The 72,089-nt window shown below is 39.8% G+C and overlaps 1 protein-coding gene across 4 annotated transcripts; it reads left to right on the top strand.

Annotated features, from left to right (window-relative positions):
• The first annotated feature begins 17,032 nt into the window (after window positions 1-17,032).
• On the top strand, window positions 17,033-55,014 carry THBS2 (thrombospondin 2). Of its 4 annotated transcripts, none has more exons than XM_067293391.1 (22): window positions 17,033-17,043; window positions 18,510-18,584; window positions 19,543-20,099; window positions 21,683-21,767; window positions 25,928-26,124; window positions 26,963-27,103; window positions 27,356-27,452; window positions 28,646-28,816; window positions 29,675-29,851; window positions 31,533-31,706; window positions 32,158-32,285; window positions 32,390-32,542; window positions 33,598-33,816; window positions 36,755-36,862; window positions 38,693-38,852; window positions 39,980-40,098; window positions 41,775-42,009; window positions 45,025-45,252; window positions 45,716-45,987; window positions 46,946-47,043; window positions 49,361-49,500; window positions 50,206-55,014. In XM_067293391.1, the coding sequence occupies exons 2-22, from the start codon at window positions 18,515-18,517 to the stop codon at window positions 50,211-50,213; spliced, it is 3,537 nt and encodes a 1,178-aa protein (XP_067149492.1). In that variant the 5' UTR covers window positions 17,033-17,043; window positions 18,510-18,514; the 3' UTR covers window positions 50,214-55,014. The 4 variants fall into 4 exon arrangements, with proteins under 4 accessions (XP_067149492.1, XP_067149491.1, XP_013801551.1 ...); XM_067293390.1 differs by lacking the exon at window positions 17,033-17,043 and adding an exon at window positions 17,110-17,319; XM_013946097.2 differs by lacking the exon at window positions 17,033-17,043 and adding an exon at window positions 17,388-17,602.
• Window positions 55,015-72,089: the final 17,075 nt, after the last annotated feature.

The raw sequence follows: 72,089 nt of genomic DNA, 5'->3' as shown, positions 1-72,089 counted from the left end.
GAACGAGGTGGGGGGAGATGATGATTTATGTTTAGAAAGGTTACATGTTTTTTTCCAGACTTAGGAATGTTCTTTTTTTATTTTTAGTAAAAGGATTCTAAGAGGAAAAAACTTGTGGTTTCAAGAGGATTTTTTCCCCAAGACATATTACAGTTGTGCAAGAAATCTTTATTTTGTCTCTTCAAAATTTAGGTCACAAAACTGGAAATATTTGCTGCTTATTTCTTCATGGTCTGTTCTCACTTTATGACACCTTTCATGTTGCCCCTATTTGGTAGACACATGAGTGTAGGAAGCAATGGGCACTGTATAGCTGACTTGACCATTTTAGGAATGTATAGTTGCCCTTATCTATAAGGGGATCTGATCCGTGTGGCTACTTCTGTAAAAAGCCAGATTTAATTACATTTTTTCCCCAAGCATAAGAGTTTTATTTTTAAAAAGCTTTAAACAATCAAAAAGTCCAGTGGTAGGCCTCAGTTTGTTTGTATTTATTTTATTTTTTATTAGATATACATATATACACAAAACCTCTCTCACTCCCGTTCTGTCTCTTATTCCTGCTAGACTGACATTTTAAAGAAAAATATTTTATAAAAGGCCAAGCCCTTTATAAAGATGTATAAAGATGTACACTTACCTTCTTTAGAACTGTCACTGTATAATCTAACATAGTGGTAGGGATAGTAATGCATCCTTGTTCAGCGTGCTTATTTATTCTATTCTGTTGGTTCATATATTGATTCATATAAAATACAGAAATGTTCTTGGAAACAGTTACTGCCTCCGGCTTCCCACTGAAGAAGCTGCCCATTTCCTATTCCCATATGAATTGCTGAAGAAGGGAAACAGTAGGAAAGAAAGAAATAAGATTCTCTCACACCCCTTCCCAAAAGCACAAAGGAATTGGATCTCTTTTATTATGGCAGAGAGAAAACCAAACTAGTAAGTTACATATACCTGTGGGGAAATTTTTAGTTGTCATATAATGAACATTTATTTGGCTTGAAAGATACTGTTGGTTCTAGAGGTATTTCCTATTATAGCAGTTAAGATAGCCTCTTGGATGTGTCAAATCTAAAACTGAGGAACTCTGTAAATGCACCCTTCTACATGCAAGTGGAAAATTGGATCCACGTTGTCCTCTGGCCTTTCCATTGAAATTTATCAAAAGTGCTGCAAATTACTAAAATACTAAGCTAGGCTCTTAATCTGGTAGAAGGTATCTTCAGGAGCATGGGGCTGTATCGTAGCACCATGCTGAGACACTCTTCATTATTGGTAATATCTAAAATTGGATATGGTTACTCACTTCACTGTGTTCTGTTGCATCCTCTTTCTCTACCTCAGCACAGTCAGGTGCTCATGGCTCATTTAGATCATACGGTCAGACAGTGTGGCAAATGGCCCATGAGTGGATTGGCTTCTGCTGAGAGTCAGGTCTGTGAAATAACATGATTTCAGCTGAATGCTTATCTGAGCCAGTGAGAGACATGGAGCCTTATTCTGCTCAACAAAAATCTGAGTGGAAAGAATGGTTTTTATGACTTCCTTTCCAAGACTACATAAATGAATTCTTCACTTCCTCACGTGGCATTCCTCAAAATCTGGGATTATAGTACATACCATGTTGACTCAGGTAGAATATCAGAGTCATCCAAAAATGACATTGCTTTTTCAGTAAACCAGAGAAATATGTTTCTTGAGTAATGCACAGAGAAATAAAACTTTTTATAGCAGTTATTTTTCCCATTTCCAGAGCCTTGTTTTTTTCTCTCCTCTCTACATTTTTCTTTCTCCAGCTTTTCATCCTAACGTTGCTGTCCATCTTTTTGGATTTCTGGTGTAGGTCATCATTTTAGGAAAAGATCACATGCTCTTTGTGCTGATTCCAATCTGCACAGAGATCCCCATGTTTTTCCTGCTGCAGATATAAAGAGAGAAGTTTCTGTGACCCACCTTCCCTTTCAGTCACCATCATTATTGGAGAATCCCAGGCCCATCTGAGCCTTTCTGGCTGTCTGGCTGAGGAAACCCTAGCTCACAACCAGCTGAAGTTCACAACTGCAGCAATCAGAAGAATAGTTTCCTCAGGAAACCAACTAGAAAACGTTTGTTGCTGTTAGAGAATGACATATTTTGTCTTGTTTGTGAAAACAGTTTCTCTTTCAACTCTGTATCTTTCTCTCCTATATAACCTTCCCTTTGCTTTGATCCTGCCTTCTCTCCTGTGTATTCCCCTCCCATTGCAAGCTTCTGAAAATAGTTCTAATTCCTGACATGTTTCTTTAAATCCTCCTCAAATAACAGCCCCCAACCCATAATTATTTCCTTTGTTATGTTTGGAAAGGAGGGGATTTGGGTAAATCACATGCAGGGCGATGCTGTAACTATACCTAACAGAACCAAGAGCAGACAGGAGAACAAAAATAGAGGAAAGCACTGCAATTCTCTTTTCTCAAGGGGAAGCATTGAAGGAGCTCCTATTTTCTTAGTGCACTTTCCACAGCTTTGTATATCCTTTAAAATTATTCTCTGTACAAAACATACAAAACAGCTGGTAATGAGGAGGTAGCTTTACTTATTAAGTATCACAGAAAAAACACTACAATTACTCTGAGCCCTGCACTTAGAGCACGTTGGCTTATACACTAACTCTTGGTTCCTGTTCATGTCCTGTAGGAATCTCAGCATACAGTATGGAAGTGCACACCCACACCATGGGGTCAACCTCATTTCAGTGTCTGATCCAAGAGGACAGTAAAACTAGTTCTGGATGCCTTCAGGCTTTTAAAAAGGCAGGAATCCTTTTGCTTAGTGACCCTAGTACCCTTGAATCTGGGCAGGGAAGAGAGAAAATCTGGCCACTCAAGACCATGCTTGTGGGTTAGTTCTGGAAATGAGCTCATATGAACGTGTGGGGTAAAAATTTAGGTCATTCTAAGTTGGAATATGGAGATACAATAGTGCCTTAATTGAAATTGTATACTGCTTTGCATGGACACAAATCTCTACTTTTTTTTTCCTGAAAAGTACATCAGGCCCACTCCTCAGTTGCAGTAAATCAGCACAGCTTTGACACAGTCACTGGAAAATGCCAAATGAGGCAGGGTTGAAATAGGAAGATAGACCTTTTCCTAGCTGTTTGCATTCAGTGACTTGAACAAACAATGCCTGCATGCATTCACTGTGATTTTGCAAACCAATATAGCACTCAAATGTGCAAATGTCCTATTTGACATGTACATTAGTGTGGACAGCTTTAGCTGAGCTCATCTTGAGCACTATTTGTGCTTTTTCTGTACACTGTTCGGGTGATCTAGTAGATCTCAGTCACATATCCTACATTTGCTCTGGTAGGGGACATTTCTTCCTTTGCCAACTTCAAAGAGCACAGGTATTTTTCTAAACAGAACTATATTTTTTTTCCTGAAAAGGGCATCCAGGGTTTAGAGTCATTCCTTAATTGAATTCAAATGTTGAGATTCAATGTAACATGAATTGAACCATGAACTGAACTTCACCCACTTACAGATTTTCTTTATAGTCCTAAAGACTGTCATCCCTACAGCTGTGAGATACAGTACTGATGGGATAGTGCACTCCTGGCATAGCAGTGTGCAAAGAAGTGGAACACATTGTGCAGGTCATGTAAAGCGGAAGTTTGTATTTCCTTCAGAGACAGTGATGTTTGCAAATCCTGCCTTTCATGTTACTAGGAGAAGGATTTCATCTGGGGAGAACTGAGAAGCTGCAAGTGTCATTTCTGCATATCATCATTTTTGCAGCAGGGGAGTCCTCTCAAAGTCAAACAATTCACTTTACAAACTGTGACATGTTTAATGAGAAGTAAAACAAATGCTATGTTGCATTTGTGTGTGTCCAAAAGCATTATTTTACTCCATGGCAGGCACATCCCTCATGTTCCAAACATTTAATTATATGCACCACCATGACACAGAGATCTGAGACAGGAAATGGAATCAGGAACAATCAGTAAAATATAACCGGTAAGGGAAGAGGGCAAGAAAATGAACCAAAACCTATTAGAACTCTGTGTTCCTCCTGGAAACCACTGAACCAACCTCAGATGATTTCCTGTGCTAGGTTTGAGAGGTACAGGAGAGGATTTTTTTGACAAATCAGGTGCAAAGCAACTTGGCAACTGCAAGTAACAATTCAAGGAGTAAACAAAAGAACAAAGATGGAAAAATTCATTTCAGTCATCACTCATGCAGAGACAGATGAGACAGTGAGGGAAGTTCTGTTGTCTTAATGTACAGTATCATTTACTGCATGTCAGTAAAGATTATTCTTTGTCCCAAATGCAAAAAAATAGTCAATGAAAAAAAATCTGCCTGCACTATGCACTTTATACTTCATCAGCCAAAGATGGTTGCACTATAAGTAGCAGAACTTCTATATATTACAAAGAATGCTTCACATCTTTAATTCTTCCACAAGTCTGTTTTTTTCATATACACATTTTTTTTTTCCTGCAACGTTGTCAAGGTTTTGTCCAAGATATCTGACAGAAGCCAAGCAACATTTCACTAGCTTAGCCTACTCTCCATTCAACATATTATCCACCACTTTCTTGGACTGGGGGAATAGTTCTAATGGAATATGTAAAAAAGCAGTTTTATATTTCTCATCTAAAGTATTCCAGAAGGCTTTTACAAACCATGACAGAGAAAGGAAATAGCTGATGGAGATATTTTTCTCAGTTGGCTAACCACAATATATAAACATACAGTTATGATAAATATCAATACTGTTGTTTTTTTTTCCAATTAAAATATGCATTACATAACACCCAGGAGACTGCTGCATTCTCACTCTTTACAGACTTTTAACTTTCCATTGTTTGCCATTTTTAAACTAGATGGAATTGAGAACACCATGGGAGTTGGAATGTTAATTTTCTTCAGTGGCTGTGTAACTGGTTAGAATTCAGAAACAAATGATATGCTTTCTTGAAATGCCTTAGAATAACAAACTTCATTCAAGAGACTTTTTAAAAAACTTAGAGCAGATAGATACACTGGTAAATCATCAGGGTCTTAACTACATTTTCATGAGATCTCTCAGAACTTTGTTAATACCGAGCTAAGGGGAGCACAAAAGTTATTACTTAATGTGATACAAACTTCGCCTTCTGAAAAAAAGAAAATGCAGTTAAGCTACCTACCATCTTCTCTTCTGTCTCTGCATCACCCCACTGTGCTGAACACTTCTCTGTCCCTGATCCTGTGTCACCTGCTCCCTCATTATACTTATAATCCCTCTATACGGCCACTCTGACCCCAAAAAGCATCTAAGAAGCATCTGGAAGTGTTACAAACAGCTCATTCTACAGGATCTGTATGAGGGATCCTTTGTCCACACGACCTAGTGAATTGCTGTGCTTTGTTTATACTCAGCTCTGTTGTTCAGGAAGCATGCCAGCATAATCCTAATTACTTATTAGAGTTCTTCTGTCTGCTGCTACATAAGCGTTAATTTCCTTGGAAAGTATTCCTAAAATAAAACTGGAATACATATATGGATTTTCAATCACCTTGAAATATTCTTTCATCCAAAAATATTGATGTCTGGGGTTGTGTCTAAACTATGGGATCTTTGCATGCTCCAAGCTTGCAGTGCTGGGTGCATACATAATTCATGTCTCAACACTGTATCAGGATGTCTCTTTGTTGACCACAGAAGGAATTGGTCTAAGACTGGCTAAGACATGCATGACCAGCTTCTGAGTTAAGTAAGACAGCTCCTACTTACAGTTTATATAGCTAGGACAGCTCCTGGCCCATCACAATTGGAATTTTGGAAAATTTCACTTTCCTTTCTGATTTTTTTTTCTTTCTTAGGAATTATAATCACATTAGTTTTAAAATTCTCGTTATAGACCCTCTCCTTCTCCTCATAGTAATAAACTTTTTTTTTTTTTTTTTACCTGGGAAAGGATGCTTATTGACCTCTTTGTCATGAAGTTGTAGAATGGACCTAATCAGGGAATATCTGTAAGACAACACTATTTTGGTTGATCATGTGTCATGACCTGCTTACCACTTTTACAATGCAGGAGCATAGACAAAATCTGCTTTTTATCATGAAGGCAAATGACCAAATGCAGTTGTGAAATGGGCCATCTGTAAAACCATCTAGTAAAGATGAAACAAAAGCTCAGGCTGGCCTTGTGTTATGAAAGCTCTTAAACATATTTCCTTTTGGCTGTGGGTTTGACCTTACACCCATTTCTGTGATGCACAAGTCTGACGACATTTTAATTATATCTGGGACTGAATTTCTAAGAATATCAGCATTCTAACCAGGCCAGACCTCAGAAAGAGCTTTCATTGTCTTTTTTCCAACAAATAATCTGAGGTCGTTTTGTTCTGTGGCAACACAGCCATTCTTCCATGGAACTGACTTTTAGAGGCCATATGTCTGAGACAGTTGGAAGCTACTTATTTTCCTGGCAGCACTAATCACTGCAAATTTAGATTATGAGGTCTGACTGTGTCCTATCAGCAGCAGAAGTCACTATTGTACGTTTAAAAGAAAGATGACAGACATCCTTTTGACTGACACAGTAGCAATGGCCAGTGAATGAAGGGGACTCATTCTGATTTTGAAGCATCAACTTACAGCTTGAAGAATAAACCAGAAATTAGCTTGGACACCTATGGCTACAACACTGGCGTCATTAGCCACATGTCTTTAAAGCTTGTGGGCAGTGTCTGAACTATAACCGCTATAGACTTAATTACTGGTGTTTCTCTGTGACAAGTTAAAGCTGCCAATCCTCTCTGATCAACTCATAGCAGTTTTTCAAGCAACACACAAGAACACAGAGTAATATAAACCAAATTTACATCCTGTTTTTAGTGGGCTGCTGCACAGCTCTGAGGAGAAGGCAGCATGAAAAGATGAGCTTATGCACCAAGGCCAAGAAGCAACTCTGTAAAAGTCACTTAAGCCAAGTGGTGTAGGTAACCTTGCCCACTGGTTATGTGCCTCTCATCAGCTTCCTTCAGAGGGTAGTTTAAGAGATTGGAAGCAATTGTTGGCTGAATGTATCCTAGTCCATAATCCATATACTCCTTGTTATTGACCTTGCATACAAGAATCCCAATTTGGGTAGAGAGATTGTACCATTTCTACTTCCAGAGTGACTTCTGCTCCTGAAGACATGGTGCCTAACTTTGTCTTGTAATCCAAGAGGCTGAAATAATAATTCTAAATAAAGGCCAAGCAGTTAGGTTTTCCTGTTTTTAAGTATTAAAAACTTGTTTTCCTACAAACAAAGAACCTCAATATAATTTCGGCACACAAAATGTACATGCAACTCTTCATGCTCCAAATAATTGACTGATACTCAATTCAAATATACTGGAAACGAATCAATATTTTTTCCTGATTTTCTTTAAGGAAAGGTTCTGAAGGCACAGGAGGCTGCAAATCCAGTAGCAAGGAATTTGAACGAGTCTATCTCATCTGGGATAGTCTCACACAACTGGAAATGGAGAAAATAAATATAAATATATTTTACAAAGGAGAAGAGAGAGCAAATCAGGCCTCAATAATATGCAAAGTCTTTAGAGTAAATACTGAAATAAAGAACAGTTGAAGAGAAAACTGAATAAAAGTGAGATGGATTTACCAAAGGAAAATCATTGTGCCTTTTATGCTCAGATGATCCTGTAGAGAAGGAAAATGCAGTATATCTAATTCTGTAGGAGTTAGTAAAACATTAAGCACAGTGGCAAATTGAAAATGGTTAGTTAAACTGGAGGAAATGTAGACTGTTACAAGAGCTGAACAGTAGAGTAGGCACTGATAAAAAGTCAGACTGCTGTGGTCTGCATGGAATCAAAAGCTGTACAGGTGGGCAGACAAATTACTAAGAAGCCATCTTGGATGTTACATTGTCTTAAGGTTGTTATCAGCCTGGTGTCTAAATGATTTTGGCTTGCAGTTTGATAAATATATGCAAGGAATTATATGCATAAGCGAATATCTAGGCTTGACTCCATGTTCTATTTTTCTATAGTGATTGTTCAATGTTACCTTAATTTGGGATTTGAGGGTGGAATAATGAAGAAATAACAGTAAGCACAATTCTAATTAATTGAAGAGGTATTTTTTCAGTTTTGAGAAAAAATATATTAAAACCAAATGAAAAGGCAGATGCAAGGCTTTCTGCTGTATTTAAATGAGGGCTGTCTGATGACAAGATTAACATGTAGTACACGATTAATCCAAAAAAAATAGAAGTAAAGCTTCATATTTTTATCTGAAACTGAGAACACATAGTGGGTCTGAACTTCTTTAAATTAGCATAACACAGGGAGAATGTAGTGAGGGACACATCTTTGAACAGGTGCACACTTAATCTTACACAATTTCATTAACATAACACCATGCGGGCCTCATCAACATATAGCCACCCATCACCAGTGTCTCATGAACACTGACTCATCCCTACCTCTGTATAAACATTTACCCAGTTGCACAAATCTCATAACATTCAACTTTACTTCCTTTCTTTTCCTTAATGTTGTGAACTAATCAATGCAAATTCAAAGCAAATTACATGGTCAACTGATAAAAAAATGAGACAGCTTCTTGCCAACAGAGCTTTTCTTGAAGTAGAGCTAGCTTTATTCTTATGTGGTTTCCTAGAGGTTAATATTCTATGATCAAAACATAAAATAAGTAAAGGCAAGACAAAAAGAAATATTAACATCCCTCTTAATTCAATGAATATCAGACCACCCCTGTGTCCCACTTCCAGTACATCAGTGTTAACATTCATGAAAAGGAGACTGAAGTGATTTTAAGAAAATAATATTGCTATGGAGAAATGCAATTAATTACTGTGACATAAGTAAACCTAATGAAATACAAAGTAAACAGGAATATTAACAGCAGTAAACCCTAGATACATTGAATGATATCAGTGTTGATTAGCTTATAATTCCTGTTGCAGGAGATAGTAATAGAAATAGTATGTTTTGTAGGAAGTGGGGAGAAATTATTGTTTTCTTATAGTCTTTTGGCTGATACGAAGCCAATTAGCTCCTGAGTGAAAATGTAGAACCAGCTACCAATCAAAGAACAGCCAATAATGTTCAAGAACTGGCGCAAATACTGGAGTATGTTGTAATAGATTTTTTTTCTGTTGCTCTAGTTTCTTCAAATTTTCGTTATACAGCTATATCAGATTAACTAGCGTATTGTTATAAAAAGAGTAAATTTCTCCCTGTTATCTTTTCAGGAGTACCAGATAAGCAAGACAAATTGAATTTTAAATGTTCATCAACAATGCAAGTAATGGCTATATAAACACATCCGACTAATTAATGTGCTAAGGGAAGCTGTGGTCTGTGTGTGGACGTTCTTATGATGAGAAAAACAGGCAAAACCCAGATTAGAGTAAAAAAATATATGGGAATTATTTGCTCAGCTTTAATCATCATAACCATTATCAGGCCACAGCTGAATGAAGCTCTTTCTCCCAATGGGAGCCCCACAGCCAGCTGTAGTAGTTTCATGAATTGCTTTCTTTCATCTCTTCACTCCATCCTGTGGGACCCATGGCTTCGTCTGTGGGAGTTTTGAACATATGGAGAGATATCAAGCGCCCAGATTGTTTTCTGTGGCCTTTCAAACTTTTTGCAATCAATTTCAATTCTATGGGTATCTTTTTTTTTGCCCTGTTGGGGCTTTCATCCATTCAGTTCCTCTTCCCAGTTGTGTTTCTTGATCTTTTCAGGATCTGCGAATCCTGTGTTTCAGGGATGCCCCATGCCTAGTGAGATCAGACCTTGATGTTGGCCAGGAACCCTGCCGCAGCTCCTGAAAAATGGAGGGCCGGGGAAGGCTGCTGATGCCTGGGGCCCTCGCAGGGTAGTGCAGTTGGGAGGAGGGGGATCACAGTGGAGGCAGCACCTGGGGCCCTTGGGGCTGCCGTTCTTCAGGACATTGGGCAGGAGAGGGGCTCCCTCCCTAGCTTCCCACCTCAAGTCCCTGCAGACTCTGTCGCTGCAAAAGTCAGCATGTATCACAGTGGAGATAACCTGAATTTCACGGGACACGTATGGATGGAACAGGGACAGGGCACAATTCTATTGAAACACAAATACACGTCTCTTTGTAATAAATTCTTTTCACGCTGAAATCATTCAAACATTTGCTATTTGTTAAGCCCTCAAGAAGTGTTTTGCATTTCATTTCACCTAAATAAGTGAAAGGAACATAGGCCCAAGCCTCAAAGATTGTTTGGCTCTTATCTCCTACTGAAATGAACTAGTTGCCTGAACAACTTTTATGATCTGGGCTGAACCACTACAGGCCAAACACTGAATTGTCGTTTTAGTTGTATTCACTTGCTCCTCAGCTAAAACTCCTATCAACTTCATTATGTTTTACTTCAAAATAAGGATTGTATCCAAACAGGGTAAAAGCTTTGAGATCTGGACTATCTTTGAAAGTACATAAATACAACAGATTGAATTCCAGTTGACATACAGGGAGCACAGTACTGTGAATAAAATAAAAATGATAATATTACAGCCTGAGAAATAAGGATAGTCTTAAATGTTTAAAAGTCAGTGCTGTAGTGATAGATTCTATTCCTGTTATAACTTAAAACAGCAGTACCTTTGTGAAAGTATGAGAAACTATGTAGCAAAGGTGCAATAAAATCAGGTCTTTGGATAATAAATCTGTTCTGAAACTAGTAAAAGGTATTTTTGGAACCCAGAGCAACAACATGGGATCTACTGAGCATTTTCAGTGCTCATTTGCATTAAGCTCAGTGGGGGAATGTTCGTTTTGGAGGCTGAAAATATTTGGCATCCCTAACAGGTTCAGCAGCTCACATTTGGGAAACAAATACAAAAATTATATAAAAAGGTTAAGGACATATTTATCTGTTTGTAGGTGGATATTTGTTTTTTTACAAGTACTGTAAGGAAAGGAAAAAACAGTTTCCAAATCAAAGTTTCTGACTAGGAGTTAGAAGTCTAGGGCTCTATTTATGGCTCTTTCCATAAGTTATTCTGTGATACTAGTCAAAACATACAGGAAACATTTTAGCAAACTACTCAAACTTGTTTAATTTTAAATGCAAAATCATACTGCTGACACCACTGAACATACTTTTATGTTTAAACACTTTGTTGAGCAAAGAGAAGATTTGTAAAAGGGTGGTAATAAGATTTCTCTCTGTGACAGATTATTGTAAAAATATACCAACTGGTACTTGCAAAGCCCACGGTCATTTCTTCTGACAGAATGTGTACTTATTTGTGACTGGATACATTTCATACCTGGAAATTATTTAGGGAAGGCTGGAAATGGAGCACTTCTCCCTCTGAATCAAAGAAAGGAAAACTAAGTATCTGGTTGTGATGTCCATTTTTTTCAGACTACTTATGCACAAGAACATAAACTAAAGCATACATAACGCTTTTTTAAAAATAACTTTCTCCCTCATCATAGACGAATTCATTGTCTCTTGTATAATGTAGTCCAGTACTCAAAATCTGCATTCATCCTTTAGCTGGAGTACTTCCAGCACATTGTCCAAGAAACCACTCAAATCTTTCTTGCTATCAGTATAAGTTCATTCAAAAAACTGAATGACTGAGTCACATGCTAAACTGAAGTCATCTGTTTTAGTTTTGTGACCTCAGTTATACTAAGTTTTGAAAACCAAACCTCATCACAGAAAGAATTTTTTTTTGGCCATATCTCATGTATTTGCAGTTTGCAAAAATAAAAAAGTGTAATCTCAATTTTAACACTGAATTTCATGGATCTTGCATTAATAGAAATGTAGAACATAAAGTCACAGATATTCCAGCAGCACTTGGAAAGGAAGCCTGGAGACTCATAGATTTTAAGGCCTTCAAGGACTGTTAAATCATTCAATCTAACCTATGTGACACAGGCTTAGAGTCTGACGCCATTGCTTTTATATTGATCTCAGTTACAGGCTTCTCAGAGAAGATCAGCAATTCCAGAGGCAATAGTTCACTTTTCACAGAAGAATCACAGAAGGGCTGAGGTTGGAAGAGACCTCTGGAGATCATCTAGTCCTACCCCTGCTCAAACAGGGTCACCTAGAGCACGTTTCCAAGGATTTTGTCCAGATGCCTTTTGAATATCTCCAAGGAAGGAGACTCCACAGCCTCTGGGCAACCTGTTCCAGTGCTCTGTTACCCTCACAGTAAAGAAGTTTTTTCTCATGTTCAGATGGAACTTATGTTTCAGCTTGTGCCCGTTGCCTCTCGTCCTATCACTGGGCACCACTGAAAAGAGTCTAACTCCATCCTCTCTACACCTTCCCTGCAGATACCCACATGCATTGATAAGATCCCCCCTCAGCATTCTCTTCTACAGGCTGAACACTCCCAGCTCTCTCAGCCTTTCCTCATAAGAGAGATGCTCCAGTCCCCTAATCATCTTTGTAGCCCTTCGCTGGACTTGCTCCAGTAGTGCCACATCCCTCTTGTACTGGGGAGCCCAGAACTGGATGCAGTACTCCAGATGTGGCCTCACCAGGGCTGAGGAGAGGGGGAGGATCACCTCCCTCGACCTGCTGGCAACACTCTTCCTGATGCAGCCCAGGATACCATTGGCCTTCTTGGCCACAAGGGCACATTGCTGCCTCATGCTTAACTTGGTGTCCACCAGCACTCCCAGGTCCTTCTCCGCAGAGCTGCTCTCCAGCAGGTCAACCCCCAACCTCTACTGGTGCACGGGGTTATTCCTCCCCAGGTGCAGGACCCTGCACTTGCCTTTGTTGAACTTCATGAGGTTCCTCTCTGCCCACCTCTCCAGCCTGTCCAGGTCTCTCTGAATGGCAGCACAGCCCTCTGGTGTATCAGCCATTCCTCCCAGTTTGGTATCATCAGCAAACTTGCTGAGGGGGCACTCTGTCCCTTCATCCAGGTCATTGATGAAGAAGTTGAACAGGGCTGGACCCAGTACTGACCCCTGGTGGACACCGCTAGCTACAGGCCTCCAACTAGATTTTGCACCACTTTGAGTTTGTGAAAATTATTACTTTTATGAGATAAATTTATTTTTGCTGAAATAAATAGGAAATCAACATATTATGCCAGGGTTGTTGCTGGTTTTTTTTTTATCTGGAGTACAAAATGAAGTTGATGTTTGCTCTGTAGGGTAGCTCATGACCTGTACAATCAACACTGGAGAACCAGTGTAGACAAACCTCTTTCTTGTCATACTGCTGTCCTCTAATTCTGGTATGTCTATATGATATCATGGTGAAAAGAAAAATCTGCACAGTCTAAATCAATGATCAAAGTGTTGTTATCCTCAGTGGAACTGCAATGATGAGCGATTTTTCCCAGAGTAACAACTATAGACAATTAAAGGGTCTGTGAAATTACTTTTGTGGGAATATTGTTGCATGATGCTCTTATACAGAGGCTATCATAATGCATCTGTTATTCATTCATTGATGTTGGAGACTGCAAGACATGGGGAGACACCACTTCAAAGAACAAAAGATTAGATGTGGACACAGAAGAACTGAATAACTTTCCTAAGATTGTCCTTAGTTTGCTGGGTGAGCCCTTGCAACTTACTTTCCTCTCTGTTTCTCTGTCTGGAGTAAACATTGACCTCACTTGTGAATGTACAACAGGTGAAAAAGGCATTATAAGGGCTAGTACTTGACATTGCTATTGATGATGATTTATTGTTGCTTATTCTCATCACGTCCGCTAATTCCTATCTTCTGTGAATTAAGCAGGATGAGGAAAATAAAGTAAGCGCAACCATCTAACCTCAGAAATTTCCATGAAATGTGTAACCTCCATCTAATGCTTTCAGATTTTGAAACTCTTGCTCACAAAAGCAGCTCACATTGAAAACAGAGGAATCATTCATGTAAGTCTTCTTTCATACACATAAAAAAATGCAGCATAAAGCCCACTGTTTTTATGAATTTGTAGCTTTTAGTAAAAATAAGGTAGAACAAAGTTTATATACAATCAGTGACATAATTAAAGAGCTCTTGTGGCATGCACCACAGTAATCTTTTTCTCAGTAAAGTTCTGACTCTACTGAAATTGCTGGGAAAATTCTTCATGCCAGTGGGACAGTATTTTCAGAAGTAATTTTCATCAGCATCAGATGAGACCCAGGACCATAGAATAAGATCTGAAGGACTCCTCTCCATGTTTGTGCAATTAGATTGCCTTTGTGGGGGGGGTGAGGAAATCAGGACCCAGCAGAACTCATAGAATTTGTCTTCTGGTGTCATGCCACAATTGCTCTAATTTAATCAGAAAAGCAATGGAAAATAAATTTCTAATATGTATAACATATTCCACTTCTTCAGTGGGATTTCATCTTCCCCTGACCTAAGCTAAGTCAGATTGTCAGTGACAGAGCCTTATGTAAAAACAAGGATTCAGGATATTATGACGGAGATCTACCAAATCACAGTTCTTCTGAGACAGTGCAGGACCAGAATCCTGCCACTCCCTTTTTATTTTCAGTAATGCACTTATCTTGCATGACGCTCACCTGATCCAAAACCAAAGCCTCCAAAGTGCTGGGAGAGCAGAAAAATAAATAAATAAATAAATAAATAAATAAATAAAAGGTAGATAAAAAGAGGGAAAGGGAGGTGGCATAAAGAAATGAAAAGTTAAGGACCGATGCGCACTTCTGATGTTCTAGTCTGAAGTAAAATGTAATGAAAGATAAGACACTCAAGAAAACTATTAGTGTGAGATTACTGTTACATCACCAGTGTTCCTAAATGGTAGTAAATCTGACTTCACAATCTCCCTAATTGCCATTGTTCCCATTCACAGTGTACCTAAAAAGCAGGTGATTGAGAAATGTGAATCTATCTCCAGTGTTTGCATATGTACATTGGCTAGCTGGGGAAAGCAGAGTGTGAATTCATTTTAGTGAGCCTTTCTTTCAGGAATTTTGGAATGAAGATGGTGTTTACCTCTTTAAAGGTGGCCAGGAGAAAGTTAGCAGTGAGCATTTTCACAGTCATGGAGAGAACAGAAGCAAAACTATCTTCTCAAAGGCTATCATCCTATACATAAATCACTCAGCTTGAAACAATATGCTATCAATCCCTCGTTCCTGCAACACTCACAGAGATGGAAAGAAGAATTTTATTATGTGGCAACTGGTTAAAAACAATCAGGATTAAATTTATCCCTTTACTTCCCACTGCCTTTTTACTAACTTGAAAGTCTCTGCTGAAAAAAAAAAATGTTGTTCTTATACGAATGTACCAGTAGCAAGCTGCTTTACCTCAAAGATACTTTCTAGGTCACTTCAACTCAGCACTGCCCTCTCTTCTCCAACTGTAAACCCAGAGCAGCTTCCTGACTAAAGAACAGTGTTAGTGCTGTTCAAATTCCTGTGGAAAACACATCACACAGTTACATATAGAAAGACCAAATCTTAATATAGTGGAGTGATGAGTAAACTCAGTAAAATCTGAGGTTTTGTGAACTTCATTAGCTATTTTTTAAATTCTTGAGGTTTCACAAAACCAAATGCCATAGGAAGACAAAAAAGTCATCTCCCTCCTAGTTTGTCTCAGTCCCTTGGACCCTGGTGAGAAAAGGGAAGGTCCCTTGGCGCCTAGTACCCTGCAGGGCCAAGGCCAGCCAAATTGGAAGGAGCTTCCATGGCAAAAGGGAAAGGCAGTGATGCTTGAGTTGGCATTTTCTACTCTAGTTACAAACTGAGCCTTTTGAAGTCTTCTGAGTTCTGAAACATCAATGTGTTTTTCTACTGAAATTTCAAACCGTGATGAGAAAAGTTAATAATTTCTCATACTTCTTTTCCTTTTTACCATTTTTTTTACATTTGTGGGGTTTATCTGCCTATACATTTGACCATGCTCCAGTTTCTGGGTTCTGCAGACCAGATCTATGTTTCTTCGTGTCAGCTGCAGGATCCTTCCACAGATATTGTGCAAGCCCAGATCAGGCCTCCGCAGCAGGAATCCCAATCTCCTTGTTTGACTTCCAAAATGTTTCCATGCCTCAGGGCAGGTTCTGCAGACCCACCGTAAGGATCGGTTCCTCAGCTCTGTGCAGAGCATGGCGCGTGCAGCTGTGCCAGCTGCTCTTCAGTGGTGCGACCCACTAGTGTGCGGGGTGGGATTGGACACTTTGGGTGTGAAGACACTTTCCAGTCCTCTCAACAGGACAGGAAATGGTGTGAGAGAGTGGGATTCCTTGTGCGTCGCTTTGAATAAGCCTGCAGCGCTGGTCCCCACCATGGTAGAGGAACATGCCTAAGAAAGCCCACTGCACTCTCCTTGCAATCAAAGGGGATAAGTGCTTCGTGTAGAGGAGAGAGGGATTAACGGGGGGTGCCGGGGGTCGTTTGAGAAGCTGCTGACTGCCTTGCCATAAGCAGATTAGAGAGGTGGGTGGGGGAGAAGACTGGGGCACGGCTCGCCTTTGAGCTGCCTCTGTAATTTAAAAATAAAAAGCATAAAAATAAGAGGATGCAGCCCCGGGAAAGGCTCAATTTTGGGGCAGAGCTTGCAGGAACAGCGAGCTCCCGGCCGGCGTTTCCCCGTTGTCCCCGCCGGGCCGGGCCGGCCGCGGGTCCCGGCCGCCCCCAGCCCCGGCCCCGGCGGCTCCGCAGGGCCCGGCGGCTCCCGCGCCGCGCCGCGGGCGGCAGCGCACGGGCGCCCCGCAGCAAGGGCAGGCTCGGGCCGGCGCCGCCGTCCCCTGCGGCCGCGGGGCTCCGCCGGGCCGGGGCCGGGGCCGGGGCCGGGGCCGGGGCCGGGGCCGGGGCCGGGGCGCTCGTCCCCGCCAGCGAGACCGCGGTCCGGGCAGGGGCACGGCGGGTCCGCCCCGCTCCGCCCCACGCCGAGGGGCCCCCCGGCCCCCTCGGCGGCGCCGGCGGAGGGCCGGGCCCGCCCCGCCGCCCGCGGCCGCGGGGCCCGGGCCGGCGCCGCCCGCGGAGGGCGGGCGGGTGGGCGGTGGGGCCCGGGCCGCCCCGCAGGTAGGCGAGGGGGGGTGTCGGCGCGGCGCGGCGCGGCGCGGCGCGGTGCGGCGCGGGGACGCGCCCCGGCGCCGCTGATTGACGGCGGGGCCCGGCCCGCAGCCCATAAAGGCGGCGGCACGGCAGCGCGACGGGACGTGCACCGGCGGCAGGGCACCGCGCTCCGCTCCGCACCGCGCTCCGCACCCCGCCGCGCACCGCCCGGCCCGGCCCGGCCCCGGCGTCGCCGCGGGAGCAGCCCGCCTCTCCGCGCAGCGTCGGCTCCCCCCATGCCAGGTAGCGGGTCCCGCGGCGGGCGGGACGTCGCGGCCGGACCCTCCGCTGGGCGGCGGGTGGCACCGCGGGGGCGGCCCCGGAGCCGCGGTGCCGCGCCGCTGAGGCGGGCTGGTGGGGATGACCTGCCCCGGGGGGCGCCCCCAAGGGCGGGCGGCACCTGCCTGGCGGGGGCAGCGGGACCCGCCGGGGCGGGCGGGGAGTGTTTTAAATGAGTGATAGGCGCCGTGTGCCACCGCGGCAGAGCGGGGTCCGAGATGTAGAAGAGGCGACCCCGCACTTGCAGGTAGACGGTTGCACGGGAAGCATATGGGGGAACCAAATAACAGCCCTGTGTAGCGGGGGAAAATCTCAGTAAAAGGTATTTTCCCTGAATCCTTCCAGAAATATGTGCGGAGTTTTTATAAAGTGTTGAAATGATCTGGCTGCATCCAGAGGAATGAATGGCTGCGCGTTCCGGGTGGCTCCATCTGCTCTATTCATTCTGGGCGCACACGCGCGTGGAGCCACAACCACGGTGCTTACAGCGGTATAATGCCACTGGACAAAGAGAGCATTGCGTTAAAAGTCACTTTATCCAGATACGGTTGGATATGGAGTATTGTAAAACTGGATAAATGAGTGTGTCTGTGTGTCTGTATGAGGCAGAGAGAGGAGTTTGTATGATGACAATGGAAAAAGGTGCTGAAAAGTATCCCTAGTACTCAGAGCTAGTATTTAGTGAGATCCTGTTATCCTACAGAATATCTGCTGAATATTGTGATCCAAAGCAGATATGGAAGTACTAACATGCTGTATCTCATATTGTCTGTAGTTCTTATCCAGCTCATGGAAAATCTTGGAGAAAATTACATCATGTATTCTCTGTGTGTCTTTATCCTTTTCATTGTTAGGAACACTGACATGCAAAGGAGCTTTCTTTTCGAAAACTAATCTTCCCTCCACTTGATGTCATAATATTTCCTTTTGACATCAGAACTAAGAAACTGTGATGTCATAATCATCAGTAAGAAAGAAACAGCAGAAGCAAACAAACTCTTAATTGCAATAAACAACAAAGAAATTATGATTTTATGTATACAGTTGGTTATAATGTGAATTGTTTTTATGGCATGCCATGAGGCAAGTTAAAATATTTGTAGATGATAAAAGATTATTTCCTTAATACCTACTAGTTTTTGGTTTATTTATAGGAGTTATGCTACAGAGGAGTGGGCTGTTGTTGCTAACTGTCTTGATAACCCTGTGGGCTTCCTCAGATGCTCAGGGTAAGTTCTGACACATCTTAACTGGATGTAGAGTAACTTGCAAAGCTACAAGATGGTTTAAAAAGTTGACTTAACTGAGCTACAGTGTACAAAGTAATCATTTTTTTTTAAGTGCATGTTTTTTGAAAAGTATAGCAGTTGCTGGGCTTTTTTGGGTAGATGCATGTTACTACTGGTGAATGAAGATTCCCTACTACTAATAAATATCTAAAAATTTTTTTACTTTAGCAAACCTTAATCTAGAAGTATATAATCTCAGAAATACTTTTACCATACACTTACACTGCAGAAGAAAACATCATAGCAATTAACATAAGCAGAACCACTGAGTGAGATGAAGTTTTCAAAAAAGAGAAAGGTGGGGAGAAAAAGCCCTACAGAGCAAACAAGTGGAATGTAAATTGGCACAGTGCCAAGCCCTCATTTACATCAGACTTCTTGGCCTAAATTCTTAAAAAAGTATATCTCTAGCTTCCTGTTGACAAAAGACCACATGGCTTCTCAATATTTGATTTTTATTAATGACTGTCAAAATGTAGGAATTGGCTTAACTTATTAACTAATTCTCCTATATATATATATATATAAAAATAAATATATATAAAAAAATTAATGATTACATTGTTACATGCATAGATATATATACAAACATACAACATGTATATATGTACGAGTGTATTGTCTAATACTATAAAATGTATATGTGGTTATATAATCAAATGTATATTTATACCAGCAGACACAGAAGGAGAGAGTTACCATGTAAATGAAAATGACAGATGGAAAATATGATTCTGGCTTGCTAGTAAATGCAGTTCTGTCTGTGGAAGTAGGAAAGTACCAGGTTTACTCTTATTCTTCAAGTCTGTCATATAACTGCAATTACTAGGTGTAGTGTGCAGAGCTGTATTTCTTATGACAGTTTTTGTAATCATTGTTGCACACTGACTTTTTTCAGATGGTGACAAGGAAGAAGATACTGCCTTTGATTTGCTTCAAATCAGTAACATAAACCGAAAGACAGTTGGAGCAAAATTGTTTCGGGGTCCAGATCCCTCTGTCCCAGCATATCGTTTCATTCGGTTTGATCATATACCTCCATGTAAACCAGAGAAATTAAAAAAGATTGTCAAACTCATACGGCAAAATGAGGGCTTTATTCTTTCAGCCACCCTGAGACAGGACAGGCAGTCTAGAGGCACTCTTCTTGCTTTAGAGGGTCCTGGCATCAGTGAGAGGCAGTTCGAGATTATTTCCAATGGCCGAGCCAACACCCTGGACCTTATCTATTGGGTGGATGGCTTCCAGAACGTGATTTCCTTGGAAGATGTGGACCTTGCAGACTCACAGTGGAAGAACCTCACAGTGCAAGTAACAGGGGAGAACTACAGCCTCTATGTTGGCTGTGACCTCATTGACAGCTTCATCCTGGAGGAGCCTTTCTATGAGCAACTGAAAGCAGAAAACAGTAGAATGTATGTGGCAAAAGGAGCTATTCGGGAGAACCATTTCAGGGTAGGTAACCTGGAGAAATGAGGTCTGTGGTAAGGTAAGAGTGTAGCCACAGTAGTTCGAGAAGACAATAGACACAGCTTTGTTTTTACAACAGCCTTTGGATTTCATGGGGTCACAGATATTTCCAAGCAGAATTTCTCCAGAGTGTCTTTTGGTTGATTGCTGGATCTGGATTGTGTGAATTTGGGTGTTCCTGAAAGCAAAGGACTAGTAAAGTATAAGGCCAGGAAAAATGAAAACAACTGGTATATGGGCTTTCCTGTGCAAACATCTGCTTTCTTCTACAGCTGTAAGACTTCTGAGTATATCATATTTTTGTGGTGATTTGTAGAACTCTTTGGCAATTTCCTTGAAGATATATTTTTGCTGTTGAAAACTGTCCAGTTCACAGGAAACTGTCAGTATTTGTGAAATGTTATTTGAAAAAGCAGTGTAGGGTGTGGGGAGAGGAATTTTTGAAGTTGAAGTATGTCATGTCGACCCACCCCCTAAAGAATATTTTGGTTTCCCATTTGAATAACTTCTAATTTCAATTTAAAAAAAATACCATAAAATTTGGAAGAAAAGTAGAATGGAATGTTTTAATCAGTTCTGTAAAAGATTTTTTTTTGTGGATTTCTTTTTTGTGTTCCCCCCCCCATTTTTTTTTAATAAAGCAATTATGCACTTCATAGTTTTCCCATAAAATGAAAAATCTACTTCCTGTCTTACAGTGGTATGACCTGGTCTAACTGCTTTAAGGATGGTTTTTTTTTCTCTTGCAGTTGAAATCAAACTTGAACTCATGGTTTCAAACTTTGAAAAGTGCCCCCCCCCCTTTTTTTTCCGTCCTATTGTGCCATCTAGTTTCCAGTCAGAGCATGACATGCTAAAGTCTGTAGTTGGCAGGAAAGCCAGAAGTTCTTTCCCTCAGCCCCTCATTCCTGCCTCCATGACTAAGTCTGCCAGTCACTTCTGCTGACAAAACTGTTTTTGGAGCTATACTGTAAACTGGCTTACTGAAATAATCTGCGGTTAACATAATTTTTTTATTTTTTGAGATTTTTTTTTAAAGTGAAACAGATACTGGTCTGTTTTACAGTTCTTTTTTCCTCAGGGTAATGTCAGCACAACAGAATGGACAGTGGAGTAGGGTACTTGGGGATGAATGGCTAAGGGCAGAAGTGGGGTGGTGCAGGAATTTCATAAGCTGTCTTGCCATCACAGCCAATGTCTTGTGGAACTACAGCCTGAAATGTGCTCTATGGAAATAGAGATTTGAACTCGCAGCTCATCAATTACTATTTTATTATGACCCATTTCAGAAAACACCTAATTTTGTTGCTTATAGTAGCAAATATTTTATAACAAGATGATCAACAAAATTTATGACTGTGTCAAGGTTTACTGCATTGTAGGGAGTGTGGTGTTTGTTTTTGCGTATGTGTGTGGTGGTTTTTTTTGTTGTTGTGGGGTTTTTTTTGTTTGTTTTTTTACGGATTTACCTATGGCTAAATTCAGCCGGTAGCATGGGGATAAGACAAATCAGCTTTTGAGTAATCCCAAGTTGATGCAACTTGTCTTTTAACTGTTTTCTATTGCAGGGTCTTTTGCAAAATATTCAGTTAATCTTTGACACCTCAATAGAGGACGTTCTGCATAAAAAAGGATGCCAAAGGACCCAACCAAGTAAGGGTTTCTTCTCTCACTAATATGGTTCAGTTAACTCTGAAAATGAGAAATGCCAATGGTGACATGTTATCCTAAGGCCATGACACAGATCCCGTTGAAACTGTAGAGAATTCTTGTTGGATAGTTAAAACCAAAGCAAGTTCCTTTTGGTTAGAATAGGAAGATGTTCACTAGTGATCTTAAATACATACTAAGTTTTTGTACTAGAGCTCATGGGAGGTGCTGATTATTTTACTTTCCAATGTTTGTAACTTGCAGGAGCTCTGTCAAGAATCGTAGAGAACTGAATCCATCAGAGAAACATGGTGGGTATGTGAGGCAGTCAGGACTTTGGGGTTTTATCCAAAACTCTGAAATTCCATTATTTATGTTACTTTGCCATGACATAAGACACTGAGCAAATGAGTGGACTGCTCAGCTCTTTTCCTTATTTGTTCAGAAGAATAAATAATTAAGCAGTAAGAAGGCTTAACTTCTTCAAAAGGAAGCCAGGTTTTGAAAATTTTGCAATGAAAATTCTCATATATAGATATGTGTGTGTATTGGTAGCCTATATTTATAGGATGTGTATGCATATATATGTGTGTGTATGTATATATGAATTGGTATGTATATATGAACTTGCTATTCTATTTTTCAATCTTGATAAAGGATATTAGTTGGTTATCTCAGACTTTCCAGAGGTGTCCCATGCTGCAGGAACTCAGATGCAAGTATGCTGATGTGTTAGAAATGACTTGCATGGGCTGGAACGTGGCCTTAGATCGCTCAAGCAAGAAGGCATGCCCTCATTTGTTGGTTATGGTCTGTCCCAGCCAAGCTATTTTCTGTACTCAAAGTTAAACCAGAATCTACATGGACATGTTACACCCTACATTTGCTGCCATTTCAGGGTAGAAAAGGGAAGAAAGAAGACAGGAGGAATTCATAAGAGAGGAAGCAGATTATGATATGTCCTGTTCCAAATGCAGAACAACTTAGAACTTCTGATTACTGTTCTTCCACCTTTGTTAGTGGAAGAAAATGTTTGAGGAGCAGGACAAGTGTGGAAAAATAGAACCTGTGTTGATGTCTAAGTCATTGTAATCTCAATAAAATAGAAGGATGGCTTCAGGAAGGATGCAGTTCAGCTGTCCTGCTTCATTTTTCAGTAGAAACAAAGGTCCAAAAAGCCCAGGTAAAATATTAACGGCATATTCAACTCTCTGAATAGCCTCATTCAAGAGGCTGGGGTTCTGTGTGTAGACAGATTGAACCAGTAAAAGCAGCTAAGGAGGATATCTGCAGATCTTTTGTGTCGTCGTTGGTTAGAAACTGAAAATTGTTTGACCAAGTGTTTTGAAGTAGCACCAAGTAAAAATGGAAGCATAATGTACCTCTAATGTAAAGAGGAAGCCAATGGGAATGTAAAGGGAAAATAGAGTTCTGCATGCTAATACATTCCTTATGAGGGATTCTTGTACCCCTTAGCTGTTGCGATTATAGTCAACAGAGTGTTTTTAATGTATTTTTCTTATCACATCTGTCAACTACCAAATTTTCAGGTCCAATAAAATATACAGATTTGTTTTTTTGTTTTATCATTCCTGAGAGATGTTTAGCAAAAAAACCTAAATTCACTTTCTCTTTACAACACCAAGAGAACACCTCAAGATGGAAATTGCTTGTCCAAAGACAGACGAGGGTTTACAGCAGTCTCTGGCTGGAGGTCTACATCAGAATGACCTGAGAGGCTTTTTACACACACAACTGTTCTCTGGCATTGCCTATCTGTTTTAATTACCACTGTTGAAAGGCCAGGGGTTAGAAATATGCTACTGACCACAAGGTACTCTAAGGATTTTTGCTTTATTGACTACCCACCCCTTGAGCTGAGGTACAGGTGCTAAGATGCCAGGCTTACAGGGGAGTGGCTCCTGTGACACGGTGAAGTGCTCTCAGCTCTGAGTGTACAAGAACCCCGCTGCTTTTTCAGAGACAGGACTGTATTTCCCTAATGTATCTTCAATCCTAGTCTGAGAAGGTGAAGTATAGTGAAATGGCACCTTGGGATTGCTGTTGGTTTGAGGGTAGGAAAGTATCTGTATAGTGTGGTGGTTGCAGATACTTTAAGGAGGACTTCTACACATGCATTGAATAGAAGAGATGACAAAAATACACCTAAACAGATACATCAGTAAAATCACTTCCTCAGCTAGATCAACAGAATGACATTTGCATATGTGAAAGAATACACAATCTGCTCTTATAGTTTCTCATTTTAAAGATGATCATGTAGTCCTTAGGAAATTAGCAGGAAGCCAGCAGCAGAGAACTTATTTCCCAGTGATCCCCAGGCATCTTTCACTTGCTGCCAAGTGCCAGTAGGAAGTGTGGATTTAGTTCTTCAAACATAGCTTTGGTTTTTGTTTCCTGCTGAGATTGCAGCTTTAATAATGTCCTTAGAATGTTCCGGTCAAGGCACACTCTATGTTGGCTTGAAAAATATGAAATTAATGACCTGAAAAACACTATGGGGGAATCTGAGAAACCTAATGTTTCAGTGTGGTAGGAAAAATGCATTATTTTCAGGGAATCAAAAAGCAGTTGAAACAAACAGTTATGACAGAGACAGTTCTGACCTGTTATGTGATATATCATTTTTTTTCCATCCTGTAAATGAAGATAGACAATTATTTAAACTTTGGAACACTGCAGACAATTTGCTGTACACCCTGGCTAGCGGCAGTTACTTCATAGCTTATTGCAAAACACATCAAACCAATCATTTTAATTATGCTTGAGAAATAATTCTTTAATATCATTTTATTGGTTGGTTCTTTGTCTTGTACTTTTAGACTTAATGGACAAAGACTGCTTCTGCTCCCATTTCCTTTACTTGTACATTTAAATATAATGCTTTTTTTTTGTGGTGTCTCTTGTGATTTATGTTGTATAATCAAGCATCCAATCAAGTCCTCAAAATTTTTATAGAATTGCTACCTTCTATGACTTTTAAACAATGAATAGAATTGGCTTATTTAGAAGCATGCCTTTTATGGCTCACATTCCTGTGCCGATTTCTTCCTCATAAATTGCTTTATGCTTTGCTTCTCTTTTTTATTTGGTAACCATGAGTTCCTATAATATTACTAAATCTGGTAAACAAGTCTTTATTGAGAGAGAGGTAAGGATGGATTTCTCTGTAGCTGATACCAAAGTTGAACGTATCTTGGAATCCTTACACAAAGCTTCCAGGGAAGCCAAAGTATATTTACCTGGTGAAGAATTAAATGCTTAACAGAAGGCAGACTGTATTGTTCAGTTACCCTTATTGCAGGGAATAAAAAAGCCTACAAAACTTCAGTTTAATGACAGCTGTATGGAGAAAAATCTGATTATCTGATTTTTTTTCTTTTTAATTACTGTTGATATTTTGTTTTATTTGTTTTCAAGAATTTGCTATAGACAGGAAGGTCTTTTAAACTTTTTTTTAAGAACATGTTCGGTTCTCCCTGTGTAGTACACCAAAAGTTTTATTTTACATGAGGGCTTCCTAATGGAGGAATATTTGGAGTGACAGACCAAATATTCAGCCTGATATTAGTTTGATCTTCATTTCACTTCAGAATTAAAATATCATTACAATCACTCCTCTGAGTATGACAGCAGGCAGTGTGACATAGAGCAGCCCAGAGGCTGGTATAAATTGCAGAATGGTCTGAATTTGATCCAAGTAACCATAGGATGAATGGGCAGAACAATGGCAAGGGTTTCTCTAAGGAAGCTCCTTCTCCTCCATTTTTTCTGTATAGAGAAAACATGATAGTTCATGAAAAAATCTGAAACCTTTCATGGCTCTCAGAGGATAAAACGAGTTTGTTTGTTTTTTGATATTGTATCCTTTGTTATGCTTTCTTCATAAAGGGATTTGTTGCACTGCCAGCAGTGTTCTTAAGTGAGGACTGTGTGAAACAGAGCTCAGCTCTTAATTTTGAAAAGGAAAAACCTATAACTGGAACCAGCCAACATCTAACCCCTCTCTTTTATTCATTGCCATAATAGAGGATGAAATTGTTCTGTATCTATAGAAGCCAGTCAGTGATTTCAGCAAGTACCTGTAATCTGTAGAAGAATACTGTATACACAACTCTTCTTTTTCCCTCTCTTCCTACCAGCTGAAGTGAACACTATCAATGAGAGCACTGAAATCCTTCACTTGAGCCCTGCTGTCACAACTGAGTATGTTGGTGAAAAAACAGAAAAGAAGGCGGAGTTTTGTGACCGCTCCTGTGAAGAGCTGGGAACGATGTTCACTGAACTCACTGGCCTGCGCATTGTAGTGAACAACTTGGCTGATAACCTTCAGAAAGTGGTAGGTACCTGTAAGTCTTAAGAACTGAAAGAGGTCTGTTACGCAGTACTCTTTCCTTTTTGCTCTGACGCTTTGGTCCATACCAGTACAGATGAGGAGGTTAATAAGGGTAGCTGTATGCACATATGTATACCTGTCTGTATATCTACATTACATATATATGACTTACATTTTCAGAGTGACTACTAAGGTAGTTCTTGAGTAAAAGCTCTTTAATTAGGCTTGGCTTTCACAGGGTGGGTTTGAAAGAACGTACAGGCATACAGACACATACGCAGGGTGAAATCAAGACTCTAAAAGATACTACATATTTGGCAATTGAAAGCTAAGGAACCCAACCTTGCCTGTATACTATTAAAGCATCGTTACCATGTACATACCATTTATAAACACACCAGTAAGTGGCTACACAGGATAACTAACTGCAGGTAAATGTGTGGGCTTTTTGCAGTTGAAGTAATATGGTCACATTTTACTGAAGTCTGCCCCTCTCCTAATTCTGAATAAGTTAATCCTTTCTGAAGGATGCTTATGAATATGCCATATGTCTCAGGAGTAAAATCTTCCCATCTAAAGATGAACCGTACTGGAGAAAAGAAACCCGCTAAGAACAGGTTTTCCTTAGGGTTATGTAGCTGTGATCGTACTATTAGCTGAAGAATTACTATGCAGTATTGCAGTACCTGAAGGATTGTTTTCTTTATATACATAAATGTGTAAAAGTACAAGATTTTTTAATGGAATAATTAAGTCTGGTAGTGTTTTTTGGCTTTTGTCTTACTTGAAATGATTTGCTCACAAGGTACAGTATTTTTTTTTCATTTGCTTCATCTTTTAGTCTGAAGAGAACCAAATTATGTGGGAATTGATTGGGCCAAACAAAACACTCAGGAACCAGTCAGTTTGCTGGCAGGATGGCCGTGTCTTTTCAGATAATGAAAGCTGGATTGTAGATAGCTGCACCAAGTGTACCTGCCAGGTAAGACTTTGGAAGCATTCTTCTCTGCAGAAATGGACAGCAGATTTACTCCAATTTATGTATCCAGATCTGGTCACATTTACTCAGATCTTGGCCTAGACTTACTGAAATGTATAAAAAATATTCCTCATTTCCATGATATTTAGAAGAAATCAAAGAATTTCCACACCACATAAAACTTTCCAGAGATGTCTACCTTTATTTGCTTCTGTATGTGAACATAAGCCAGTATGCTGATTTCTTTGCCTGTAGGATTCTAAAATTGTGTGCCATCAAATCACCTGCCCCGCAGTCTCTTGTGCTGATCCATCTTTTATTGAAGGCGAATGCTGTCCAGTCTGCTCTCATTGTGAGTATTTAGCCAAGGAGAAGGCACCCCTTGACAATTTTTAAAACTATTACTTGTGGATTAGAGAGGTCAAAATAAGTAAGAGGTCCAGGCAAGTAACATCAAAGAAAAACTTATTTATTCACCAGGATCATACAAAATAATGTGGGTGCTCTAAGTTACCTTCTGGAGGAATTGTTCTCTCTTTAGTGATTATATAGGTAGCTTAGGAGTAACCTGATAACTTACCTGGCTAAGTTGGGCACAAAAAGTTAGATGCACTTTCCTCTCCAGTCATATTTTCCAAGGCAGGACATTCTGATTTTTGTTAGTTTGCACTGTTTGCTATTGTTTCTTTTCCATACCTCCTGGTTAAAACAGACTAACACAAATTAGGATGTCTTCCTGCCTTGTTATGGAGGACGTGTAGATTCCCAATCAAAAGCTTAATGTAGTTTGATGCAATATTTGTTAAGAGTGCAAGTTATTTTTCCTCTCTGTTATTTTGATTCTGTTATTTATGTCATATATGCTCTCTTTGTCATAATGCTTTACTTATATGGAACGGATTGGCAATGTGTATTTAAGATAGCATTGCAGATTGTGAACTAGAGTGACAATAGCTTTAGTAATTTCACTAATTTAGTGAATTTGGTGTGAATTCAGTACATTCCACTCTGTACTGGACAGATCTATTACAGGAAAAAAAAACCCTAGCAATACTTTTTTGATTGCTTAGATGTTCTAAATAAAAATGAATGCACTGGAATATATTCAGAGGTTTTTGCCTATTCAAAGCATAGGGCACACTCATATAATGTGCTCTTGATCACATTTACGGTTATGTTGTGTTCAGAGGTGAGGCCACCTCTCACCATATTGACCCATATTCCAAAGTTAAGGGTGTGTGGGAGCCAAGTGCTTGGCTCAGTCCATTCTAGAGATAAGATGCCTTTTTTTCTCCGAAGGTCAGTGCCACAAGTAAACATACGACATATTGGAAAATTCAGACTCAGGATTTGAATCTGGGATAACCTCTGATAACATTAAAATAATTTTCCAGCTTCAGTGGCAGCTTGGAAGAACAGAATCAGAACAAGAGAAAGCTAAAGCACAAAGCATATGTTCCACAAAAGAGAAGCAGAAATCTCCCAAATAGGAGGATAAAAGCAGCAGGCAATGCTAAGCACTTTTTTGTATCTTCTGCTCTGCAGCTGATGACAGTGAGGAAGGCTGGTCACCATGGTCAGACTGGACAAAGTGCTCAGTTACTTGTGGGTCTGGCACTCAGATGCGGGGAAGGTCGTGCGATGTCACCAGGAGTGCTTGTACAGGCCCGCACATCCAGACAAGAATGTGCAGCTTTAAGAAATGTGACCATCGCAGTAAGTAATAAAATTCCACCTTTTCAGTAAGCTACTTCCTGCTTCTCTGAGCAAAAACAACCTTCTCTTGGTTTTCTTATGAACACTTGATAGTCAGAACTGTATGTATTCAAACACTCATGTATGCGTAATTACAGTAGCTATCATTAGATTTCTTTTTTTTTGTGTCATTTCTCCCCTTTCAAATATTCCTCCTTTTCCTGTCAGTTTAGTATGTACATGAATTCTGGGCTCAGCTCTGTTAAATAAGAAGTAGTAGGTGATCTTTTTTTCATTACAAACTGGAGTTTCTTGTTTGGGGTCATTTTGGAGACAACACGTGATTCATGTTCATGTATGTGGAGAGAGGATATTGTTCTGCCATTCATTCATGATTATTGGTACATTCCATTTGCATAGTAGTGTTTAGGAATACAATAATTATAGGAAAGTTTTGCAAAATATCAAACTGCTTTTATATTTACGGCACTTACAAGTATCAAACTCTGTCCCCAGAACTGTAACTCATACTGTTGCACAGAGCCTCTCTATCCAGGCTACTATAGTACCTGTGGTTAATGCTCAAGCTACTAATTGTCCAAATGTTTGTTTAAAACAAGTAGTTGTTCTATTGGGACAAATTATTTTTAAGTTAAATAGGACTAACATGGATGTTAGTTATGTTGGTCATTGAGATTCTTAAGAAAGTTGTACTTGAACATCTGAACTGAAATGCTGGTCTTTGTAAGTGACAGTGGTAGGAAAGAGATAGGACATTCATATGTGGTGAGAGGCTTATTAGAAGGGTAAGCTCACAGTGAGCTTGTATTACTGCAGCAGGTGGGCTATTTCCTTGAGTTTTGTTCTTTTCTCTGGCAGTACGTCAAGATGGTGGCTGGAGTCACTGGTCTCCCTGGTCTTCCTGTTCAGTTACCTGTGGAGTAGGAAATATCACTCGTATCCGCCTCTGCAATTCCCCCATTCCTCAGATGGGTGGGAAAAATTGTGCGGGAAATGGTCGTGAAACAGAGAAATGTGAGAAGTCTCCATGTCCAGGTAAATCTGTAGGCTTAAATCCAGGATGAAATTCAACTAGACTATTATTGCATCCTCTCTTCATACAGCTCCAATTTATAGTGAATTTTGTGACAGAAGATATAATTTGTGGCTTAGAGATGAAATCCCGCCTTCATTTGCTCTGATTTTTGAGATTTAGCATGAGGTTCAGAGGACAGTGTTTGTGAGCATTTGGGGGGATCAGGAGTCAGGAACCTGGGATTCCTTTTGTGGTCTTGCCACTGACTGGCTCTGTAACCTCTTGAAAGTCACAACAGTTCTCCATGGTTTAGTTAAGTGTTATCTTGCTAATCTGTCTCACAAGGATGTTTTGAGAATGATGACGATGCTGTCTGAGGTTTTGTAAACCTCTTAAACTGTGAGTTGGCTTCACATGTTAAGAGTTTGAGAAATCTTTTTGTAATTTAATGATTCATTTCTGCATAGCACAAAGATAAACATTTTCTTTCTTAAGAAGGGTGGTAAAATATGTTAGGGATAGACATATAAGCCCCCAATAACCAGGTGTCTTTGAATATATGTATATGTATTTTAGACTTATGCAAGCCAATATTCTAGATTGTTTCTTTTGTCCTCATCTACACTTTTCAACCTCTTTAGAGACTGCTTTTCATTCCACCCATTTTCTGTTCCCTTTCATGTGTGTTTTTCCCAATTTTTTTTAACTTTGTTTATCTTTCTTCACCTCCTCCTCTGTTCAGTCTTTCCATTCTAGTTGTGGGATGTGAACTTAAAATTGATGCCATGCTTCTAAACCAATTGTATTTAAAAAGTTATACTCACTTTGTCTATTTTTTAATCTGTGCATATCAAGTTAGCAGAGGTGACAAAGATTCATCACCATAAGAACCATTGTTTTGTACAACACTATAAAATAACACAGAGTCTGGTTAAAAAATGTTTGTACTTCACAAAAATTCAGGAGTGGCAACAGAATCAGTAGAGTTGCATCAGTATAAAATGTGCAGAAGAATCATTAAAATAAGTGACTTAATTGAGTCAAGCAGTACTATTGAAGCTATACCAATGAATGGATTACCAAACAAGAACAATAGCTGCAACAAAGTGTAGTGGTCACACTAATGAAAAAAAATCATATGAAACGGTGGGCTTATGTCTAAGTTCTCACAGTAGCAGAATAGTTAGTTGCATTCAATTAGTATATTCACAGAAAATAAGAAATAGCACTACATATAATCATCAGTCCTTTCTGAATGAAATGAATAGTTAGTGAACAAGGTGCATTCCTGAGCATACTGTTGCCATGAAAAAGCCGTAGAGCTCTGGTTTGTCTAGGCAAAATTTTGAATCCTGCGGTCATGTGCCACTGTCCCTACAAAATGGAAACTTAGCAGGGAGCTTTGAAGCCACTGTACTTGTTCTGATCTGTTTAAGTGGAAATACACGATGCCAATGGGCACTGCTTGTTGTTTTGAATTATTGGCCAAAAATGCCTATAAAGCAGTTAAGTATTTATTATGTGCTTGTTTGTTTCTGAAGTATTGTTATCTCAGATACTGGCACAGCCTGATACTTTCTTCCTCTGTGTGGAGTGAGAGACTGTCTTCAGTCAGGGATCTGAAGAAGAGATTGTTGTCATTGGCACCAAATGTCCTCAGTATATGGCTTGTGATGCTCTTCTCTGCTTTGTGTATTCCAGTGAATGGTCAGTGGGGTCCTTGGTCTCCATGGTCTGCTTGCACTGTTACCTGTGGAGGAGGACTTCGTGAGAGGTCTCGCCTCTGTAATGGTCCAGAGCCACAGTTTGGAGGAAAGCCATGTGTGGGAGATGTCAAACAACATGATATGTGCAATAAGAAGGATTGCCCAATTGGTTGGTATTTAGTCAGTCATTATTCACAATCTGCTATCAACTGTTATTGCTGTTATTTCTTTAATGGAAAACACATGAATTGACATTATGAAATCTGCTAATTACACTTTTGTTTCAGGAGAGCGCTTTTAACTTTTTCGGTACTGTTTAGATCGGTGGGATTTTATACATACTCTTGATATTGAGCTTACCTGAACAAGTATGCCTTTCTCAAACAGGTCTCAGTATGCTGTAATATATCCAACTTGATGTAGCAATCTGTAGTATTTTCACGTTCAATGAATATTATATTAAATGGATTTAGTAACCCTAATTCCAAGAGGTTTATCTGAGTGTGTTCCAACATGTGTGGTCTGAGCTAAAGAACAGAGAATACCTGTTTCTTAAATGTAGTCTTATAGGCCTTCTATGCTCCTAACTCAGTGTACGCTTTTTTTATGTCTTTTGCCAGATGGGTGTTTGTCAAATCCTTGCTTTCCTGGAGCAGAGTGCAACAGTTACCCAGATGGATCTTGGTCATGTGGGCCATGTCCAGCAGGCTACCTTGGCAATGGCACAGACTGTGAGGATCTTGATGAGGTAGACTTCATTTCCATTAACATCAGGAAATCACTGTGAAGTTTTCATTGCTTGGGAATTATACAGTCATCTAATTGGGTTCTTCTTTCTTTCTTTTCCTGCAGTGTATAGCTGTACCGGATGTCTGCTTTAAGGTGAATCAGGTCCATCGCTGTGTGAACACAAATCCAGGATTCCACTGCTTGCCATGTCCTCCACGCTATAAAGGAAGTCAGCCCTATGGTGTAGGACTGGAAGTTGCAAAGACGGAGAAGCAAGTAAGTGATGCTGAAGAGAATTTGATGGCTTAGAAACTGAAGCATTCTCGCCTGAAAATATCTGTGAATGGAAAAAGTGATAAACTTGGGTGCCAAGCAAAGAGCCTGAAATAGCTAACTAGCTCCAGGGTATTTTTGGTTGAAGTCACAAAATATTGAACCTGCCTTTTTTTACAGGTCTTATTTTCTCTTGTCATGTGCACAGCTGGACAAAATGAGCATAAAATGCCAGGAGCAGGTTTTACTTCCCTGCTGAACACTCCTTTTTCTCAGGTCTGAATGCCTATGTAGGGATTTGGGAATTGTAGAATCAGGATAGTTATCTTCATAAATATACTGCTGTGTGGATATCGTCAGACATTTGTTTGAAGTTCTCACTCCCTAAATCTCAGTGGACCAACACCTATGTGTGGGGAAGGATAGAAGGAAGTGGAAGTGATATTGAAGACTATGGTTTGATAGACAATTAAGACAAAAATGTTGAAACAGATGTCATGGGATACCTTCTTTCTGTTTTTGAGCTAACCACAGGTTGATTCAACATGTGAAGTCTAAATGCAAAACATATGCTAAACTTAAACTCTTCAGATACTGTCAATAAAAATAAGCAAAGGGATAAGAATGAGGTAATAAAAACTTACTAGACGGTAATGTGAAAATTCATTAGGTAGTCTCTTTGATTGAGGGAAAAAAAGATAGTGCTTACACCCTGACAGGTAGAACACTAAAAGAAACATGTGAGTGTGGTCTACCTTCTGTTACAGAAATTGTGTGGGGATTAATGACATCTGAAAGAAAGCAGACTAAACTAATCACTTTAATTGCTTTTTGAATAGTGTCCAATTTTTTTCTGTGGTTTATTTTAATTATTTTCGTTATACACGTTTTCTGGAGTTGTAAACTGACAGAGCTATATGGCTTACTAACCACAGTTAAATCACACAGTTTCTGTCTTTAGGCATCTAGATAACTGGCCTGGTTTTGAAAAAGCTGAGGAACACAGAGTTGGATACAAGTACCATCACCTTTCAATAAGCATTCTGTATTTGTTACAGGTGTGTGAACCTGAGAATCCATGTAAGGACAAGACACACAGTTGCCACAAGTCTGCAGAATGTATCTATCTGGGCCATTTCAGTGATCCCATGTACAAATGTGAATGCAGGACAGGTTATGCTGGTGATGGACACATTTGTGGTGAAGATTCAGATTTGGATGGCTGGCCTAATAATAACTTGGTCTGTGCTGCTAATGCTACATACCATTGTGTGAAGGTAAGTAGAAAAAAGGTGATAAAAAGCCATGTCATAACTGAATTTTCTGGTGGTTGCTTTTATTTAAGCCTTAACTGTTACAGCGTGCTCCTTTTCTGTGAGATGCTGTGAAATGTGTATCCATTTAAATCCAGATCCAGTAGGGGATAGGGGATTCACCTGATGAAATGCAGAGTCTTCTGCTTTGGGTTTCTTCCTATTCAGCATAGGGAAGGTTGGGATGCCTTTGAATAGTACACTGAGCAAGAGCTGCCTAAAGTGCACGTGTGGAGCACACAGCTAGCTAGAACTAAGCAGGGATCTCTGGGAGCAGGTGAGTAAGAAATCCTACCTGCAAGGCTTGTAACAAGATACTGACAACCACTTAAGGTCTACAACTCTGAATCCCTTCTTGAACTACGTCTTCCTTTTAAAGAGATAAGCAGAATGCATCCTCTGTGAAACTTGGATTTAGAGCCTGAGATGATGTTTTGGCAACAGGAACCTAAGAGAGGAATGAGTAGAAAGAGTAACAGACAGAGTTCTCCTTATTGCAAGAGCTCAGTGGGAAAGGACAGAGGTTCAGCCCACTCTTACCATTCAGAAATGTGGAGTGGCAGCTCTTGGCCTTGCCAGAAGGATGATCTGCTTGTCACATTAGCTCTAAACCTGGCATGAGACTGTTATCCACCCTTGCTGCTGAGGCTGAGCCATTGTAGTGAAAAATGAAAGATTGTTATGCCAAGGAGAAAAGCATCAGGGAGCCTAAAAATGGTTGGTTGTAGATTTAGCAGTAGCTGCTTGTCATGTATGTTCCCTAGAATGATGGTCCTATGTTCATTTGAAGCACACTAACTCCTCTTTGGCTCACTGGCCTGGCGTTCCTTCCAGTGGAAATTAAGTTGCTGAAAAAAGATGAGCACACCTCGATGTCTCATCATGGTGGAGTTATGCTGCTGTGTAAAACCAAACTGAAAGTTGTTTGAGATCCACAGGTTTAGACATAGCCTAAATAGCCTGGCAAGTAGTTCCCTGCATCCCATTTCTGAGTGATGATCATACTGCTGCTTGATAGTTGAACAACAAGCAGAACAGAGGGGCGTGAACTTTGCAGCAGGAAATTCCACAACTGGGATGAAGTGGGCTTTACCTGAGCAGGAGGCACAGCATATGCTCAGTTTTAAATACCTATCAGTGGTACCTCTGACATCACTGGATTACCTGCATGCTTTCACTAGGGCATGGGCCTAAGTATTTTGCTGAACCAGTCATAGCTGTAAGGGCAATACACTCTATCATGAGAGAGTATTTTTCTGTTTTTTTGTTCCTCTTCAGTCTTTTAGTCTCTCCGTCTCTGTATTAAAGCCGTTTACCTCTAAAACTATCATGAACTTCTAGTACAATAACTTACAATTAAAAATATAGTGGATAATAAAATGAGACAAGTTGCACAAAGACTAGGAAAGTTTGAGATCAACTTTCAACAAGATCAGCTGGCTTAATGAGAGAGTTGGAAGTCACTCAGGTTTTATCCACTTGAAGTCATGAATCTGGCCTTTATCAGCAGAAGGGAGTTTCAGACATTGGTGGAAATGTGAGCTTGTAATGCTGAACTTCTTCACCCTGGCTGATGTCTGTTCATTGTGGATCCAGCCAATTCAGCAATCGCAGATCATATATTCTTTTTTGGTTCTTGTCATCAGGATCTGCAACATGTTGATTCAAGATGTAACACAACCAATCAGTTTTTATTTGAAAACCAACATTCTGAAGCCATTCAGAAAAAGCTGTTTCCAAAGGTTTATTCATGTGTTTCTATAATATATATGTTGATCTAATAGACAAAAATACTTTATTTAAGGGGGGAGGAGGAGCTATTAAAAATGCAAGGTTTTCTCAGATTAAAAAGAGCAAGCCAAAACTTCTTTCTTGGAGCTGTTAGTATCTGAAAATTAACTTACAGTCTAATCAAAGCTATATGAATAAGACAAATAATTGTAAATAGTAATAAAAATCTTAGCAATATGTTTTAATGTAAATTTCTCTTCATTTACAAGAAAGTTGCTTCTTTTTTTTTTCTCTCTCCATAAGAACTAGTGTACTAACACACAACTTAGTAAATGAGTAAACCAAAGAAACCTGGTTTTCAATGTGTTTGTGCCTCAAGAAAAAAGTGAGAATAACAGAGTAGGTTTTTTATAGATGTTTTTATAGACTTATGCTTAGCCAGTGGTAGAATTACAGTTCAGTTTTATCTATTAATTTTAATATTTATCAAGAAAAATAGATATTAAAAGTTTGGTCAATTATTTCCATTTTTTCAATCTAACCTAAGACTTCTTAATTTAAAGTAATAATTTGTTACAAACCTATGATACAAAATAGAGATATGATTGGCTTTTATTTTCAAAGCCATGGTAGTATTGAGAGTGCCAAGGTACTTCTTCTAGAACAGTACAAAGGCATATTTCTCAAAACTCTTGCTTACAGTGTTCAATATTGCTGTGTGCTACTTCACTGCAATAACTTTCCATGTGAACAATTGTTTCTGAAGATCATGTTCTGGCATATATCTTTATTTTCCTGGCAACCAAACCTGGTCATTTTAAATGTAAAGTCTTCATGAGCTGTCTGTAAAAAGTTGATACAAGAGTGCATGTGTGTGTGATGTGTACATTCTCTGCTAGATATTTTCATCTAGAATTTACTAGAAACTTCTCTTTAACAGAAGAAGAGTTGGGAAACAGAATGACTTGCAGCTACATTTCACTTTCTTTATAATGTGAGAGTTGTGAATGAACTAATATCTTTGTTAATGAACAAACACAGAACCTTTGAAAAGTACTTGTGGTTTATTTTCTTGTTTTGTAGCCTCTGGTGTACCATATCTGATCTTCTGCCCAAGCAGGTCACTCTGACATAATGTAAACATAATGTACTCATTATTTTTTTTGGACAGGATAACTGCCCCCTTCTGCCTAACTCTGGCCAAGAAGACTTTGATAAAGATGGCAAAGGAGATGCCTGTGATGAGGATGATGACAATGATGGCGTTGAAGATGACAAAGTAAGATGCATTTCTTTGTCTTCAGAATGTTTAGGTCTTTTAAGGAAAACCATTACAAGAGACAAAAGCGTTATCATTCAGTTGCATTGTTCAGCACTGCTTTCTCTGAATGATGTCTAGCGCGGAGCAAGGCTGTGTTGGGGAAGGTCAAAGGAGAGTAACAGTGGGCAGAGCAAATCAGACCTGGGGACCCTGAGCTGGGGGACCGTGCTCCATGTGAGCTTTGGGTTCAGTTGTACGCATGAAAGTGGGAATGGGCACTTCAGTTTAATAGAAAGTGATACTGGATTTTATATTTTATAATGGGAGAATGATACCTCCTTTATGTTTGAAAAGCAGGTAGATGTTATATCTGAGGTATGTTGGGAACATATTATGATATATAATAACAACACAGCCAACATCAAGTGGAAATGACAGGAGGAAAATAACTAGCCTGCTCTGTACTTTTCTCCTTTAGATCTGCCCACAAGACTGAGATTCATTTACCTGCAGAGCCTAAAAGATAGGCAGTTAGTCTAAGCCTGTTCTCTAGGCTCCCTTTATAATCAGGAAAAGGACAGAAGCACCTCTAGAGTGGGGTTCAGCCCGCCTTTTGTAGACATATTTAGGACAGGTGGATTGATTTGGGGGGGGGGAGTTTCCTGCTCTTTCTCTTTAGAAAGAGCCTAGATGCTCTAGAGCTTTAGGATGATTAAAGTTAGGTGAGATTTCAAATATTCCAAAGACTGCATGAATATAGTTAAAGTCAAAGAAGAACTTGATAAATAATATAATTTAGTGTATATATTTGAAAAATCATAGCCAGCAGTTCAGATTTATGAGCGCTATAAAACTTTGACTTGCCTTTATATATAGTCCTTGAGTGCACAAAATATATTTCTGAGGAAGCTAAAATGTTGGGCTGAAATAATGATTTGTCCTACTAAACTATGTTGTATGTTTGCGCAGAGCAAAAGTAGTTTCAAGATCTCTTCAAATGATCTCCCTTCAGATATCATGATGCCTGATTTTTTCTCCCCGCCCCGCCCCATTTCCTGCCTCCACTCACTGCTTTGGTTTGGTGGTTCTTTGCTTTCCACACTGAGTACTTCCTTATCCCTGTGAAAAAGCATGTAATTTAAGGATGTTTGAAGCATAAGAATTTTATTTAGTGGTGGATTTTCAGATTATGGACTTAAATGAAATTTTCAAAGTTCCCCTAAAAGGAATAGTCAAAGGAAAAAAATACGCTGGGTCAATCAGAGTATTTCATTTCACCTTTGCCTTTAAAAATCCTTTGCACTTTATTATCATATGCAATCTAAGGCAGAATACAAGAAAAAGAACCCTTTTTTGAAATGCAAAAATCAAAGCATTTCATTTAAAAGTAAAACTTGTAGTATCAAGACCATTGATACTAGCTTGTTCCAAAAAAATCAGAGTCTAGTTCATTTAAAAAAAAAAAATGTTGGTGAAGTTGGCCTCATTTTTGCCACACATTCTGCTTAAAAAAAACAACAACAAAAAAAACCAGTAGAATACAATGCTGTTGAAATATCTGAGTATAGAGCCCTTTTAACACACCTGTTGCTCTCCTAGTGAGATGTGGTACACACTTTGCATGCTTTATACAACAAATACACAGTGAAGGAGGCTGCACAGAAACAGACCCTTTACTGCCAAGATCTCCAGTGTAGGTACATACTTGTCCATTGGAAAAATAATGTATTTTCACTTTGATCTGTGGCCAGGATGAATAGGAAGAGAAAAGTTACTACTTCATAGTGTGCTCTCATGCCCTCAATTCAAGTTGTAATTTATATTTTTCAATCTTTTTTTCTTCACTAGGACAATTGCCCTCTTCTATTTAACCCTCGTCAATTTGATTATGACAAGGATGAAGTTGGTGACCGCTGTGATAATTGCCCTTATGTGCACAACCCGGCTCAGATTGACACAGATAATAACGGGGAGGGTGACTCATGTGCTGTGGATATTGACGGAGATGGTATGTTTTTTAGTGAAATTAATCTTCTTTTCTGTGGAAATATTGCAAAGTGCACAGCACTCCAAACACATTTTGTGTCTTAAAATATTATTAAAGGGACTTATTTCATTTACCAGTACATGCCTATATGCCCCAGTTTTGGTCAGAATAAGGGGAGAAGCATAGAAATGTTTTTTTAAAAGTTGTATCCTTGCAGCATTTCAAACTTATGAGAATCCAGCAGTACTAGAAGTTGAAGAAGAAATCGGGTCTTGGTTTTTCTTTAATAAACTTGTAAACTTTTGGATGCTTATCTGAATTGAACTTCTGAATGTTTTAAAATCCTCTCATCCTGCAAATCATCAGATTCTTAGAAGTACTCATGAGAGCTCTATGTATACATTAGAAGAAAAATGTAATTGCATGTTATTTGCTGAAAGACTGTACAAATATCCAGAGACCATATAACATCGAAGAAGACCCATGTGTCCTTTCCAGACAGCTATGCAAACATGTCTTGATTTTGTTTCTTTTCAACATATTGTAATTTTTCAGGGGGTTATCAATTGAATATTGAATATTTCCTGAGGGAGAACAGCTTCTGTTGAAGACTTGGTGTGCTGCACAATGTGATGCATATGTTTAGTAAGACAAAATCATTTATTGCTAAGGCGTCTAAACATTAATGCAGTTGCTCCTATATAGAGCTCTTCAGAAATTTCTCCATGATATAGCTGTCCATTCTGTACGATTTCTCAGAATGTCTGGGAAGAAATTACAAATCAAATTATTCAAAAATAAAAAAATCCACCTGTTTGTTCATTACTTTAACAAATGTAAAATCTGTGTAAAAAAGGGCTAAATTCTTCAGATATAATCAGCCCTTAGGCTAGCAAAATCTCTTTGGAAAAGAAAAATAGAAGTGTTTATTATAACAAGAAAAGTGGGATTGGTACCATATTTTTTTCTAATATTAGTCTTTTCACTATTTCATTTTTCAGTGTGCTGTTGTAGCAATCAGAAGGCCTATGAACCTCTTAAGAACCTTGCTTCTGTAGTGGTCACTCCTGTTGTATATGGCTATCTGTGCTGGATGCTGTATCATTCTAATTTCTCTGATTTCTTTTTTCCTTTTTTTCTTCCCTCAGACATTTTTAATGAACGAGATAACTGTCCTTATGTCTACAACACAGACCAGAGTGATACAGATGGTGATGGTGTTGGTGATCAGTGTGATAACTGTCCATTGATGCATAATCCAGACCAGGTAAATGTTAGGCACAGTTTCATTAATACTAATGTTGGAACAAGGGCAGAGATGAAAAGGAAAATGTTTGAGGAAATAACTGAAGCTGTTACTATTTCTGTTATGTTACAATTGCATAATACAAATAGACTGAAGGAACTGTACGGCGTACATGCATCTAATATCATCACATGTGTGGTCCGTACCACAATATGCTGCATCACTTTAAAAGTCCTGGGAGCAGTGGTCTCTGATAACCTGACACATTGTGTTATCCGCCCAAAGTCTGAGGGAGGGGATGATCAGAGGCTGGAGGAAGATGGAGGTGGAAGGAGTAGACTGTTTTCTGTGAGGAGCAGGAAGGATACTGGGACAGAGGGGCAGGTGGAAATGAAAGACAGAAAGCTACTGGTGCTGGGGAGGTCCTGGGATAAAATATCCCTTGTTTTACCTGCACGCATACATAAATCACTCTGGTGTTGTATTGTAGACTTTTTAGCAGAAAATATGTGGTTATATCTATGAAAATAGTGATCTACGACATTTCTTGCCCCCGAGGAGACTCTATCTAAAAGGAAAAGGCTAAGAAAGGAAACAACTATAAAAAGCTCAGCTGTTTGTCCAGGGACACAGAACAGTTCAGACGAGTAAAAGGGTAAAAAGAAGAAAGAGTAAAACATGTTTTTTCCATACTTTGACAGGGTAGAAGACTCTATTCCTGTCTCTTGTGCTGGTGAATGCTCTGGGATTTATAGTAATACACAGTTAATGAAATTTGCTTCATTGTAGGACTCATGATAATATTACTGAGGTCAATAGCAGTCTTTCATACCACTTTAAAAAAAGCTTACTGGAACAAAAAGGTTTATACAAAAGCTGCGCAAATTACACAGAACTGAATTGTCTTGAGATGATAAATTCATGTGAGAGAATATTTGGCTATTTGAACTGCATACAGTCATGCACACTCATATTTTGTGCCTGCAATATTAATTATATTCAAGGGAAGAACTTTACAACACAGATCTGTTTTATTAAGTAATTACATCAAAGTTGCAGCCTTTAATGTATTGAAAGAATACTCCTGTGTCCATTTCAAATTCTAATGTTGTTACAGGAATTGCTATCAGTCCCTGTTAGCTGTAGGCCTGAACAGGTGGATCTTTATTGCTTATTCTCCCATCTCAGGTTGTCAGATCCATTTGTATCAAATAAAAGGGAAATAGAATGACAACTCCTTTAGTTCTTTTGTACCCTCAAGCCCTTTGAATGTTTTCTTCTCCCATGGCAAGTCCAAATATTCTCAGGGCTGCATTTAGTGTGCCTGAGTTTGTTGGTTCATGTGCAGATAAGTAATGTCAAGCATACAGACGCATCCACGTAAGTGCACTGCCCAGATTGCAACATCCCCATGCTCTAGAGATTATGAGAGAATGAGATAAATGAAGATCAAGACCCGGACCTAGGGCAGGTATATCTTGGGGACTTGGTCTGATGCACTGATAGCAGCGTAAGCAGCTATACTAATCCTGTAGTTTGAAATTATGTTTATGCTTTAAGGACAGATGCCATTACAATGTCACTTGTCCCAGAGAAGTTCTTGAAGAGAAATGCTGAGAAATAAAATAACAGGCTCTCCCTACTTTTGTTTTTATTAAAAAAAAAAAAAAAAAACTTTTTTCCTCCTTCTTTGGTAGACTGATGTGGATAATGACCTTGTTGGTGACCAGTGTGACAACAATGAGGACATAGATGAAGATGGTCACCAGAACAACCAAGATAACTGCCCTTACATCCCCAACGCTAACCAAGCTGACCATGATAAGGATGGTAAAGGGGATGCCTGCGATCCTGATGATGACAATGATGGTATCCCTGATGACAGGGACAATTGTCGCCTCAGATACAACCCTGACCAGGAGGACTCTGATGGTAAGAACAGTATAGTATGAACTTGATTTGGTTCTTAATATCCAATTCTGATATTAGGATATTCATATTTGTTTAAGAGAAAGACTTCAGATCAAACTGAGCTGGTTTTGACATACTAGACATCATGGACACTGATGGAACTGCACTGGCCAATTTGGCTCAGAGTTAGAGCATTAAGAAATCTCTTTATGAGAGAGGGTCAAAAACCTAAATGCTTACTTATAGAAAAAACATCTTTTCAAAATATTAAAAAAAAAGTATTTTATATTTCCAATTTTCACTCTGAATCAAAATGTAAAAAATAGAGGAAAATGTCTTAAAAAGTTTTCTGAAAATTAAAATGGAAAAAAGATGATATACAGCTCTGTTCTTTGTTGAAAAACAGAATATTTCTCTTTTTTTAATCTAAAATTATGGTTGATTTACATATTTTTATAAAAATTATTGATGAGCAGTTTTTCTAAAATTTGCTTTACAGGTAAGGAGCTTTAAATCTGTCTTGATGTACACTTTTTTTTTAAATGAATATGCTAATTTCCTTTTCTCCAGTTCTTGTCCTAAAGTGTTGCTGGTCACCCTCAAACGGTCCAATAGGTTCAGCAGTATTTCAGTAGCAAAACAGTGATAGTTTCACAATAATAAATGTAATTTAGAAAACATTTATGATCCTTTGAAAACCACTGTAATATATCTATGAGTAATGGTCTTTGCAATGAATACATGTGAGCAATTTCTATTTGGAGTTATATTTGCTGGGGTTGTTCCACGATTGTGTTGGTGAAATTGAAAGCAGAATTCAGTTCTTACACAATATAGTTGTATGTATATTTAGAAAGACAAAATCCTGAGCCTGGACTGATTTCCTGGTAAAATAACTGTTTGCCATAGGAAGCTTCTGGTTGGTAGTCAGTAGTAGTACTCAAATTACTTTATCTTTCAGTCTGATGATATAATGGGAGTATCTTTGTACTTGCCAGTCTCTGGAAAGGCCCCTTAATTTCAGGGATATCTCAAAACAAGGGTGGCCCGCAAATGGGGTAATTTGTTATAATCAGCCATCACCTGGATTTGCAAGTGAGACTACCTTTATATATGGTGTAAGTATTCACAAAAAGAGTAAATTGAAACAGTTTAGCCAGCTCATCACTGTCATCAGTGGCAGGCCCAACACAAAGCTTGGAAAAGAGATAAATAAAGCTAAAAGATGCTCCCACGCTCTTGAAGATGTGAGCATTTAAAGACGAAGCCCTGGAGAGAACTGTTGGACGTGGCTGGATTAACAGATGCTTTCTAACTTTCTTGAAACAGCATCAATGTTGTCAGCAGCAGCTCAGTACCAAATGGAATGTCAGCAGGCCTTTCAATGAATAATTACATTTTCCTATGACTCAAGAATTACCTCTTTGATATTGGCAGAGGGAATAAAACTGGAAATATACTCTTTTTTTCTCTTTAAGTGCTAAGATTAAAAAAAAAGTGCAGGAGCACACAGCTGGTCAGGATTTGGAATTCTCTGTGGCCAATTGCCAGAGTGGAAAATGGAACCATTTTACCACCTGTCTGAACTGCAGAAAATCTTTCTTTCACTGCTTTTTTTTTTTTTTTTTTTTTTTTTTTTGGTGATTGCCTAAAATTCTTTTCTCTTTTTTCTCTCTGAAAGCTTCCTACTTGAATAATACTGTGCTGGTTACACACATTAATTTAGCTTTGCTTTGTGTCCACGAAGCTTGATAATGGACTAGTTGGATCATTGCTCTTTCCCATTGTGTTAATTTCCATGTTCTTAGAGTAGTTGCAAACACTTAGATTAAAAAAAGCAGATGCTCAGCTACATGAGGATGGAAACTAATTAGCTGGTGATTCTAGTTTTACATTAGTACCCAGGGTAAGATCCAGTGGTTTCTGTTGTGAAAATCAGACCCATTTGCTAATTTGTTTCTGTACTTGTCTAGCCAAGTCTATCATCTTTATTTTAAGAGTTTGTACCATTATATGCCACTGAATAACAGTGGCATTGGCCATAGGACTTTATGAGGGGAGAGGGGATATCTCCTTTCACTATCTGCTATTCCAGGCAAAAGGGATCTACTGGTTTCCACCAATATTGTAGGTAAATTAAGAAGGGAGATAATTTTTAGTGTCTCTTTAATATTGAGCATTGTAAAAATATTGAGCTGCAGCTCAACTGTGGCTGAGCAATATGTATTTTTAGGTTCTCTAAAAGGCTTCTTGCAGTTCAGATAACAATACTTAATATTTCCATACCCCCAAGTCTAGTCCAGCTGGGTAGTTCTTTTTTCTTGCATTTTCCTGAAGCACTATATTGTTTCTAAGACAAATTGCTCTAGTACAGATAAAAGAATGATTAGGCATGTATACATATTTTACTGTACTACTATCCCTACTTTCTTTTGACATAGAGGTGATACTTCTGCGATCTGAAACACCCTTGATGGAATGTTTTGGAAAGAATCTTGAGACAAAGATAAAAGTCTTAAAGTTGAATATCTTCAATAGTATATAGGGATTTAGTAACAGGTGGGAGGGTTAAGATTTTTCAACAGTATTACTTGAATTCACTTACGCTGCACCTATTTAAACATGGCCTTGTATTCACATCTGGAACAAATCAAACTTAATGTGGTACATGCATTAGTAAATTACACTGACACTGGCAACTTCCAACTCCCCCAATCCTGATTCTAAAGCAGTATATAGACTAGGGGCCAGATTGATCACTGTCATAAACCCATCAGCAGGACAATTTTATTAAGAGTGATTCTGGCCCTGACCTAAGTCAGTGACTTCTGAGTTAGAGTATGGCCTCCAGTCTTTACGAGCAATTTTTCAAATGGATTTTCAGAGAATGAGGCTTTATGTGGAATCATTTGGAGCCCTCGTTGAGAAACAGGAAAAAAAAACATGCATCACAAATGTCTTCCATTAGTCGGAGAGCTGTTAGGAAGGATGGACAGATTGCTAACAACTGTGTTTGCTTATGCATATTGCTAATAGGTGATGGCAGAGGTGACATTTGCAAAGATGATTTCGACAATGACAATATCCCAGATATTTATGATGTATGCCCTGAAAATAATGCCATCAGTGAAACTGACTTCAGGAAGTTCCAGATGGTCCCCTTGGACCCCAAGGGAACAGCTCAGATTGATCCCAACTGGGTTATTCGCCACCAAGGCAAGGAACTGGTGCAGACTGCCAACTCTGATCCTGGCATAGCTGTAGGTGAGTATCAAATGTCAGCCAGCATCTTTGGAAAAAGTAACCAGTTATCTAGGGATTAAAGGGGGGGGAAGGGGGGGATAAACGCATCTTTTTGGTGCTCCAGGCTTGTGACTGAAGCATGGGGACAGTGTATATGCCCAAATTAAGAATAGTTTAGTACTGTTTACCTTTGTTTACCCTTGTAACTTGTCATTGACTATAGCACATAAAATATCCAGTCCAAGAACTTGACGTGAATATAGTGCCTGCTGTCTTCAAAGCCCCTTGTAGGCAACTTATTTCTCTCTAGAAGCCTCCATGAGTTAGGTAGGCAATCATAATTACCTCTCTCTTACAGATAGGGAACTGAAAAAGATAGTTTACAACTCCTGGAGAAACTCAGTATCAGAGCTGGGACTCTTGGGCACGGGCGGCCAGACATGATATCCTGACTGAATGGTTTGTGTCTTTCGTCCTCTACCAGGCTATGACGAGTTCAGCTCTGTTGACTTCAGTGGCACGTTCTATGTTAACACAGACCGCGATGATGACTATGCTGGCTTTGTGTTTGGCTATCAGTCCAGCAGTCGGTTTTATGTCCTGATGTGGAAGCAGGTCACTCAGACCTACTGGGAGGACAAACCCACCAGGGCATATGGCTATTCTGGTGTGTCACTCAAAGTAGTGAATTCAACAACTGGTACTGGTGAACATTTGAGAAATGCTCTCTGGCACACAGGAAACACCCCTGGACAGGTGAGAGATTGAAAACTTCAGGCTAATGATGATGTGTGCCTAATGCTTCAGAAGGAAGAGGGGTGTCTGGAAATAATTTTCTTTAATACCTCACACTAAATTATCAGCTTTTCTTAAGTTGCCATATTATTATTGTCAATAATAACATTTTTATTTTTTCAAAGAAAATGTAATATATAAAAATTATATATAGAAAAAATTACATGTATAAAAGGGATGATGTAGTGTGGTCCAAAGAAAAAAGAAGTAAGAGATCTCTGCTCTCCACAAATCCTTTGTGACCTCTATATTGGAACTTAGACACCTGCTTCTTTAATATTCTAGCTTGTTTGAATTATACTTTGTTTAGAGTTCAGTAACCAACGAGAGCCAAAGAAAAAAGAAATGAAAACAAAGAGGGAAAGTTTGCTGCTGTTCCAAGTAGGTTCCAGCCATGGAAGAAACCTTTGCCTTTTGGAAATCAAGTTAGTGGGGCTTCACATATGCATAGGAATTGCACACTTTGGAGTTCGCTGCAGGAGCACGGCCTTGACAGAATGTTGCTGTGCCAGTTTTAAAAGAATAGGCTATGGGCAATAATATCTGTGAAAGTTGCAGTCTCTTCAGCTGGGCCACTCACACAGATAAGAGAAGAAGCATTGAATCTGGCAGTGTGGGTGTGTATGTGCAAACAGGCAGGACTTCATAAAGGAAGTCAGACTAGATGCTGTAATGGTCTTTACTGACTTCAAGTATGAAACTACAAATTAATAACTGATAGCTAACTAAAGACAGGAATTTTCATGGCTTTCACTAGAGGTGAACAGACTGTAAGAGGTATGCTGATGATACCTTCAAATTATTTTTAGTTTCATGCTCTGCAGCAAATAGCCTGTGGCCGCATAGCAGTTACTACAGTACATGTACAGTTACTTTAGCATGGTCTGTTTCTAATAAGGCATTCCTATTCCTACTGTAGGTGCGTACTTTGTGGCATGATCCCAAGAACATTGGCTGGAAAGATTATACTGCTTACAGGTGGCATTTGATTCATCGGCCTAAAACAGGATTAATAAAGTAAGAAATGTTTCTGTGCCTCTCTTTTCTAGTAGCATAACTTTTGTCTCTGATATAATAGCTATTTTATTAGTTTGTTAGTTCTGATGATGACAATCCTTTCATGACTGTTTGTTATTGGGAACATTTTGTTATGTTTAGAATAACAAAATAGAATAATATATAGAACTATATTTTCTTTTTCAGATGTATTTAATTTAGTTTTGGTGGTTCGATATTTACATCAGCTAAATATTCTAAAATTAAAAAAAAATCTTTCTCAATAGCTCTTCTGTAAAAGGACCAAGAATTCCTAAGCAAAACTCAAAGCAAGATTAGAGCACAAGATTCCTCCCAGCCTCTGGAATTTGAATGAATGAAATTAATTAGAAACATCAGAATTGCCACAGGGAAGCAGGCCAACGGCCTGTCTGCTTCAGCATCCTGTCTCCCATAGTGGCTTATGTGAGATATTTCAGAAGTATCCACAAGCACATCTGTAATGCACATAAAAAGGAGCTATGGCATATTACTTTCCTTAGACCCAGCTGTTTATCTGATGTTCTAGAGAATGAGCATCAACTGTGCATGTTATTTTTATCTTGCACTAACTACTGTAACTGAAAAGTATGTTTTTAGTGAAGCAGAGTCTGACCTTACCTCTTAAGGTCTGGTTATTTTGTACCTTAGTATGAGCAGGGTGGTTTCATTTGGCTGTGTAAGGCAAAGAATAGACAAAATTGGATAAACTAAATTATCTGGCTTTTGGAACGAAAGGAAAAAAATATTTTTGCATATGCTGTCAGTCTTTATGCATCAAAATATGAATGAAGTATTGACTGATACAGGTTAAGAAGAAACTTAAATTGTTCATTGTTCATTCATGTTACTGTTACCTGTATCTTCCTTTGAAGAATCTAGTCAATGTCAGACAAAGATTATCGCAATTGGCATCCCGTTAGGTCAATCTATCCTGACAAATTCTATGGTCTAGGGCATTAAATTCCTTCATTCTATGGGACATGTAAATAGGAAATAAATAAAAACTTAAGCTATATTTGTGAAATAATTGAAGATATTATTTGTACAGAAATAGGAATGTAATATTAACATGACTGGAGCTGGGTAATTTTTTTGGTGAGATGAATAGTTTGTTGACCTCTCTTCCCATGTGTGTTGGGCTGTCAATGTTGAGAATTAAATTTAAATTCAGTGACATGGACATGAAAAACTGTCAGAGTTTTAGCAGCCATTCTTTTTGCCATCCCTTAAATACTGTTTTCAGGGAGCAGATTCATACTGGGCTTTGGGGTTCTTTTAGAAGATGAAGCACAGCTCAAATTAGAGCATGTCCTGGACATGGAGGGGAGACAGGTTTGAATTGCCTTTCTGCCTAAGTCGAAATCTGTCCCTAACCTTTGAGTTATAGGGAGCTGTTTGAGTGTGTTATAGGGAGCTGCTTAAGCATTCCTCTTGTGAAGCCATTCTACTTCATATAGCTAATGAAATACCAGTTTGAGCAGGACTGTAGACCTCTCCTCCAGAGAGTGCTCTAATCACTATAGAGTCACTTCCCATTTGGCCCAAAGGCTATTTTAGGAGATTGAGAGCCTAAAAACCCTGACTTACTCTCCTGTGAGAAGTGGAAAATTCAGTTTCAAGGAACTGGAACCAATCTGGTAGAGAGGGAAAATGGAGAGGTCTTTTGGCTCCTAGATGGCTGCCTAAATCACTTACAAGTTGGAAAGAGAGGGATTAGTTCTCTCTTATTTGTGAGTCTGGTTGTTTTTGTCCAAATCCTTCCAGCTTTCATTAGATGCTTAAAATGTTTGAAATTTAACGTCTCCAATTAAATGTTTTGTTTTACCCTAAAGGAATAGTTCTTCCAATTTCTTATGTTGGCCCTTGCACCAAAAGATAGATAAACCAGTGATTCATGCAGCTGTAAAGACGACTTTGTTAGGTGATGTGGTTAAATCTTGTGTTAACCTCTGAGTTCACAGGGACATGGGCTTATCAATGAATGATAGTACATGACATAGTTCATTCCAGGAGACATGACTCTACTAAATAAAGAATTGGGAAATCTTTTGCAGATGGTGTGCATAAAATTACTTATGGAACAGCCCTACTGCTTCTGATTAATGTGTTATGGCTGCCAGCCAGGTGGGCGTGAGATAGAATTGAGGAGCGATCCTTACAATGAAGTTGTGTTATCTGGTGCCTTATTAAAAACAAATTTGGAATCAGTTCTTGGAAACTCTTACCAGCCCTTAGCACTGGACACACTCCATTATCTTCCTGTTCTAATTTATAATATGTTTGTTCTTCTTTACAGAGTTTTAGTGTATGAAGGGAAGCAAGTCATGGTGGATTCTGGACCAGTCTATGATACAACCTTTGCTGGTGGACGATTAGGTCTTTTTGTCTTCTCTCAAGAGATGGTCTATTTCTCTGACCTCAAATATGAATGCAGAGGTTAGTTGTCTGGAAAATGCTGATGTATTTGATACCTATGTAGCAGGCATGAAACATGGAAATGAAAAGTATTCTTTAGTTACAGAAAGCAATTGGTATTACAGCATGTAGTAAACCTTGATTTGTTAAAATACCATGGATGCCTTTTGCCCCTATAGTAATCTAAATTTGAATAACAAAACTCAGATGTTTAATAGTACCCACCTGCAAAAAATGAGATTGCATTCTAACTGTATATCTTACGCAGAATTCTATACATTTGCCCACTTTCCTTTGTAGGCTAATTCAATATGTCCTGTGGGCACACAGAGACTTCTGAATCACCCCTCTTTCAAAAGGCATAAAGGGGAGAGCAGATATTTTTAATGAGTATGTCAGTATGTCATGCCTCCTCCAAAATGTTTTGAAATACAGCAAATGCTTTCCCAGGTTTTCTTATATATGATTATATATATATATATATATATATAGAGAGAGAGAGAGAGAGAGAGATACACACGTGTGTGTGTGTGTGTGTGTGTGTGTATCTATATATAATCTGCTTTTATATAAATGTGATCACATTTATAGGAAAATGCAGAACAGGAAGCATTGTGCTGCATTCATTCTACTGCATCATGATGGAGTTGTGTTCCAGTCTGAATGAATTCCAAATTAAATAAAGCAACCCCAACAATTAATATCTTTTTCCCCCATTTCTTTCAGATGCTTGAGCAATGGTTGCTGCATTATCAGCAAAGCACTGTAGATGCTGTGCAACCTAGACACCTCAGTACATCCTGGTACTCCCAGTTTCTATTTTTGTGTACCTTCTCCTCTGTCCTTGTGCTCCACTGACCAGGTTCCTCCCTGCTGCCAGGAGTGGCTCAGCCATCCCTCCACCCAAGTGCCTTCTCACAGCCAGGACTAATGAAACCAATACGTGAGCATCCGACCCACCACGGAAGCAAAAAGCAGATTGATACATTAGAACACTTTTCTAGAGTGAAAACTTAGCAAGACATATTTGTTTGTTTGTCTTTTTAAGAAATAACGTTTACATATAAAAATGTAGTTTCTAAATGTATTTATATATATGGAGAAAAAAAGGGGATAATGATTATTATTCATTGTCTTTAAGTGAGGGAAAAAAAGTGTTTGAATAACTCTTTAGGTGTATGGTTGACACTTCCTTGGTCTGATCAGGGCTGGACATCAGTAACACAAAGCCTCTAATTTCAACAAAATAACAGAGAGCTGCACCAATGGTATCTGTACTAACAATGAAAAAGCCTTTGGAGAATAAAATGAAGGTCAATTAGGAAGATTTCTTGATCCAAAAAGATGTCCTTCAGCTGATGAGGATGCTTTTAATAACATTAAGATTCGAGTTGGTAGAAATATCAAATTTGCAACCTAAAACATTGTCTATTATCATAGACTTAGTTCAGTTCTGTTTGGCTTTAATTAGAAATTCCCATGTGACAGGGAAAAGTGATCAAGTTAAACATCCATGGCTATCACCACTGTCAGGATGACTTTCATAAAATGATTTCTGGTTGTTCCATTTCCATCTTGTTTTGCATTCCCTCATAATAAAAAATAATCCATGATCATGTGGAGCAAAATGAATCTGAACCACTTTCCCACCTCTGCTGCAAAAAGCACTTTGACATCCTGAATCCTGATCTGGGTTTTTGAAAAGGTGGCAACGCTACTATTACTTAATTTGGTAACATATGAATTTAAGGTTCCAATTATAAATGTTTTGTTAATATTTATTATGATTATCACGTTGAGCTACTTGATAATTTATTTTAAAGCATGTCATATAACGCATTAGTAATACACTTACAAATAAAGATATTTTAAAGCTATTTCAAAAAGCATATTGCAGTATGTAGATATTGTCAAAGCATGGCATACACTTAAGCACATAGTTTCATGGGTTATATTCATGTATGCTTTAAAGTTAAATGAATAATAATAAGGAATTTATAAATGGAACCTTAACATATATCCGGTTACCCTAATTTTAATATTTTGATTGTTACCTATGTCTGCTGTATATAGAAGTTTTTAAAATAATGCTGAAGGGATACCAGTGTTTATTCTAAACAGATACAACAGTTATTCAGATATATAATAGCATAAACATGTTTAACATTTTTTTTGTTTTGTTTAAGTTGTATGAGCTTTGTTCACAAAAAGAACACTTGCTGGTGTAATTTTATTCATAGATGGGTTTACTAATGGCATAATACAGTAACTTCACCTTCTTGTAGGGCACAGTGAGCTAAATGTCAAATCAACTTTTTCTCCCTTGAAATAGATTTTGTTGCTATATACGTTAGAAAGAAATCCAATTTCTGGCTTTATTGCACATTTTATAATGTTCATATTATCAAATCTTTGATTTTTTTTTTGATTTTTTTTTTTCCAAATCCTCTTTATGAGGTTTTTACGTTTGTTTCAGTTTCTTCCTTTTGGTGTTTCAAATTGTATCCCCACGTACAGAGAAGAAGGGAGGGTGGCTTCATTAAATGTAATGATTGTAATGGCTGTGTAGGGTTTTTTGTTTTTTCAGAGAGACATCAGTGTGGGGATGAAGATGTTAATATTTAGACTGTATCATAATTTTCCTATTCTATGTAACTTATTTATGATGTTTTTTCTTTTTTTTCATTTTTTTCCTTGCAAGTGTGTGTGTTTGTGTGTGTGAGAGAGAGAGAGAATGAGATCAATGAAATTTCACTATGTTTTGCCAAAGATTGTAAATAATTATTTATTTGTTTACATGGACGGATTCTATCATTTAACGTCCTGATTCATTTAGTTAGATCCTCATTTTTATATATATATTTTAAGAAACTAATGATAGGAAATAAACTGTAAAAAGGTTTTATAAAAAAAAATCTCTTTACCTTTTTTATAGTTATGTTTCATTAAAAAAAAAAAAAACCTCCTCCAAAGCCCTCAGTTAAATAAGCCTCTTGCCTTGCTATAAACCATTTTATTTCAAACAAACCAACAAATCTACTGCTTGGTTACAAATCACTTAGTATTTTTTAAGGATGTAAAGGGCAGCTTTCCTAGTCTTACTGACAAAAGACATCATTCCACATGAAGTCTTAATCTGGCAAACTGTCCATATTTTTATTTATGTTGTTGTAATTGAGAAATTTTGGTCCTTCTCTTTTTTGTTGGACTCGTACACACATTCTCTGTATTGGATCTTGGCTGATGTGTTTGAACAAATACATGATCCTATTCTGTAACTCTTTCTGCTGTGAGTCCCATTTAAGTCACTGGGTATGTTTGTGTGAATAAGGATTGCCTTCCAGATGAAGAATTTCAGGCAGGAGTGCTTAGTGACAATTTCAACAGAATAAGATACAAGGAAAAAAATTCTTTGCATGAATTTTTTTTTGCCATGAATAAGAACTGCTCCCACAGAGGTGTGCTTGAATTGGATTAGTAAGAATAAGAATGTCCATCATACCAAAATGCCAATTTTGAGGTATGAATGCAAACTGTATTCTCTTAGAAATATCCCAGCAATTCACTTTCTTTGGCCTTTGGTTCCAGTGAGAGCTGGAAATGAAAGGTTGTTCTGAAGGCATAGCCCAAGTACTCAGAACATTACACAAGAAAGTCATATACTCTCCACCACAGTCTTTTGATGGATCCTTTGAACCACTTCGTTGAACAGTAGCTCTATTCTATTCTGCTGCAAGGACAGAACTGCTTGACGTTATTCAGGTAATCAAGAGTGATCAAGATCTTGCCACCCATATTCCCAAGAGTCCCGTTTAAATCCATGGTATGGATCTGTGAGAATACGGTGTCACCAAGAGCAAAAGTTTTGAGCCTGAACACTTAATGATGATTCAGATAGAGTAAAGAAAAGAATTCTTTTGTGACAACAGAACAAAACCCTGCAGAAGGGACCTAGAGAAATAAAACTGCTGGAAACAAGTGAAATCATAAAAACAACAGTGCAGAACTAGTACAGGGCCTCTGTGAAAAAGAGAGAAGGAAGGTTCAAATCAGCAGGTACTGCTGTGACTAAACCAGTTCATAAAAAAGCAGTAACATTCCCCGACCTCTGTTCATAGTTCTAACTACAGGCTCTTGAAGATGATTAAGAATATTTGGTTAATTTTGAAAAAAAAAACAACCACATATATTTAAAGATTTTGCAGCCTCCTCAATTCTTGTTTCCAGAGGGATATAGACATGGAGAAAGAAGGCCTGAAATTCCTAGAGAGGAGCTGTTTTTCTAACTATAGGAAGTAGTGAGTAGATCTGGGATCTGATTCTGAAACTGGCTTTTGTGTGGTACTGGACAGATATTTTTTTTCAGTTTCCTGAGCATCACACTCCTATCTACTAAAAGTCAGTGATGACGTTTCCTCCTCTTTCAGGATCTTTTGATAAGTTTGATATATCTTATTGTTTCTGGGCCAGCCAAAAAACAGGAAATCCTGAAATCCTGAAAGTCCTCTGAATGAAGTTCTGACAAGACTTCTCGTCCACTTTTAAAATATAGCCATTTCAAATAAACTTTAGATAAGCCACTGAATTCTGAAAAGTTAAGCTGAACTCCCAACCTTTACAGATTTGTTCATCTTTATAATAACACATGTACAACAGTTGCTACTAGAAAGGAAGGAAAAAACCTGCCCAAGGATTATACTTGTGATTTCTCACACCAGGCAGCCCGAAAATCAGCATGATTAATGTTAACATATGCATCAACTACTTGCTAGCTGTACAGTGGGGCAGAAGCTGAACAGGAAATCACAGTCAGTGGATCAAATCCTCATCTTGATCAACTCAGTGGGAGTTTTGCTGTGGACCTCAGTGGTATCTGGGTGAGATTCAGGGTTTCGCTTGCAGAGAAAGCCTACATAGAGAAAGAGCTCTAATGTTCGCAGGGGAACATCTGCTCTGTAAAGCCATTTGAAAAATAAATAACTATATACTAACTTGGCAGTCTTGTTCATAACGTAGAGAAGACCACACTTGTTGATCAGGAAGGGGGACTTTGAAGAAAAGGAACCTAGGACCTATTAAACCAAAGGTACGTCTGATCCATTATCCTGCTTCTTGAAAGTCACCAGTACCAAATGTGTCAGAGGAAGGTGTAAAATCCTTATCATTAAAAATGATATGTCAACACGCCTAGAGGGGAATTGTTGTTTCTAGTTCCAGGCATTTAGTGGCTGGTTTCTGCCTTGGTGCAGCTTATTTTACACTAATTAATATAAGTTCAAATATTATTCATATGAATGTTTCATTTCATTTTTTTATTCCCATTCTTGGCCTTAGTAAAATCTACTGTGAGTTCTGGAGGTTGATTACATATGACATACAGTATAAATTTTACAGTATAAATATATGTCTGTTATTGTTTAATTTCATTGACGGGCTTTGTTTCTCACAGACTTCGGAAAGGAGTTGGTACTATATATTTCATTATACGGCTGTATGTAAAAAAAAAAAAAAAAAGATATTGTGCTTTGCTCTTGCTGTGTGTGTGCCAGTGTCTTTTATGGGTTCATGCAGTACATTAAAGGTAGACGAATCTTCCTCTGCTTTCTGAAAGGGTCAGCTGCCGTGTTGTAATTCTGTTCAGGTACAAGATGCTACCTATGGTTATGGCCCTCTGCAGTTCTCTCTCTCTCTCTAATGTAGACACACACACACACACACACACACACACACACATATATATATATTTATATATATAGGCTAGGTTGCATTTCTTAATTTTAAGTAAATAAGTACTTAAAAAAAGAATGTACAGCTTGCTCTGTGTGTGGACAGAGAGGATCATAAACAGATCAGTGATGAGCCATATTAATGACAGAGAAGTCCATTAAGAGTGAGAAAGCACAAAAATATGGACCTAAACTCTAGCCCAGGAAGTCTCACAATTGCAGTCTGTCAAACGTTATAAGGATACAAAGAGTAAGTGTCATTCTGTGCTTTTCTTGTTCTTAAAGTTTTCCGTAGACATGTGCTACTAGCCATCACTGGAATCTAGGCAGTGAGTTGGACAGATATTTGATCTGACCTTTTACAACCTTTTATTCAGTCAGTGGTCATTGACCATTTTCCAGCCATCTCAGTATTTGTACAGCACTGTTTAGTGCTCTAGCTAGACATGAACAAGTTTAATGTTGTTTATTTAGAAGCAAGTGAATTCCTTTTCTGACATCTGCTGAGCATTTCTGGAGTCTTTTCATCACTGTTGAATGCACCAGTCCCTGGACACCGGAGACATGCATTGCAAATCACACTTTAAATCTTAGCAACAGCTGTAATAAGGTAACTTGGAAATTGTTTATAGCCACTTAGATTACGTAGTCATCCAGTAACCTCTAGGAGATATAGTCTCGACACTCCCTTTGTGAGACAATTTCCTCTTTTTAAATCTTGCTGACACACAGGGAAAGGAGAGAGAGGGCGGTAAACTGCAGCCACGGTCAGCTGCTGAGATAAGTTTGGACCAATGCCTTTCTATATATGTGAAGAAAATGAAACCCAGACTTGTTCAATTTCATGCAAGGCGGGGTTCTCTCAGGTCCTGTCTTCTAATCATTCAACCCACTTTTCTTCCTCCCATCTCTGCTGTAGTCTTTTTGTTAACAGTAATAACATCCAACAGAAAATTTAGAGAAGGACTTGTCTATCATAAATACACAGAGATTAAGGTTATGACACGAACAATCTCAGGTTGCTTTAATAGATATTCAGAAGCAGTGGTTATGAATTGGTAAGATGTACCTTGCTGGTGGGACTTGAGTATGTTAGAGCATGGCCCCAAAGCAAATTAGTCTGTCCTGATTTCTGAGGAGTCAGCAGCAGTGTCTCAGCTCTGTGATTTTGCAGTCAGAAGTAGAGGATCACAAACTAGTCATGGATTTAATCCAGTGTGTTTATCTATACACAGTAGCTCAGCTCTGATGCTGAAGAAGTAGGGACAATGTCTAAAACTGAAACCAGTGACACGTGGAAGATCACTAACTTTCTGAAGTGAGATTCAGTTACAAAAAGATTGGCAATCATTGCAATCATTGTACAACAGTACTTCTCCATTTAATACCTTCCAGTGATTTAAGAAACTTCCATGTACAATCTTATTCTTATTTTTTTGGTTCATTTCCATATTTAGTAACTTTTTGTGAATAAAAATGAGATTTTTTTTGTTGTTCTTGTTATTAACAGTTACAATCATTCTTAACTGCATGGAAGACCTAATCCCTGATCATAGTTTTACTGAGATCATATATCTTAAGAAGGACAGTTCTAAACAGAACCATTTTTCTCTTCTACAGAAAGGAAAAAAATGACTTTCTCTAGTGGGACTTTTGATGAGAAAAAAGGTACAATTAAGTTTCAGAAAGCAGGAGCTGGCACGTGTGGCATGATTCCACTTGACCCACTGGGACAGCCAAGGAATTAGCCAAGGAAAGAAATTCTGCATGCAGCTATTCCTGTGCACAGTTCCCAAAGAACGGATGGGGGAAAGTATTTTAAGCACAGGCAACACAGCAGCCTTGGACCTGATCTGCAGACTCCTGTCCTCATGCCAATGCATCTGTCTACAGTCTAATCCAGATTTAACACCTGAATGCTGTGTTTAAGATTTTTTTTTCTTAATGATGTATAGAGACAGTCTTAAAACTTAACAGTTATACTTGCCTACTTCTGGAATATTTGTGCCAGTGTTTTTTGCTTCTGTGAATTGGGGATTAATAATGCACCCGTAGGTCCCAGAGGATGAAATAATGTTTTGAAAGAGTTCTTAAGATTCTCCAGTACAAAGTGTTGTGGTGTTGTAATCCTGTGAAGGATTGTTATTCCTACCTCTTCATTCCCTTCCAGAACATGTTTATAATATGGCGGCTGCTATTTTTCAAAAAAATGCACATTGTTTAGCTCCATGTATCATGCATATATTTTCTTCCCTGTATTGTTTTTTTTCCAAAAGAGCATGGCTGAAGCGTTGTCATGCAACAAAATTGTTCATAAATCACAGACTATTTCATATCAATTATTACTTCATATCAAATATTTTGGTTCTATCCAATTCCCGAAACAGATCTGAGCCATTTTAGTTTTCACAGTACTCTACTTTCAGAAACAAGAGATTATTTGAAAAACTACTGCATTTCTTTCAACAATTCAAAAGGAAGTAATGCTTCATTTACACATATGGCCTTCTCATAAACAGGAAGTTTCCTTTTCGGTCCAGTTTCGACTTAAGTTTTACTATTAGTTTTAAAATGTTGACACTTCCAGATGACAATGGAAAAGATTTTATCAATGTACATTTTTGTCCCCATTCCTGCAATATTCTAGGGAAGATTTAACACTGAAAGGTTGTTTGGAAAACCATTGGGCTTTGACATCTAAATAACTTAAGATGCAGAACTGGTATTTTTCAAGAATGAAAGATTAATTTTTACAAGAAACAGTGTAAACATGTCACTCTGAATTGATTAATAAGTAAAGTAAGAAATGGCAAATATTTGAGACATCTTTTCGTCTTCTATTGCTCAATCATTACTCTACATAGTTGTGTCCGTGTGGGATGAGCCAATGTTGTCAACTTGCCTTATTAGGACTACCAGCGTTTCATACGTATGTTCATAATTTTGAGGGACATACTTCATCTTTTAGCATAAAACTTGACACAAAGTTTAAGTCACTTCACTTCTTATGCTGCAAGCATTTTGCATTAGAAATAAAGAATGAAATTGAAGCTGTGGAAAGAATTATTTATACAAAAGGAAATAATTTCAGAGCATTTTAATTTCCTGTTTTAACCATATCTTTGTACGTCATCATCTGCATCTTTGACACGTGCTTATGCTCTGCACTGTGATGCCTCTATCACTTGAAAAGTTGTTCCTTAGTTTTGCAGGGACAGACCACCTCCTCCAGAATAACCTACATGAAGGGTAGAAAATCCTTCCTTCCCTCCTGCCACAGTTGTCTGAAGTGCACAGCAATGCCAAGGTGGCAGGAGGTGGAGTTTCGTGGCTTCACAGACTGGCAGGTACTGAGAAAGAAAATGGGAAAGTATGAAAGCAAAAGGGTCAGTAGAAGGAATCTGTACAGTTACTTGCTGAGTCCCACAGCACCAAATGGCAGCTCCTAAAGGGGGCTCTTAAGGGTGTCTAAATTTTTTCAGATTAAATATTTGTTTTCTGAAGTGTATTAAGTCCTTTTTAAAAAAAAAATTGTCAGATAGGAAACTATGAACACCAGGTGTATTTGTCATCTTTTCCATCCATGGTTTACTTGCTTTATTTCTCCTCCATCCATGACACTTCACTTCGATATTGGTAAAGCCTCTTGTAGTACATTGTGAAAAACTCCTCCTAACTTTTTTCTTGAGTGAATCACATTTTCTGTATCATAAACAGAATTTTTAACTGTCACAGAGAGAGACTTAATACTCCTTCAGAAAAGTTTTGTAAGTAAACACAGCTTCTGCCATTGAAGTTTGTCTGTCTGTCAGTATGTACAGGTAATATTTTAACCCCTCAGCCAATTAAAAGAAAGATAAGAGGTGTCAAAATTGTTAGGATCCTAAAGAAGTGCTGTACAATATATGGCTGCTTACAGGTCCTGAAACTTATTCTTTGTCTCAACCTTCCTTCCTCCTGCCCTGGTTAGTCACAAAACATTTGGGCCCATACCCATTTTTAAGGACAATAGCTTATACCCGACCCTGCTTATAGATACATACAAGTGGGTAAATGCTCCTACACATAGGTGCTTACATGTAAATCAAAACGAAATAAAATCTCTAGTGCACAATTCCTGACACCAAAAGCATAACTGCTGATTTAAAATAGTCATAGACAAAAATACTGGTACTAAATGTATTGACTCAGTGGCAAATGCAGATATCACACAGAATCACACAGAATCGCTGGGGTTGGAAGGGACCTCTGGAGATCATCTAGTCCAACCTCCCTGCTCAAGCAGGGTCACCTAGAGCATATTGCACAGGATTGCATCCAGGCGGGTTTTGAACATCTCCAGAGAAGGAGACTCCAGCACCTCTCTGGGCAACCTGTTCCAGTGCTCTGCCACCCTCACAGTGAAAAAGTTTTTCCTCATGTTCAGATGGAATTGTCTGTGTTTCAGTTTGTGCCCGTTGCCTCGTGTCCTGTCACTGGGCACCACCGAAAAGAGTCTGGCTCCATCCTCTCTACACCTTCCCTGCAGATACCCACATGCATTGATAAGATCCCCCCTCAGCATTCTCTTCTACAGGCTGAACACTCCCAGCTCTCTCAGCCTTTCCTCATAAGAGAGATGCTCCAGTCCCCTAATCATCTTTGTAGCCCTTCGCTGGACTTGCTCCAGTAGTGCCACATCCCTCTTGTACTGGGGAGCCCAGAACTGGATGCAGTACTCCAGATGTGGCCTCACCAGGGCTGAGGAGAGGGGGAGGATCACCTCCCTCGACCTGCTGGCAACACTCTTCCTGATGCAGCCCAGGATACCATTGGCCTTCTTGGCCACAAGGGCACATTGCTGCCTCATGCTTAACTTGGTGTCCACCAGCACTCCCAGGTCCTTCTCCGCAGAGCTGCTCTCCAGCAGGTCAACCCCCAACCTCTACTGGTGCATGGGGTTATTCCTCCCCAGGTGCAGGACCCTGCACTTGCCTTTGTTGAACTTCATGAGGTTCCTCTCTGCCCACCTCTCCAGCCTGTCCAGGTCTCTCTGAATGGCAGCACAGCCCTCTGGCGTATCCGCCACTCCTCCCAGTTTGGTATCATCAGCAAACTTGCTGAGGGGGCACTCTGTCCCTTCATCCAGGTCATTGATGAATAAACTGAACAAGACTGGACCCAGTACTGACCCCTGGGGGACACCGCTAGCTACAGGCCTCCAACTAGACTCTGCACTGCTGATCACAACCCTCTGAGCTCTGCCATTCAGCCAGTTCTCAGTCCACCTCACTGTCCACTCATCCAGCCCACACTTCCTGAGCTTGCCTATGAGGATGTTATGGGAGACAGTGTCGAAAGCCTTGCTGAAGTCTAGGTAGACAACATCCACTGCTCTCCCCTCATCTACCCAGCCAGTCATTCCATCATAGAAGGCTATCAGATTGGTTAGGCATGATTTCCCCTTGGTGAAGCCATGCTGACTACTCCTGATCACCTCCTTTTCTTCCACAAGCTTGGAGATGGCCTCCAGGATGAGCTGCTCCATCACCTTTCCAGGGATGCAGGTGAGGCTGACTGGCCTGTAGTTCCCTGGGTCCTCCTTCTTGCCCTTTTTGAAGACTGGGGTGACATTGGCTTTCTTCCAGTCCTCAGGCACTTCTCCTGTTCTCCATTACCTTTCAAAGATGATGGAGAGTGGCTTAGCAACGACATCCGCCAGCTCCCTCAGCACTCGTGGGTGCATCCCATCGGGGCCCATGGATTTGTGGGTGTCAGGTTTGCTTAAATGATCTCTAACCCACTCCTCCTCCACCAAGGGAAAGTCTACCTTTCTCCAGACTTTCTCTCTTGTCTCCAGGACCTGGGGTTCCTGAGGGCTGGTCTTAGCAGTAAAGACTGAAGCAAAGGCGGCATTCAGTAACTCTGCCTTCTCTGTATCCTTTGTCACCAGGGCACCCACCCCATTCAGCAAAGGCCCCACATTTTCCCTAGTCTTTCTCTTGCTACTGATGTATTTGAAGAAGCCCTTTCTGTTGTCCTTGACATCTCTTGCCAGATTTAATTCCAAACGGGCCTTAGATATATTGCAAAAAGTGCTACCAAAGAGCCTCCACTTCTTTAAACTACCTATGCTAACATCATTTTGCTAAAGCTGTTAGAAAGCCAGGCAGAAATCTCTGAGACAGAGATATGTAACATACCAGATGTGGCTTAGAGGAATGAGTGGGTGGAAAGAAACAGCAATAAAATCACACAAAATTTTATAAGGATTAACAAACCACAAAAAAGAGGCAGGCGGGGGAGAAAACTACTCTGTTCAAAGTTATAGTCACTGTTTGTAGAAATGTAGGATTTAGCCTGCAGAAATCATCAGCCAGTATCCGAACCACCTAAGATGCCTGGCAGGCTCCCTCAGGGAGCTGCTGTGCACCAGAACCCAGATGTTGGTTTTCCTTTGTTGCTGCATGTTTGTTCTTAAATAGATGATAAAACCAGAGACCCAAGTTCCTGCTTCACTTGTGCAAAGGCAGGCTCAAGAATTAGACATACACATAAAATACAGAAGCATGTTCCTTAGAGGGAACATTTAGAAGTGGCATTTTTCACTTTCATTCTTTTTGTTCTGGGGATTTTTCTTTTTTCTGTTTTCTTCATCCTGTCAGAACAGAATGAAGGCCACTGATCCGTGTTCATTCCTAAGAAATACCAAGGTCTCTTAAAGATGGAAACAGAAATGATTTGAGATTGTTAATGGTGAGCTGAGAGCAACTGTTAAATCATATTTCCCAAAGGAATACTAGTCATAAAGGCCTAGCCATTTGGTTTGCATATCACAGTGTCCCATTTGCAGCTATGACTGTAAGAAATGCTCTATTTCCAGATGTGTGAGACAGATGATATTCTGGTAAATAAATGAACAAATAACAGAGATCGGATTTATCCATCTGAGATGTAGACATCTACACCTTGCCTAACTCTTTATACTTCCTTTTCAGTCAGTGAAGAAAAACAGGCTTTTCTAGAACACAGTTCTTATTTTAATATAGCTGTATGAAATAGGAGAAATAAATCTGAAAACAAAATGTCTAATCAAAACAGATGCGTGCACTTAAACTATTCTATAGGATGCAGAAGGAAAGCATCTCTCCTATTGTGCTCCACTCACAATTGACTGTAATGCTGAAATACTAACACTGACTAAATGAGAGTCTAGATTTTTCTGGTGTGGTCTTGAAGTGAGAACCTTTCTCTTACGCAGTGGCTTTTGGAAGCAATCATTCCATACAAGTTTTCAAGGAGCACTTAAGTCTATGCAGGCAAATAGACCATGACTTGGTTTCCAACTATGCTATTCAGATGGGCTCATTATCTGTGTTCACTGGAACACTTTAATCTAAGATGACCTTTGCTTTGCTCATACCCCTACACCGAGGCATTTGAACAAAGTGACTCATTAACATCTCATTTCTGAGCTTTGGCAAAAAGAGTCTGCCCAGCCAGAAGGACCCAAATGGCTGTGATTCTGGATCCTAGTGGTTGCATTCAATAGATATTGATAGTGCTGGAGATGTTAACAGTGTTGGAACAGATATCAGTCATCTTCTAAAAATTCCAGAACATTGCTGTAATATGGAGGCCATTGCTGGTATATAGAAATCCTCATGACAAAACCAAAGAGCAACTGCTCTAGGCGATCCTGCTTTGAGCAGGGGGTTGGATTAGACGATCTCCAGGGGTCCCTTCCCACCTCAACTGTTCCCTGACTCTATGAAAGATGGTGGAAAATCAAATTAGCTCTTACATAGTCTGCTAGAACCGCTGGGGCTGGGGCTGGGCCACCGGGCAGTGCTGGCTAGAAACATTTCTTTTTTTTAGCAAAGGTATCATTGTCCACAACTAGTAATAAGTATGGCCCATTCACTGAAAAAAAAAGTCATTGTTGTCTTTCCTTTGTTCTATATTAGTACTTAAAGCCCTAGACAAACTTCAGGGATTATTTGCTAGACACTGCGCAAACACAGTTTAAGGTGCAGTTGTGGCCATGGAAAATCTGTTAAATGATCAAGATAGACATAAGATATACATGTGCAAGTGTGTATGGAAGTCACGAGTGGAGGGAAGGAGAGTGGAAGGAGGGGGAGAATGGTGCAATAGCCTGATAAAGGGGTTTTCCCAAATTTCCACAGGTCAGTTAGAAGCTGAGAATAAAACAAAAGTTTCTCAAATTTCAGTTTGTGTTCTTTTGCATTAGCATCTCACGTGAAGTCTTAAGCGGGATTTGAAAAGACAGCAGGAATGAGTATAATTTTCCCATTAGGATGCAAGCTGTTTTAGATTACTTGATTTCTTCTGTGTTATTGGAGATATACATTGTTGTCTACAGGTAATAAGAAAAGAAATAACAAATTTGCCTGTAGGAAAAAAGGTAAGAATGGATTTATTAAAAAAAAAAAAATCATACTGCTCAGGGATCTGCTATTCTTTAAATTTCAATATAAACTAGCTTGAAATATTTAAACAATCTAGTACTTCCTGCAGACCTTTATAAGTCTTTCATCCCATTATTGCTCTTTATAGCCCCTTAGACAACCATGGTATTTTATTTTCCTTCTTGACATCCTGAAGAAAACCTGCCCCCTGCAAACCAAACAACCAAAAATGTACAGAATTGCATAATTATTAACTGATTTTTATATATTTCCCCAGCTACCTTAAGATATATTGATCATCTAGACTTTGTTTCACTAGTTGGCAAAGTATTTTAATCCAAAACTAAGGAAACTATCCTGTTTAACTCTGTATGTATATGTGTATATATATATGTATTCCAGCATTCAAATGCATTTAACCTTAGAGATTTTCATTGGATAAGGGGCTTTATTATCTCAGATTAGCACCTACTATATCTAAATGGCCTGACTGAATTTCTTCCCATCTGACTGGTACAGGAATTGCTAAAGCACACAATGACTCTTCCCTTCATTCATTTCATCCTATAAAAGGACAAAAGTGCCAAGAGGCTGAGCATTTTTCCTAGTTTCTCATTTTATATAGTTGTGTTAGTATTCCCCAGGTTTGTCTTTTACAGTAATTAGGTTTGGGACTGACATAATACCCTCAATTTGAACACTCCATTCTTCAGACTGCTCAAATGTACAACTCATGTCTTGTAAGTCCCAATATATTGACTGGGATTTTCCCTACTGTAAAAAAAGGTGATTCAGAGATCTGATTTGTGAAAGCTAGCCACTGATGGGATGATGAAAGAAGTTTATTTTGCAGAATAGATTTAAAACCAGAGAACACAAAAGTATGTTAGAGGGTTTTGAAGATGTGCTCCTAGATGCTGAGGACCACACAAAAACTACAAAAGTAAGGCAGGGAAAAGAGCATGCTTGTTGCAGCATGATAAGTGGTATGGGTGATACCACATGGAGAAAGAGGAGCTCTGAGCAAGGTAGAGGGTTATGAGAACTAAACAGAGCAGACTCACAGAAACACAGGATCACAGAATGGTTGAGGTTGGAAAGGACCTCTGGAGATCATCTAAGTCCAAGCCCCCTGCTCAAGCAGGGTCACCTAGAGCATGTACAGGATTGTGTCCAGGCGGGTTTTGAATATCTCCAAGCATGTAGACTCCAGCACCTCTCTGGGCAACCTGTTCCAGTGCTCTGTCACCTTCACAGTGAAAAAGTTTTTCCTCATGTTCAGATGGAACTTCCTGTGTTTCAGTTTGTGCCCGTTGCCTCACATCCTGTCACTGGGCACCACTGAAAAGAGTCTGGCCCCATCCTCTTGACACCCTCCCTGTAGATATTTGTATACACTGATAAAATCCCCTCTCAGTCTTCTCTCCTCCAGGCTAAACAGGCCCAGCTCGCTCAGCCTTTCCTCATAAGAGAGTTGCTCCAGTCCTTTCATCATCTTCATAGCCCTCCGCTGGACTCTTTCCAGTTGTGCCATGTCTCTCTTGTCAGTACAAGAGAGGACTCTTGTCCGGGAAGCCCAAAACTGGACACAGTACTCCAGATGTGGCCTCACCAGGGCTGAGGAGAGGGGGAGAATCACCTCCCTTGACCTGCTGGCAACACTCTTCCTGATGCAGCCCAGGATACCATTGGCCTTCTTGGCCACAAGGGCACATTGCTGCCTCATGCTTAACCTGGTGTCCACCAGCACTCCCAGGTCCTTCTCTGCAGAGCTGCTTTCCAGCAGGTCAACCCCCAACCTCTACTGGTGCATGGGGTTATTCCTCCCCAGGTGCAGGACCCTGCACTTGCCTTTGTTGAACTTCATGAGGTTCCTCTCCACCCACCTCTCCAGCCTGTCCAGGTCTCTCTGAATGGCAGCACAGCCCTCTGGTGTATCAGCCATTCCTCCCAGTTTGGTATCATCAGCAAACTTGCTGAGGGGGCACTCTGTCCCTTCATCCAGGTCATTGATGAATAAACTGAACAAGACTGGACCCAGTACTGACCCCTGGGGGACACCACTAGCTACAGGCCTCCAACTAGACTCTGCACTGCTGATCACAACCCTCTGAGCTCTGCCATTCAGCCAGTTCTCAGTCCACCTCACTGTCCACTCATCCAGCCCACACTTCCTGAGCTTGCCTATGAGGATGTTATGGGAGACAGTGTCGAAAGCCTTGCTGAAGTCTAGGTAGACAACATCCACTGCTCTCCCCTCATCTACCCAGCCAGTCATTCCATCATAGAAGGCTATCAGATTGGTTAGGCATGATTTCCCCTTGGTGAAGCCATGCTGACTACTCCTGATCACCTCCTTTTCTTCCACAAGCTTGGAGATGGCCTCCAGGATGAGCTGCTCCATCACCTTTCCAGGGATGCAGGTGAGGCTGACTGGCCTGTAGTTCCCTGGGTCCTCCTTCTTGCACTTTTTGAAGACTGAGGTGACATTGGCTTTCTTTCAGTCCTCAGGCACTTCTCCTGTTCTCCATTACCTTTCAAAGATGATGGAGAGTGGCTTAGCAATAACACCCGCCAGCTCCCTCAGCACTCGTGGGTGCATCCCATCGGGGCCCATGGATTTGTGGGTGTCAAGTTTGCTTAAATGATCTCTAACCCACTCCTCCTCCACCAAGGGAAAGTCTTTCTTTCTCCAGACTTTCTCTCTTGCCTCCAGGATCTGGGGTTCCTGAGGGCTGGCCTGAGCAGTAAAGACTGAAGCAAAGAAGGCATTCAGTAACTCTGCCTTCTCTGCATCCTTCGTCACCAGGGCACCCACCCCATTCAGCAAAGGCCCCACATTTTCCCTAGTCTTCCTCTTGCTACTGATGTATTTGAAGAAGCCCTTCTTGCTGTCCTTGACATCTCTCGCCAGATTTAATTCCAAACGGGCCTTAGCCTTCCTCGTCGCATCCCTGCATACTCTGACAACGTTCCTATATTCCTCCCAAGTGGCCTGTCCCCCTTTCCACTTTCTGTAGACTTCCTTCTTCTGGTTGAGTTTTGCCAGGAGCTCCTTGCTCATCCATGCAGGTCTCCTGTCTCCTTTGCTTGACTTCCTACTCATAGGGATGCACCGCTGTTGAGCCTGGAGGAAGTGATGTTTGAATATTAACCAGCTCTCTTGAACGCCCCTTCCTTCTAGGGCCCTAACCCATGGGATTCCTCCAAGTAGGTCCCTGAAGAGGCCAAAGTTTGCTCTCCTAAACTCCAGGGTTGCAATCCTACTTAGTGCCCTGCTGCCTCCTCGCAGGATACTGAACTCCACGATCTCATGGTCACTGCAGCCAAGGCAGACTCATACAAGTGAGGACAAAAATCTTGAATTGTATGTTGTGTTTCAGAGAAAAACAATGAAAGATTGGTTTAAATTGAAATTTAAGACAGTAGAATAAAAAAACAAACATGAAACAATGGATACTGATTCTGTTTAAAGAATAGTTTTTGTGAAGACCTCTCTACGGCATGGACCTCAGATCTTTTTTACACTGAATCAAATTAGTGTCATAGAATGATTAAAATATGACCGAAGGGACCCAGACCAGTCACTTACTCTCTCTCTCCACCTCAAGGGAAGGTAACCTCTACCTAACCCATTCCTGACAGATGATTTTCTTGCTCTGTTCTTGAGGCTAGGGAAGTTGCATCTGCCCTAGTTATTCTGCTTAACTATAGTTACAGCTAGAAGGATCCGCAGCTACACTTTGAGCCTACTGCTTCTCGTCCTAGCCACTGTGATCATAGACAACACTTTATTGACAAACTCTGTGGCAACTTTTTATGCATTTTCAAATGTCTTCAGACTTTTTTTCAGAAAGCTTACTTTGTGATCAGCTATATTGTTCAGGACTTTTTCTGTATAATGCTGCCAGCTTTTTGTTCCCCACTTTCTGTTTGGGCAGTTGGCTGTTTTTGCACTTGTCTGTATGGTAAGCCAGTCTGAGAGTAGGGTGAATCATTCTTTCAAAACCTGGATATCCTTTGCTACTGTGATCTTCTTCAGTGCTAAGAGGGATAGTGCTGTGAATTCCATTCTGGATAAGCATGGATTTAGGTTAGCCAGGTAAGGACACAGTTATAAGCATTGACCAAGTCTCTTTTATTTCCTGAAGCCCATGCTTCTGTTTGCAGTGTCCCTTTGGAACAGGGTTGAATAGATGATTTAGATCTTTTTAACAAAAGTTCATTAAAGAGATCTGTTACATTTTCATGGCACGTGCAGTTGCTGCTGTCCTAGAAATATACTCTTAAAAAGCAACGATGCATATTGCCTTCAGCATAAACAGGACAAAGGTGACCAGAGTTTACCAAAGCAGGAATAGTGACACTGAAGCCTGAGGATACAGACCTCCAGAGGAACTTCTGCTCCAAACTGTGGGTTATCAAATGGGGTCAGTTGTATTGGGATCAGGACAGGCATAGGAAAAAAACTGAAAACAACATCTTTAGGCATCCCTTCCAGTTTTTGAGGTCTTTCCTTCTAAAGAAGTACTTTCCCAGGGAACAGTTATGGGCAATATGAAATCCCTCTGGTCGAGAAAAATGTTTCATGTTCTCATCTGTAGTAGTAATATCTTAAAAGATACACAGTGTTTTAATCTAGGAATCCCAGTGTGGAATAGCTTGTCACAAAGAAGGAAGCTCATTCACTCCCTAACTACAAATTAAAAATGCTTAAACAAATGTCAGGAAGACGCTACCTAATTAATGCTACAGTAACCTAACACTTTTGTGTACATTAACTGCAGTATAAATGGTTATACTGGAAGAACATGAATGCTGAGAAAAACCTGTGCTATTGGATCTGAATTGACCTTTACACTTTTGGCATCACAGCAGATGGACATACAGGAAGCAGGAATGTCCCAAGCAGATACTGCTGGCCAGAGACTTCTGATTTTGACCCCATGCTGTGCACGCATAGCAATAGTGGAGTACACACATGGACAAATACTTGAAGTGGAAATAAATGTTTCAGCAGTCACACTTCATAACAGTAGTGAGAATCAGAACCTCATGTTTGTAACTCTTCATCACTTCTGTGTGGGAACATCTGAAAGCCTTACTTGTCCATGGGTCTAATCATGAAGTGATGATCACTGCCTGCAAAGTGCTGAGGGCTCTCAGCCCCCACTGCAGTCACAGCGGGAAGATGAGGATACTCAGTACTTCACAGCAGCAGGAGCATCATCCTGCCTCTCTGAACCTATGCTGTTTTGTGAAGGTCCTCATCGAGAACAATCGTCACTAAACAAACAATAACAGTTCAAGCTGGAGATCCAGCTGTGCTGAGGCTGACAGCCTGAATTCCCCAGCCTGGTATCAGAGAGATCTGTTTCCGATTCTGGATGAGAAACAAGGCATTTGATCTGCAACTTGTGGAAGACCATTCCTTCCGCCTGTCCTCCCATGCCTTTAAAGTCTCCTTGAATTGCATCTCCTCCTGCCTGTGTGCAGGGGAAGCCAATTCTGGTGATGTCAACAGAACTCCTCTGAGCAGGCTACGTGCCATCAAAGAGCTGCTCCTCAGAGGAAACCTGGAGCAGCGCCTAGAGCAAGTGCAGGCTGCCAACCCTCAGAGAAGCATTTTTGCTGCTGAATGGGGCCAAGGGGCACTGGCGGCCTGTCCTTCTTTTCATCAAATCAGTCAGACACCGAGGAGCAGTTCCAGTGAAACAGTCCAAAGTAAACACTGTGATTTTGAGAGGGATAAATGACACAAGAAGCCAAAGAAGTCCTTGAAGAAGTGGTGTGGTAATATTTCATTAGACCACCTACTGCCACAGTGAAACAGCTGCAGTATGTACAAGCGTAAGGTGATGAGGTCTTGAAAAGTAGGGGAGCCCAGCAGGAAGGATGTGCCATATTCTTAAACTTCACTTCAAAAGCAGGCAAAAAAAAAAGGAGCTTCAGAAATCCTGGCCTAGTAGTTTGAAAAACAAATAATAGGCAAATTTGCCCATAAGAATACTTTGAGACAATTATTCTTTCTGGATGTAAGTGGAAGTTGTTGGTTTTTCGGGGGGTTTCAATACACAAAAATCTTTACTAAGACCAGGGCTAAGATAATGGGATTACTTTCCATGTCATAAATCCCAAAACAATGCCAGTGAGTGCAATACATTATGGTAATTTTTACCAGTAACTAAGATGTTGTGCAACTTGATGAAAGGGATGGATTTTTAGTGCTACTCTCCTCAAAATCTATTGAGCTAGATTAGATTCAAAAAAGTGGGACTATTTGAAAGCTAAGGTCTGTGCTACAAAATTTATAATCAACTTGTAGTCCAAATCCTAGTGGTTTCAATCTTTGAATTTTGTTTTTCTAACAGTGTGGTAATTTTAAAGGTTACTATAAATTTGAGCAAATAAAATTCGCATTTAAAGCACTTCAAAGAGACATCAGTAGAAAGGAACAGCTTATTAAAAGGGACTGCCTGGTTCTTCCTTTAATTTCCAAAATCACCTGCAGGTGCCAAGTGACCTCTCTTTCTTAAACTTGCATTGATTTTTTTTTTTCCTGCATGTGGTGAATTGAGGAAGCACCTGGATTTAAACAGAAAAAAAGAAGCAGGGAAATTTAGCACAGATGGTTTAAAGGGTTGGTCTCCATCTGGTCCATGTTCACTGGCATTTGTCATCTCCTAACTCCTTGCTGTAGTAAGCTCTTCCAGTCAATACCTACCCATCTCATATCAGTATTCTCATATACCCTCCATAGCAAACCTGCCAGAAATGCCCAAGTTTTACTGCTCCAAGCACCTCTAGGATTTTTCTTGCACTCCAGCCTTTTCCTCAGGCACACTGGCATCCCAGACACCTGCAGAGTGCTGCTGCCTCCGTCATGCTTGCCAGCTTGTCACCTCTGTGTCTTACCCTGTGCTGTTACAGTTGCAACGTGCAGGACATGGGGAGCAGGAAGAAGGCTGGTTACTGCGCTCATTGGTAGAAACCGTCACTCATAGATTAAAAAAAAAAAAAAAACCTCCAAATCCTGGCAGCTAGAGAGCTGGCCCATCATTTTTAATGCTTTTATTAATATGCAAGATGCACAACATTGCAGGAATCTGTAAATCCCGAAGCCTGATACTCCCTTTCTGTATTAATTCTGGGCAGATCTGGGAAACTCCTCAAGAGGAAGCAGTCTGGTTGAAAGTCTGGAATGAGTGAGAGAAACCTCACTGAATATTCATTACTGGACTATACACACGGCTAAGAAGTTATCATCACAGCACCCTGGCTTTAGTTTCCCATTCATCTTGACTGTTTGCAGCTGGACGCAATGAAGTTCAAGTATTTTTAACCCTGTGACCTGCAAGAAACAAGCGCTATTGAAGCTGAACTGGTAACACTGGTCTTAACTGAAACTGCTAATGAAAATGTCAACACTGGGCTTCAAACCTGTCCGGGCGCTGCTGGCTGGGGGGTCCTGGGGCCAGGGGCTGCCGGCAGGGCCGGGCCTGGCCGCCAGGGCCCGTCCCCCCGCCCCAAGGGCGCAGGGCCCTGGGGAGCCAGGGCAGCCCCAGTCCCGGGGGCATCGGGCACCGCCACGGGGCCGGGGGGGGCGCCCCCAGGTCGGGGTGGGGCTGGGGGAGCCAGCAGCCGGGCAGGGGCCAGCAGGGTGAGGGCAGAGCCTCAGCGCAGGCAGCTCCCCTGGGAGGGGGCGGCCCTGGCAGGGGCTGTTTCCGGAAACTTCTCCCGCCAGCGAGCGAGCAGCCTTGTGCACCGCCACCCCGGGGCTGGGGGCAGGGGAGCGCGCACAGGGCCCCGCTAAAATGTTGGACAACTTTATTCAAATTTGCCCAACCCAATTCTGAATTTTTCAGGTCTGGAAATTTTGGCATAACGGAATCTTTCATAACCTTTCTGATATTTTTATGGTTGTGATGGGTTATAAATGTCGGTGCTGTTCTGGTGTAACTCAAGCAGTTTTGTGTGCCAAACCAGGTTGTTCAGAGCTACAAAGACTTCGCGAAAGGTTTCCGCAAATTCTTTAAACCTTAGAGATCAGTCAAAAATGTATTCCTGCTTATTTTATCAGAAATCAGAATCAGATGCGTAATCCTGCACAGGAATTAAAGCCAGAAGCTGTATCTGTTCGCTAAAGTTGCCTTTTTCCCTGCGCTGATTTAATACCAGACTTTGCCTTCCAGTGGGACAGTGGTTGTTACTGGTTGAATTTCGGTTACATCTTCACTAGGGAATTAACTGGGACAGATTGTGACAACCCACTAGAAATGACCTTTGGCTTTTGTAATTTTCTGTAAAAAAGGCTCTTCCCAGTGCAAAATGCATTTAATTTTGAAGGAGTATATATTTACGTTGTTAACACATTTTAGATAAATGATCCTGTAACACATGGGAGACACTTGCCATGCCTAATTTCTGAGAGTCAGTCATGGTACTCATGATTTAACAAGGGTTTTCAGCCTAA

This window comes from Apteryx mantelli, chromosome 3 (assembly GCF_036417845.1).
Source record: "Apteryx mantelli isolate bAptMan1 chromosome 3, bAptMan1.hap1, whole genome shotgun sequence".
NCBI lineage: Eukaryota > Metazoa > Chordata > Aves > Apterygiformes > Apterygidae > Apteryx > Apteryx mantelli.
This window is presented reverse-complemented; position numbering and strand designations above follow the sequence as displayed.

Excerpts from the sequence above, each read along its gene's own strand:
- THBS2 (XM_067293390.1), top strand. Across the intron at positions 27,104-27,355 it reads GCACCAAGTGTACCTGCCAG|GATTCTAAAATTGTGTGCCA; the intron begins GTAAGACTTTGG and ends CTTTGCCTGTAG. Across the intron at positions 29,852-31,532 it reads TGAGAAGTCTCCATGTCCAG|TGAATGGTCAGTGGGGTCCT; the intron begins GTAAATCTGTAG and ends TGTGTATTCCAG.